At 34.8% G+C, this 72,089-nt stretch overlaps 1 protein-coding gene across 1 annotated transcript; it reads right to left on the reverse strand.

The window, feature by feature from the left end:
• Nucleotides 1-12,048: 12,048 nt before the first annotated feature.
• Nucleotides 12,049-43,726, reverse strand: LOC124358970 (protein spaetzle-like). The gene is made up of 8 exons (XM_046811258.1): nt 43,529-43,726; nt 27,276-27,307; nt 22,627-22,796; nt 19,690-19,849; nt 18,732-18,813; nt 16,904-16,966; nt 14,744-14,847; nt 12,049-14,055 (listed from the first exon to the last, which is right to left on the reverse strand). The coding sequence occupies exons 1-8, from the start codon at nt 43,580-43,582 to the stop codon at nt 13,773-13,775; spliced, it is 948 nt and encodes a 315-aa protein (XP_046667214.1). The 5' UTR covers nt 43,583-43,726; the 3' UTR covers nt 12,049-13,772.
• Nucleotides 43,727-72,089: the final 28,363 nt, after the last annotated feature.

The raw sequence follows: 72,089 nt of genomic DNA on the forward strand, positions 1-72,089 counted from the left end.
CGAGAACTATTAAAGGTTCTAAATGATAATCATTACAATTATCTTTCAATGGGTGAACCTACATACTGGCCATCTGATATGAGAAAAATTCCAGATTTGTTAGATTTTTTTGTTACAAAAGATATTAATCAAAACTACACAGATATCAAATCCTGCCTTGATCTATCTTCTGATCATTCGCAAATTATACTTTTTCCCCCTTGGGGCGGCCTACAGCCATGCACTTAAGCCTCAAGGGCTTTTTGCGCACCCCGGAAACACACCATGAGGCCCACCAGTCTACAATTTCAGCAGTTCCACAAACCGCCGAAAATAACCTATCAAGTCATCCTGGGTAAATTCACCACCCCTGTCCAAACTACCAGAGATGGCATACGGCTCTCTTGCTATTGCGGGGCAATCAAAAAGCAGGTACTCAGCAGTTTCCTCCTGCTCATTACACCTTCTACAGAGTGGATCCTCCTGAAGGATGCCGACTCTGTGAAGATGCTTCCTCAGGTGACCATGCCCCGTAATGAGACCAATAACCTGAGAAGACATTGATCTGTTTAATGAGAGAAGGTCCGAAGCCACCCTGAAGGAAGGTGACTGTAATACCATTCTACTCATTCTCAAACCCGGATGCAACCTCCACCTTCTCTCATGCTCCGCGCGAATCCATTTCGAGACAACCCTAGAGGATTCACACCTTGAAACCGCAGAACGGTTGAGGGCCCGTCATAATTGTCGCTGAGCCATGGTTGGCCAGGGCATCAGCTCTTTCGTTCCCAAGAATCCCCTCATGACCAGGAACCCAACAAACGGTTACATTGTTGATTCTGGCAAGGGAGGAAACGGCCTGATAGCAATCCCAAACCAGTTTGGATTTGATCACGCAAGAGTCCAGCGCCATCAGCGCTGCCTGACTGTCCGTGAAAATATTAATCGTCTTGCTCCTATATCGCAGACGAAGATTCTCACGAGCACATTCCATAATAGCTGCGACCTCCGCTTGAAAGACTGTCGGATACGGACCCATAGGCTCCCTACATGGTCTCACTCCCAGAATTCCAGCGCCTGTGCCGCTTTTTGTTTTATAGCCGTCTGTGAACCATTCGAGCTCCGTTGGTGGAAGAGGGTTCCTTCCCTCTTACCAATCATCCCTAGAGGGTACAATAATCCTAAAGGGTTTGTCAAAGGAAAACTTTTGTGGCATCTGATCAGAGATCATGTGCAGAGCATCCTCCTGTATCAGGGTGCTAATTCTGCAGTGCCCACCGCTGCAGCCAGAGCCGCGCCTGGCGCACTAGGAAAAGCCCCAGTGATAGCAAGGCAGGCTATCCTTTGGTTACCCGCCAGACGAGCTACCACCGTCTTGGCCTCCGTTTTTGGCCACCAGACGACAGCTCCGTAAATTAGTGCAGGTCTGACCACGGAAACATAAAGCCAGTACAAGAGCCTCGGCTTCAGTCCCCAGGGCCCATCTATCACACGTCTGCATTGCATTAGAGACCATTTCCCCCTGGCAATGACCCTTTCTAGATGAGGTCCCCAGTTTAGAACCCTATCCAGGATCACGCCCAGGTACTTGACCTCAGACTTCAGCTCAACGGGAGAGCCTTTGAATAGAAAGGGACCAATGCCCTCCATCTGTCGCCTCCTGGTACACTATCGAGCTGGTCGCCTCCTGAAGGCAACCACAGCAGCCTTGGTGTGGTTGACAGTGAGGCCAACCCCATCGCACCAATTTACCACTATGTTCAGAGCACCATTGGTCAGTTCCGTGATTTTTGTGTTGAACTTGCTACTCACAAGAACCACAATATCATATGCGTACACCTGTGCAAAGACACCGATGCTATTCAAAGAATTTAGCAGGTCATCCACAACCTGGTTCCATAGAAGAGGAGAGAGGACTCCGCCCTGCGGACAGCCCCTCATAGTCACTTGCTCCCATGAAGGTTGTGACAACAATCCTGTCCGTGAGCAAGGCCCTTATCCAGTCACATACCTGACCATCATCACCACGTCTTGAGACCGCATTGATAATCGCCTGAGAGGCTGTATTGTCAAAGGCTTCTTCGATGTCTAGAAAGACACCTATGGCTACCTCTTTTGCCGCCAGCGTCTCAATCCTGCATACCAATTGATGCAGGGCCGAGTCGCATGACCTTCCTGGAGTGTAGGCATGCTGGCTAGGATGTAGAGGTCGCTCCAAAAGAGCTCCCTCCCAAACAAACCTGGCAACCATTTTCTTCATGGTTTTAAGAAGAAAGGAGGACAGGCATATCGGACTGAAAGACTTCGGCCGATCCATGCCAGCCCTCCCCTGCTTCGGTATAAACACTACTCTGGACACTCTCCAGGATAGTGGGATGCACCTGAGAGCCACGGAGGCTCTCAACAGTCTGCACAGCTGGGGAAAGGAGAATATTCAACCCCCGCTGCAAGCAAACCGGTCTCACCCCGTCACCCCCAGGAGCTATGTAAGGACTTAAAGAGTTGATCGCCCATTCAACCCTTCTGAAGGTCACAATACGGTGCGCCAGACTCCACTGCAAATGGGTGGCGCGGCCCGCATGTCTCCCCTCACTGTCGGGTGGTTGATTACTCTCAAGAACAATACAGTCCGGGAAGTGTGTTCCCATCATAACTTTTAGAACTCCTTCCGGTTCAGTAATGTAAACACCTTGATCGTCCTTGAGACTACCAAGCGGCGAGATGGGATTCTTCGCTAGTAGCTTTTGTAGCCTTGCACAACCCTGCACACTATCGGTATCGGTGCAGAGCTTCTTCCAGGCTAGCCTCTTAGCCGTACGAACCTTGCGGTTGTACAGTGCAAGAGCCTCGTGGTAGGTCTCCCAAGTGCCCCAAGTTTTGGCTTTCCTGAATAAAGCCCTGAAATTATACTTAATTTAGGCACAGAAGTATTTAAAAAAAGTCAAGTCAAATGTTACATAACAAATTTACTAACTGGGTTAGATTTCGTGATTCATTAGATGAAAATCTGAATTTGAACACTTAGTTGAAAAGTGTTGAGGATATAGAAAATGCAATAGACTACTTTATTGGTTGTTTGCAATGTTCTGCCAAAGTGGCTACAGGCTGGGAGTGATTAGAAAATAAAAGTTATTGTTCGGCTACCTTTCTAGATGTCAGTCAAGCGTTTGATAAGGCGTGGCATACTGGTCTATTATACAAAGTTAAGAAGTTTTTGCCTCACTCTGTTTTTTCAATATTAAAGTCGCATCTTTTCAAATAAAATACCATGATGTTCTTACTCAGCTGCATTTAATAGAATCCGGAGTTCCTCAAGGAAGTGTACTTGGTCCATTTTTGTACTTACTATATACCGCTGACCTCCCAAAAAATGAACATACTCAAATTGCAACTTTCGCAGGTGATACTGCAATTTTGTCAGTCCATAAAGATTGTGTTCGAGCATCTCATTACTTACAACAGAGCTTAGATGCAATTGCTAATTGGTTTAAGACATGGAGAATCAAAATTAAAGAAAATAAATCAGCTCACATAACGTTTACGTTTATTCAAAATTCTTGTCCTCCAGTTACATTGAATAACGTTCATTTACCCCAAGTAACTGAAGTAAATTATCTGGGAATGGGCTTAGACAGAAGGCTTACATGGAAATCCCACATTTGGAGAAAGAGACAACAGCTATATTTAAAAACAAATAAAATAAATTGGCTACTCGGATCTAAATCAAAACTTAGTTTGAAGAACAAGATACTATTATATAAAACTATCCTAAAACCTGTATGGACATAAGGTGTGCAGTTATGGGGCACAGCAAGCAACTCAAATCTGGAGATACTTCAATGGCATCAATCAAAATTGTTAAGAAATATTGCAAAAGCGCCATGGTATGTATCCAATAAAACGATACATAAAGATTTGAACATCCCAACAGTCAAAGAAGAAATAACCAAACTCAGTCGCATTTATCTTTCAAGACTAGAAGATCATCAGAACTACCTTGCGGTAAATCTACTTGATAATTATAAAAATGTGTACAGACTCCACCGAACTGCCATCCTGGATCTACCTTTTAGGTTCTTGAATTAATTATGTTAGTGTTAACAGTGGTTAACATCTAACTTAATTTTAATTGTCAATGTTGTTTCTGTATATATTTACTTATTGTTCTTCTCAAGTTGAACAGATTGTAAATAAATAAAATGTTGTTAAAAAAAGTTGTATTTTTTAAAGAGGTTTGCATGGATCCTATTTATGAGAATCTGTGATTACCCTAACAATTTCTTTTTGAAGTAGCAATATCCTATTAATTTGATTGCTGTTGCCCCAGAGTAAAATACTAGAAGTAATTATGCTTTGAAAGAACCTAAAACAACCCGCCATTTCTGATTGGATAAACCTTTTGATATGCGGTTTGCAGCATTCAACTCTACTAAGTGAGCTCTTTGAAATGAGGTATCACTCGACACATGCTTTAATTTAAGATTTCCATGTTTTCCTCTGTGGGCCGTCCCCCCATGGTTGGCATGTCATGGTAATACCAAGGAAAAATAGTTTACATAGCCATATGACACTGTGCAAAGTTTATAGATGTTATCTGCTATAGTTTGTAAAATATTAAGCCGTACCCAGACTTTTCAAACACCTTGTATATCTTAAAAAAGTATGTTTATTAATTATTAAATGGTTATTTTTTATATTTTAAAATAATATGCAACACTAAATTCTTTAACATAAAAGTTTTATATTTTCCATTGAATTTATGTCTATTTTTTATATTTAATGTATTAAAATGATCACTGACTTCTAAATAAATATTGAAGTATGTTAAGACTATTGATTTGACGCAATTGCATTTTTGAAGCAGTGTTTGGTGTACCACATTGCAAAATGTAATATTCTTGTAAATTCTTATTGACATTTTCTTGTTTAACCCTTTGAATGCCACCATCCAATTTTACCAGATGTCAAAAGTTGGCCAAAAAGTGCCAAAAATCGGATTTTACCGGACGTTCAGAGAAATAATCATTAAAAATCGAAAACTTTATATTTTTAAACCAACATTATTTTAATTGTTCGTGAAAACTGTTTTTTCCCCAATGAATTGTTAAAATACACTTCCGATCAATTGACTTGAATGAAAATCAATCTAGAACTCCACATATAAACATTTTTGGTTTACATGGCTATCGGAAACAATGTGACATTAGTTTCTTAAAAGTTGTATAACTCACTCATTATTGAAGATAATAATATACATTTTTCATGATTTATAGACAATTGAATACCGTTTCCAGTGATACGGACAAAGAAAAGGATATGAATTTTTTGGTAATGATGTTTGGTTGAAAAGTAAAATTTAAATAAATTTTCTGGATTTTTTGATATTCCTAAATTTAATTTTATGGTAACTTTGTTATTTAATGTTAATTAGGCAGAGTTTCCAAAAGAAAATTATAAAAAGTTATGTTGATAGCTTATTAAATAAAACTGAATTTTTTACTGAAACCTTGTGAAATGCCTCTAAAAATACCTGGCACTTTTCAGTACATCCACTCAATAAATACTCAGCACTCAAAGGGTTAATTATTTCTAAATTATCTATGTTTTGTGTACCGTATTTGAATGTGAATCTGAAGTTGAATCAAAATGTTCAACAAGATTCAAGATTCAAGATTTATTTCTGTCATTAAACTTTAACAAGCAATAGACAATGTCATATAGTAATTCAGTACAGTATCAATGTACCTAGAACACAAAATTAATATAGTTGCATAACAATGCTACATGTCATAACTATTTACATAAATGGTTGATTTGTCGGAAAGTTAAAACAACATTTACAATAAAAACATCTAACTGGTTTAAAACACTAAAATATAGATCAGGCATACATGAAACATTTACAGTACAATAAAATAGACATTTTAAACAACACATCAATAAAACAAGGTAGCCTACAGAAAAAAATGGGCTAGCCCGAACTAAAAGCAGTAATGAATTCCCTAGATGGTAACTCAAAAAATTCCTTAATATCATAAAATGGCCTAACCACTAGGAAATTGTACACACGGAAGACCGAAATTTGCAAAGGCTTACTTGGTGAACACAAGGTGGTAACTTATTGAACATTTTAAGACTGACACTATCAAGCCAATTTTTTGTTAGACTTAGCCTACAGAAGGGTTCTTGCAACTGATAGTCATTTCTGGTGTTATGTTGGTGGTTATCACAGATCAGCTTAAAACTATCAAAATTTTCCTTAACTTTACTAAGACATACATATATATATATATATATATATATATATATATATAATATATACATTTACTACAGTTAAAATTCCCTCAGCAATAAAAAAAGGTACAATGAGCATTTAATGACGCCCTTCTCATAATTCTGATTGCTTTTTTTTGTAGTAACAATACACTTTTTTAGATGGTGACTTTCCCCCCAAAACACTTATCCCATACAACAGAATGCTATGGAAAAAAGCAAAATAAGCATTTTTTAATAGTGGCTCTGTAACTTATTTCTTAAGTTTCTTAATAAGTAGATTACTCTATTTGTCTAGCACAAACCTTTTGGATGTGTGCACTCCAGTTTAGACAAGGGCTCGAGTACAAAGCCAAGGAGATTTACATTACTGTAATTTTCGTGACTGACATGGGCTCTGCTTAGAGTTAAAAACTAAGTGATGTGTTTTAGTTTGGTTCAAAGATAGGCCATTCGCTTTAAACCAATGTATGCTTTCTTCAAGAGCGCTTTGAGAGCGTTTGACATAAATAGCCTAAGATTGTTTAGATCCTTATTTGGCATACTATAGTACAGTGTAGTATCGTCAGCAAAAACTACAGAATTACAGCTTAAACTAGATGGTAAATCGTTTATCAGGATTAAAAACAGAAAAGGGCCTAGGACCGATCCCTGTGGCACGCCACTTACAACCTTCGCAATATCAGAGAGTGAATTTTTGAGTATTTACTCTTTGTGTGTTCGGTTTGCCAAATATGATTCAAACAGTTTGAGCTCCACTCCTCTTACTCCATAAAAGTGTAATTTTGAAAGAAGGATGTCATGCGGCACACAGTCGAAAGCCTTAGAAAGATCGCAAAAGGATGGTGTGTGTGTACTTAGCATGATTTTCAAAACTTGTAAGTACAGATCTTATAAGGCCCTCGGACCGCGTCAACCGTCGACCTACCTTGTCTAAAACCAAATTGGAATTTAGAAAAAAGTGAATTTCTTTCAAAAAAACTCACTTACACTGGTGTTTCATTGCTTTTTCAAGGATTTTTGAAAATATGGGTACCATCGAGATGGGCCCTATAGCTGCTAGCAGATGACTTGTCACCCTTCTTATATACGGGTACAACTCTAGATTGCTTGAGGGAAGTCTGGAAATGTGCCAGCTTTTTAAACACTGGTTTATACAAACCGTTTAAGGGGTAAACTATAACAGTAGGACACTTTTTTACTAACACTGCACTAATGTGATATATATCTCTACTGTGACTGCTCTTCATGCTATTTACAAATTCCACCACCTGCTCACAAGACACTGTCTTCCACTGGAATTGATCCGTGGCAATCTTGGGTACTGGAGAGGAAATCCATAGCTGTAGTAAGTGATTGTCCGACTTCCTTCGCAATATCAGCCACTGCAGAGATGAAGTACGCATTGAAGTCATCAGCAGAGAGAGAGTGAGTGTCTTTGTGGACAGTCTCTTTTCTTGAAGAATTTATTATTCCCACGCCTTTTTTACTTTGTTAGGCGCTGCTTTTATTGCTTCTGCATTTGCCTGTATCTCCGCTAGATGTAACGATTTTTTTGTATTTTTTCCTAACTGCAGTATACTTATTTTTGGTTTCCTCCACAAGCAGGCGGTAACGGAGGGCCCATTGTAGCTTATGAAAAACAGCTTTTCCACTTCTCTTCATTTTTTGATGTTCGCTAGTATACCAATTTTTGAGATGTAAGGCTGATTTCTTCCTATTTATTTCTTTAATGGGGAAGCATTCATCCATTCCAAAAATAAAGATTTTTATGAATGAATCAAAGGACAAAGGTGGGTTTTCGACTATTCTATTCCAATCTATCACACTGAGGAAATCCATAAATTTGCTGATATTTCCTTGAATAAAGCTGCGGAATTTAATTTTGTCAGGACCCATTTTTATCCTCTTCTAAACAGTTTGGCTTACACAAGATCCTAGCTGCCAACGCTAAGTGATCTGAGATAGGTTCCTTAACCTCAACAGACACATATTCCCCTAGGAAGGTTTGTAATAACATTATCCAAGCATGCAGACCCTCTGGTAGGCGTATTGTTTCCAAAATAACAATTTACGCTTCGTAACATGTTTTGAAGCTTTAATGTTGCCGTGTCGTTTACATTTAGGACATTAATATTTTATGTCACCACAAATTAAGATAGGCCACTTCTTGTTTGACATACTTAATATCAACTGTTTCAATCGAGTCTAAAAACACTTCAAGGTCACCATTTGGTATGCGGTATACTGATACAAGTCTTACCCTGCAACTGTTGAAACACAAAGTCACAGCCACCACTTCACAATGACTTTCCACACAGAATTTTTTCTACGTTTATCATCTGGAAATCAACGCCATGTTTAATGTAGATTGCAACCCCTCCTCTCAACTTGTTGCTTCTACAATATGCTGCCGCTTGAAAAATAACCTCTCAGCTGTGCATAGGCTATGTTCTCAGAGGAACACCAGTGCCTCACATACACAGATAGCGATATAGTTTTCATTTTCAAGGATATGTTCTAGTTCAGCCAATTTATCAGCCAGTGACTGTGTATTAATTAACATATATGTACATATTTTAATGTCTGGCCACTAATACTAGGCTTATCTACAGATAACGTCACTTTTGGACCTAAGTTCCGCTTTGCAGGCAGATGTCCTGTGAGTTTAAAAGCTCTGGTGTACTATTTAAATTATTCTTTATAATTTTGTGTTTATAAACAGCAATGTAAAAATTTTTAGGCCAGAACTTAGGATTGTAAATGTCTTCAAATAGGTCTACAGGTACGCCTATTTTAAAAGAGAGTATTCGTCAGGATACTTAGACTGTAATTTTTCAACTACATAGTTTGCCTCTATCTTACCTTGCATAAAAGATTTTACACTTTCACAAACTTATTTTTGGGAGCCATGCGGGAGACAAACAAAAACTTTTTTCTGTCAGATGAGGTTAGGTTGTCATCAACATCTGACTGACCAATAATAAAATTTTCCCTCTTCTTCCTGGGAAATTGTGTTAAAGAAGGCCTATGTCTAGTTTCTACATTTAAGCTATTTTTTTTTGCTCTTGTTACCGATTTCGTCTCGTTTGAGCTCGTGACTTCACCAACTGGAAAGGAGGTTTACACCAGAGATTCTTCATTGTCTTCGTCCACAAGAGTAGCCATAAATTAATTTAGCATCGAATCTTGCCCTAGGCTTACCAGTGTTTAAGTTTGCATCTGGTAAATGGCTTGCATTACAAATCAATGCACTTACTAACCTGCTCGACTTTTTGAGGATCCACTGATTTCACTTTCAGAGCATCTGCATATGATTTAAAGTCTTTATCATACCGATTTTGTATCATGTCACTGATAACCTCTGCTTGGGCATTAAGAGCTGATTTTTAAGTTAACATTTTCGCCTTGAAGACTGACAAACTGTAAACTCAAGTTTTTTATAGTTTTCTGAAAGGTTAAAAATTTGATCAGTAAGTAATTTTAAGTGTTCTGGATTTGTAAGTCCATTGTCATCATTTGCTATTTTCTCATTCACACTACACTACAGCACAAACTTACTTCAGCAGTCGCCGGTAGACGACATCTGTCACATATGTACAAAAGTTTACCCTTGAGGGTTTTAATTAGTTCATACTCTTCATTCGATATATTTATGCAAGTAATATGATGCCAAGAATCACAGTTTTCCCAGCATATAAAAGCGCTTTGCTATTCTTGGCAACATTTTTATTACACGAACCACACTTTGACTGTTTACTATGTGCCGCCATCTTGATGTGATATGTCAGGCACAACCAGTTGTTATTGTAAATAGAAGCAGCTCTTCTGGGTGACAAAGTCAAGTTATCAGTAGTAGTTTTATAGCCAGGTTCAAAGGTGAGCACTGTCTTATCTACAGAGAGAGCCCTTCTTATCTATGACCCATCTAATCTTGATTCCAATAATTATGCCAATATTTTCAGACACTTTTTGTGAAAAATATAAAAACTGTCAGGTATTACCTTGCAGCCATTTAAACTATTTACTTGTAACTGGTTCCTAGTGTCAAACTGAACACTAAGGTGTAAATTTAGTTTACAATTTCTTTAAAAAACTACAGTCGGGCCACCAAATTAGGCGGGTGGGTGGAATTGCGCCGTTGCCAGATTGTGCAAAACATCGTGAAATAGAAGAATCCCTAAATTGTATCCCATTTTAGAGCATGATGTTGTTTGCCTTCTCCTGAGATTCTGATGACATCTTACAAGTTACAAAGATGAAAATCGTATTATTGGCTTCAGGAGGAGAGACTGCTGATGATAACGGTGTATACTTTTTGTATGTAAATACAAAAATGTAATTTTTTAAATCCTAAATACCTACAAACCAATTTTAATTCAATTAACATGGTGTATTAAACATTTCAGTAAGCGAGGAAGTTTTTTATTTTTTAGTTAGGAACATTTTTCTTGTGGCAAAGTTTTAGACAAAGGTATAAACTTTATTTTTTGTCCCAAACAAATTTTTCTCAGTTTACTAACTTCGCTGGGAAATGCGTGCAAACCTAAATTATTGAAACCAAACACGCAGAGCGATGCGTGCGCGCGTGCGTATACACACAATTTTACTCAACTTGTTTTAATAGCAATACTTTACCTTTCTATTATTTTTTATCATTACTCAACTATAGTACTATGTATAGTAACCATAGCGAAAATTACATAAATATTTTATGTTTAGTAAAAATAACCATGTTTAAAACAATCTGTTTTGCCTTCCTTAGCAAAATTATTTTAAATATAAACATTTTAAACACGTGTAATAATAGAAATAATAAAGAAACATTTTTAAGTAATTATTATTAAACAAAATTCAGAACGTTAACTACAACACCATTTAGTTTGACTATTTAAATCACTTTTTTTTTAATACCCTCTAATCGTCTCCTTTTCACAGGTGTTTTTTTTTCATTTTCTCGTGAACTACCAGCTTCCTCCATTTTTAGTATGTAACTACACTCTCACTAACTAGTCAGATAGTACAATACGACTGGCACTGGCACTGGCAGGGTGGCGAGTCAAAGCTGCAGCGTCGGCGCGCCCCGACGCTTGGACTAGGCAACAATGTGCACACAGCGTTGCCAATTTGTGCCTGAGAGCGACCGATTCTCGACCTTCCTCCGCTTCACCGGTCCCATACGTGGCAACAGCGCAAATCCACCCACCCGCCGTATTTGGTGGCCGTGACTTGTAGTGAAATTTCTTCATAAATCACAGAGCACAACATGATCACAAACATCACATGGGAATACCCCCCACTCTTATTCAACAGAAATACGGTATATGATTTTGTATTATGTGCGCCAGTGTTTTTAATTTGCACAAATGGAGCATTTAACCAGGATGGGCCTGCAATTAGTAAATTATGAATTATGTTATATTTTCAACTTTTGAATGGACATTAAAAGATGATTTTTCATTTATAGGAATACCAACATTATTCAAATTATCTTTTCCATACCCCTGACTCTCTGGTATTTCAGCCATCCACTATAGAAGATTTCTGGGTGCGCCAGTGGCCATGACGTACATAATTTTAAAGGATTTGCCTAGCAAAAATAATTACCGCATACAAAACTTAAAGAGGTTGATACCTCAGGACATAGTAGCAGATAATTTGTTGATCTCCTTGAGGAAAATCCTGAAGAAATTAATCAAAATAATTTTGTGGTTTCATCTCGGAGAAATTAACCTGTAGGTTCAAAATAAATACAGAACACATCCTTATTGACTGAAGTTAAATGAGACACTTGTAAAACATTGCTTAAGATTTTATTCACAGTACAATATTCACAATACATTATTTACATAGTTTAACTGGAATTATTTATATACAAAAAATATTCTAATTCTATAGACATGATGATGTTTACAATATGTACAAAAACTTATTCTAAGCCTATGCTTTGTATAAATATTTTAAGGATAAGAATAGCGACGTTTTATTCATATGTACTTTCCATAAAAGCTATTGCTTTGTGTTTATTTTTATGTAATACTAAATACAACTGTCATTATTATTAAAATGGATCACAAAATAAAAAAGGCAAAACAATGAATGGGTTCATTTAAGTCAGGTAATCTTACTGAAAGTTCTTTCTGGTTATTCTTTATGTACAATCTTTATTTTTTTATTTTATCAATTTACATACCAGTAAGTTATATACAATACAGTAAGTTATATACAAAAATGTTGGAATTTGATATCCAAATTAAATTTTTATTTGTTTGTAAATAAATAGTTGTAAATAAACAAATAACTTTTTGGTAAGTTTGAGTGTGAAGTATTTATTCTAAAAATTCTATTAAAAATCCATAACATGAAAAATGGAGAGAATATTTTAAACGTAGCAGTAGAAATAATCTGATATTAAGTTACTACATCTAAAATTTTGGAATTACTAGATCAGATCAGATAAAGGCTGTATTAATGTTCTGAAATTTAGTTAAAAAAGCAATAGTGCAATTTAAATTTTATAGCGCGTGGTAAATTCCACTTAGACAGAAGTTTCTATTGGAAATACTTTCTTATGAAATTCAAATAACAACTGCTAATGTGCCAGGGTCACACATAATTAAGGAGGAACACACATTATATCAAGTTGACAGAGACTTGTTAAAAACATTAATGTACCGTACTAATGACAATCCACAGCATTTGTTATCGACAATCCACAGCATTTATTATCGACAATTCATAGCATTTATTATTGTATTTATCGCAGACAACAACCACAATAGAGGTTGTGCTATACAAATTTAACAGTTAAGTTTTACATGTCTAATTAATAATCATCGTAAATGAGGTTGAAAAAAGACGATAATGTATGTATCACCAAAATTGGATTTCTCACAATTAACTCTTAGTGTTTTAGTTTTCAGAATTTTAAAATAGTAAAAAACAAGGTGTGGAAAATTAAGCCGTGTGTCAGAAAAATTGTGCTTATTAAAAAGTATTTGTGAAATAAAAAAAATACATTTTGTAAATTTATCGCTAAAAACTTATAGATACATATGTAATCTGCTAAGTTTCTTCAAGTACAATATGGGCATTAAAATAAAATTATAATTTGCACGCAATTAAAAAAAAATTTAGATATAAACTTGTTTAAAACATATACGGATTAATATTGCTATTACACTTTCAGCCTCAACAGCATAAATTATTTACATTTTGAATTTCCTAATTATAACAAACAAATATGAACATTTTTTCGATTATTATGATTACTAAATCTTGAAAAAAAAAACAATAATTTATTTTTACATTGCACTTTTAACTGCCTTCGCTATTCTACTACTACGCGTAAATGAAAAATTTATAAATGACTACTTTCACTACAAATTACGATTACAAAATACACTTCAAAGTGAATTTGATCGGCAAATACATTGATGGCTTGTGCTGTAGTAGAAGTGATTTTTCAAACCAAGGAAGTACAGCCTGGGAGTTAGCGAGGGTGACTAGAAATGTTGCGCTCAGGGCTTCTTGTTCTTGAGTGGTGTGGGGGTGCTCTTGGGCAGTGTGAGGGGAAGGGGGAGGGGGGCACCTCCACTACCCCCACTGCTACCACCGAACCGGTTGTGCGTATGGTCCAGCTTGATCACACACGAACAGCAGGACGGGAACTGGAATGAGTCTGAGATGACGCCTTGGCCGGTGCCGTTCAGTGCTACCAACTTGCGGTAGATGTACTTCTGCTTGCACTGCGATCGGTAGCCGTTTGGTAGACTTGCGGGGAATGAGCATTCCCGATCGTTCCTGTGACACAGAAGGGTGTTATTAAATAAGTTAAACTTACTTAAAAGTTCTACAAAATAAAAGTGTTACAGAAATGTATTCGAAATCAACCCTGTCGTGAACTCCGACATATTTTATATTTATCAGTCTTCTGCTTTATGAACACTAAGTATTAAAATATCACCAAATTTGTAAAAGTAGCTCATTGTTTACAAATTTCTCAATCATTCTAAGAGCTGGACAACTCTAATTTCTACCTGTCCGCATGAAAGCTTGAGAATGAACTAAACTACAGATTTTAAATTTTGTAAAAAGCTTCATTTCTATATAAGCAACGTCAAGTACGATGATGGTGCGTATGGGATTTGGTTGAGTGTTAGCAGAAATGTTCAGATTGGTCATTGGTAACCATGATGGAAACGAGAAAATCGCAGAATTAATCAATTTTTAAATGAAATGAGTGCAATCATATGACTTTATATATGAGACATTGTCTTGGAATTTTACATGCAACCTCTTCGAAGCCTCTACGGGACACATGGTGTGAATCTATTAACTATTATCGATTAAGAATTATTTCTCTTATTGGGAATTTCCTTCAACTTCTTGTGTATATATGTAGTTTTTTGTTAACATATGACATACAGTGATACGAGGTTGATTATCACAAAAATAATATATACTTAATTCATCAGGGAAGATGACTTACAGACACTTCTCCACGCGAACGCCCTGGATGTACTCGTCTTGGTTGATTACAAACAGCCAGTTACCTTCAATGTTCTTGGCCATCTTTGGGTAAACAGTGTGCTCCTGTAACAAAACATACATTTTTTGTGATTTTATTTTACCAGTTATAATGAAAATGTATTTAATGATGCAGGACGATAAAATATGTGATAGATATATTATCAACCTTACCAATTATCCTTGCATTTGATTTATACGACAGCTATCCGGAAAGTAGGTTACGTTTTGATATAAACAAAAAACAAAGTACAAGTAAAAAAATTGTATTACATACATTTTAAAATGACACTAAATACTATTTTTCAACATAGTTAAAATACAAATTTAGGCACTTATCATGGTGATCTAGTTTTGAAATATGTTATAAAATTCTGCTGCCTGAAACTTCAACCAGGTAGTCAATTAACGCAGGTGGCCATGGCTCCTTCCAAGATTTAAAAAAATTATGTTTTTATGAAAAAACTAATTACTCTTGAACTATGACCATAAAAAATTTAATAAACTTAATTAATCAATTGAACTTTGAGTATGAGTAAATTTCTTTCTAAGCATTATTATTTTACAGAAATGCAAAATTTCCTGTTACAGTAGCAGTGATGGTAAAACATTTGTATTTAATATCAACAAATATTTTAGTTTTTGGATCATTATTGTGTTCAAAAATTAATTTAGGATTGAGCTATTGTTTTATATATTTGAAACAGAGAGCAGTTCTAACCTTATTCTACCCATTGCTGATGGGCCATGGCCTATATGGAGATCTTACGAAACAGTACAAGGAGGGGAATCAGTACAGCACAAAGTCAATAGTATTGATAAAAAGTGCTACAGTCACTTTCAGGATTTGAGCCTGAGCTATGTCTAATTCATGTCCAAAGTCTATTTGGCCATCGGATTCCCCATTACTGCAATGTTATTTAAACGCTATACAGTTCTAACGTAAACTAAATAAAACTAGCCTAAAACTAACTTAACACGTTCACAACAACGGCTTTTTTCCGGACCTTATTATTTGCCCTTTAATTTTTCTATAACAATTGCAAAAAACCGTGATCGTTTTTTTTTTACATTTAACGTCAAATGGGTAAAAGTATGTAGGCTTCGTAATTTTGCACAAAAAAAATTATTTCAATATGTTTTTTTCAATTTCTCTTCGTGTATCCCAGGGGTACTTAAAAAAATTAATTTACCTTAAAAATGAAGCAATTGAGCATCCGATGGTGGTCACGATAGTCTGACATATTTATTTAAATGCGAGATCAAATTTAACAAACCAAAAACAATAAAAGTGCAATAAGGAAAACATGTACCCGATCGAGTGCATGACACGCTTTACGAAACCCTGGTGTGTACACGATCTGGTACACAACGGCAGTTGTGAAAGATCTCATGTACCTGATGGGGTACATGTTGTCGTGAACGTATTAAATAAAATTAGGAAATTGTTAACGTATTCAAATAAAATTTTTCTGAAGCTTTAGTGAATTCAATATATGTATGTGTATATGTGTATATATATATATATATATATATATATATATATATATATATATATATATATACTAGCAGTTGCACGCAGTTTCCTGTTGGAGAACAGTACACTATATTCACATATTCTTTTTCTATCACATTCTAAACATTCCTGAGATAATTGATAGTCGTTATTTTGTGAGCCTCTTGGGCGCGTTATGACGGTATGTACCATATTTCCTGCCTCTATCTTTTGTGGTTTTTGGTAGGTGTTGAAAAGTTATTCAGTACAATTTATTTATATGGATTAACAGCTGTTAAGTATCAGTTCACTTTGTATTATGTGTCTTAGCGCAGTCTGCCGGATTGAAGGTAAAACATTCCAAAATCAACAACAGTTTATAAATAAAATATTGATTAAATAAACAATTTAAATTGGACCGAGTTGTAAATCTAAACTATTCTCAAATTCCATTGAAAACATACACAAAATTTCATCAAAATCAGTCCAGTCGTTTAGGAGGAGTTCAGTCACATACACACGAATAAAAGAAATATATATATATATATATATATATTCAAGTCAATAATGCTGTTCTCAATAATTAAACTTATGTTAAGGAGGTCTTTACTGATTAAAAAATCATACCCGAGCAGCGCACAGTGGACTTTCGTCGGAAATATCAATTCTGTCCTGAACATCATCATCTGCCTGTGAAAAAGAAAGAAATTAATGAGACATTGGTCACATAACACAGGAGAATCAAATGAAGTACAATCTATTGTTGAATATCTCATATACAGGGTGTCCATAACTCTCTGGACAAAGGTATACTACATTATTGCTCAGGTCAAGACAAACATATTTCACCATATGAACATGGGTCTCCGATGCTTATGTCTGTCCGCCTGTCTGTGTTTTTTTACAAAAAAATTAATATCTCAAAAACTAATAAATTGAATTATATCAAATTTGTCTCAAATGTTTATGATAACAAGGCCAGTTACTGAAAAAATATCATGAAATTATCTTTAGCATTTTCAAAATGGCGGCCTTAATAACTTTTTAACTTTTAATATCTTAAAAACTAGCATTTTTCTCAAGAACTCAAATAATAACAGTTTTTAGAGGATATTATAACAAATCTAATGGCACCAACATTATTTGAATCGAATAATAAATCATTGATTTAGAGCATATTTACTGTGACAAGACATGGCCCACATTGAGAGCTACCGTTTATTCAGTTTTTGTATTGTTAGCTATTCGCTGAGAACCTCAACAATGCTTTTTTTATGGGTTCATTTGTTACATTAATTTCTTCAAAACTACCCTTTAAATTCAGTTTAATTATTTTAAATCTCTTCTAGTGTCATTTAACCAAAATTGATCTTCAAGTGCTTGAAATTACGAGTGCAGCACGAAGTTTTCTGCAAAGCAGTTCAGAACCTGGAAACTTCTTGAGAATCTTTACTATTCAATTTAATTTCACATTTTCTTCCAATTTACTTGCTTAATGTGATCTCTAGGTTTTATTACACGATACGGAATTAAAAACTGCTCATCACTATTCCATTTTATTTCTTGGCGCATTTCAAGACATTCAATATAAAAATCATGTTAAATAATAAAAAAAACTTACAGGAAAAGTTTAGCTGTTATCACAAAACAAACAGCTGTTTTAAAATTCGACTGAAGTAAAACTGATTTATTTACTTGTTGCTTATCTGTATTTTACTGAATAAACAATTAATTGTTTTTAAATAACATTTTTTATCTCCGTCTTATCCTCATGGGGAAAAACAAACTTTGAAGGTGGAGTGTTTACTTTAGATCATAATAAAGAACAGTTAAAACCACTTTAGACAATTACAGAAAGGCCATTTTTGACACCTCAATGAAATAAAATTGATTCATAAATAACAGAGGATTTCTGTTTACAATAATTTCCTTATCTCTTATACACATGGATACATTTTGAACCAAATAAAACAATATTACTGCTTCAATAAGATATGCAACAATTAACAACCTAAAACTATAATTTTACCCTGCAAAATCTTTTATGAGCTTTGTTTTAATATAACTATGTAATCCAGACACAAAACGCATTATGAAAAGTTGTATAACGTGGGCCCCTTAAGTTTATATACTCCCATACCCAACCACCCATCCTCCAAATGGGTTACAAAACATAATTGGCAAGCCGTAAACCAACAAGTAAACCGAAACCATCTGTTCTGTTCCATAGTCATTGTAGAACATGTAGCAACAGCCTAGATACGAAAATCTACTTTATTTGGACCACTCCCTGTTTTCCTAATAAGTATTAAATCCCTAGTAAAAAGCAATCAATATGCATTTAAAATTACAATCCCAACTCCAATTATCTATTTACAAACATGATTTCTATTTTATTTGATGAAACATTTTTATTCACTCTGGTATACCGTACAAAGTTACTTCTTTTACTTACTATGCTGTATTTTCTCCGCTCGTCCTGGAAGAATCCTCTAACAAAAACCGGTTCCTTTCTTAGCAGCTTTATTACATGTTCACTGGAAAAATTAAATCCAACATGAGCATTACACCACACACCTCATAAATAAAATAAACACAAGAGAACTAAAACTTGAATAGATGTATTAGTGAGTAACTAATATAATTTATGGACAAAAATGGCAAAATTATGCTACATCATATTTTTTTTTCATTTAAGTCAGAAACATATTTTTTATAAATGAATACAAATAATATTTTTATATGAGCCTGTTGTTTTCATCATTTTATACCAATAAAAATGTAGTGTATAGATAGATAATTTTTGGATTTATCATATTTAATGTTGAGTACGTAAAACAGTAACAGTAATAGAAACCTATGTACTTGACACCGGTGGCATAGATAGGAGTCAAGAGGGTTCGTTGGTTTGGACACAACACCCACATCATTATAGTGGCCCTCATTTAGTTTTTTTTACAGTATATAGAAGACGATAAACAATCTTATGCTGGTAGAGACAAAATTTAATATGTGTCTAGTTTCAATGGATCACGGAATTGATGTTGCTTATAACTCATACAAGGACGCAGTCAGCGAGGGGGTCTTAGGGATCTGGACCCCCAAATTTTATTTTATATATATTATTTGAATAATTTAGTATTACTGACATGTACTACTGAAAGATCGTTCTCAAAATAGAAACGGGTCAAGAACTTTTTAAGGAACAAAATGGGGAATGAGCGGTTGACTGTACTTGCCTTACTTTCTGTCCACTACAAGAAAGTATCAATCGTTTTGACCCCCCAAAATGTTTTCCTGGCTTTTTCTTCAACTGATACAACATTCACATTAGTTGCATCACCTGGCTTAGTTTCAAATAGCACTGAGCTTATTCCCAGTAAGCAGTGTTAAATAAAGAATAGACTACTCACGCAGGATACTCGTCGACGGACTCGCAGAAGGTGGACCCGCGAGCACAGGGCGGGGGACCTGCAGTATTGGGGACCACAAATATCCTGTCCTCCAGACTGTCGCTCTTCTCCTGCGAGGCACTGGGAACTTGGTCTGGGAACACTATGGAGTCTCTCATGCCTGTGTGAAAAATTACGCACATCTTAAGATTTCAAGATTGCAAAATGTTCGGTCATAATTTATTGTTTTTGACTTTTTGACACTAAAAAACAGTTATTTTAAATTGTGTTATACTTGTATATTTTATGAGTTATAAACAACAACATTGAGGTTATATAATGGCCATGCATCTACATAACATGGAGCCAAAGTTTAAAACAGTGCTTTAAGTAAAACCCCATCTCAAATCCAAAAACGATTCACTTTAGAAAGTTGGATTTTAATTTTTCAATGCTAATGAATTGTTAAATATATAATTTATCTGTACAAAAATAGTTGAACCAAAATTTATATTTAATACTCATATATGTTTTCTTACGGAAAGATGTATTACTGAAAGAAAGGATTACACTTATGTTCAAAATTGTCTATAATATATTTGGAAATGCCCAGTGCAAGACATCCTTATAGTTAAAAAATACATAAAAAATTAACTATAGCTAGCAGCAATTAGCCTGTGAACTTTGAGTCATCTACTCAACAGGCTTAATTCCAGGTGCGAACTGCGACGTGTGGTGTGCCAGCAGACGCACTCATAACTGCTCTGAATTACTATGTGTGACACTTTCTGATAATTCCATACCGAACAATACTTTCTTCGAGTTAACTATAAATTTATACCCAAATTTAATTATTATCTAAATCCAATACAAATATTTTTGAATTGTTGTAGTTTGTTTTGAATAGCATGAAGAGACTGAAAAGAAGATTTTTGATCAAAACAATATCTTTCATGACCAATTTTCAGATATACTTTTGATTATAATAATAATTCACATCTAATGGAAACTAATAATAAAAAATTGTAAGAATGAACAATGCATTTGGTAAAGAAAAATATTGGATGACATTTAATTTGTATCGCTGTACAGCAACAAGAACTGTGACAATTTTATGTCACTATGAGGAGAGATCCAATCTCTTACATACTAGGTAAGTAGACTTATAAATGGATCTGTATAAGCTTTTCAGGATCCTAGAATTAAAAAAAATCTGTTAATAATTAGAGATAATCTAGTAAAAATATATAAATCTCTTCCACGTTTGGTTTAAATAACGCTTTTTTAAAAGGAAATAAATGTTATTTTTAATCAGAAAAAATATGAGAACAGAACTAAAGAGCTGTCTATACCATCACTTCTAAAAATATTCTTTAACACTGTTTTAAAACTGCCTTGAATCCTTAAAAACTACGGTTAACATATTAACTGTGGTTGATACCTTATGGCACAAAGGCTGGATCTAGTCCTAAATGTGGAGGGGGCCACCTGAGTTTAAATTTATCGTTACCAAAATGAAATTTTGCATTTCAATACAACAAAACCTCAAATTGCCACAAAAAATTTAGTTCACTTACCTTTAAAAATAATATAAAATAAATCTCAGTACTTAATTACACAATATATACAAAAGTGTATAATCATTGCTGTATGAGCAGTATTTGTTCAACACTTTAATCAATGCATATCAAAATTTACTTATACTCAAAGTTTAGTTCATATAATTAAATTAGTTTGAATTCTTATGATTAGAAAACAAGAATGATTGTTTTTCCATAAAAACTTATTTTTTCAAAATCTCGGATGGGGGACCCTATGACCCCCCCCCCTCCAGGATCCACCACTGTAAGGTGCAGAATTAGAATGAGAGTACTCAAAATCACTCAGTATAGAGCCGCTGTAAAAATATTAAAGAACCTCAAAAAGATGATATGTAAATTTTTGCTCTTTATAATTTATTCTCTATTTTAAATAGAGAAAACAGAAAATGCATCTCTGAATATTCACAACAGATCCAAATTGTAGATAAGAGGTCATCAATAGAGAGGTCAATATTTGGTGGGCAGTTCTCTGATGGTGCGATACACAAGCATATTCACAAACATTCACGTTATATAAAAAGACAGATAAACGTAGCTATGGTGGGAAAGGTTGATACAATATGAATGTTGAGTTCAGCTCCAACTCAGCTTCCTCTTAGAGCAGTGTCTAGAATCTAGCGCTGTGTTCGTCTGAAGAGATAGGAAAAAAGTCGACGACGCAAAGCTCAAAACGAACAATTTACATCATTTCGACATCAGAGACACCTTGACGCTTCACTAAGAGTAAAGTGAAGTGGAGGTTAATTCTACAATCATATAAAAAGAGTTAATACTGTGTTAGTCATAAACTTCAAGTTATTTGTCATTTCCCTCATACACTATTAAGATTTCAACATTTACTTAAACAAAATTATGGATTTTCTTAAGATAATTTGAAAGGATAATAGGATACGGACGTTTGACATTGTGATTTGTTACAAAAATAGAACACAATAACGCATGCTTAACCTTAAGTTGTTGTCACGTGATGAAAGGATGGTTTCCAATCCTCAAACCTCAGTGTTCTATTTTTGTAAATATAACGATGGTAGTTGTCAAAATCCTATGATGGACAAGTGCCTTAATGCAGTAGTACGTCTGTTATTGAAAATTGGGAAATAGTCTTATTGGTTTACATTTTGAATCAGAGCTTGAGCAGATGTAATGCTCCATACAAGTAAGCTGGGCACAATCTTTTTATAATTCACTTCCTTCTGCTATTTTATTTTCAAAAGTTGAAGTTAAATTAATTAGCAGGCACAATATACTCCTGAATATTTTCACAGCCGCCAACGTTAGACCTGATGCCCAATAACGAAGCATCAGACCCGTATTTTGCTAAGCTATGCAGACATTATAATGCCAAAACTTTTCATACTTTCAGAAGATCGCTTCCGGCGCTTCTTGGACCGCCGGGGAGGAGGCGGTGGCTGTACAAGTGGTGGCAGTGGAAGAGATGCTGCCTCCTGGTACATCTCCATCTCTCCATCTCCGTCTGTGTCACTCTCTCCCTGGCTTTGCCTTTCCACTGGCTGCTCTCCGGTTTTTCTGTGTCACAGATAAAGATACATATAAGGATCATATGTTATTAAAGGCTGAAAAAACAAAATATGTAAATTTTAATCTAAAAAAGACATACATTATTTTTAAACCCATAAAATATAAGTGCACAGAGTGCATTGGTAGAAAAAATGTATGTGCAATAAATAAGTGTTCTATTTTTGAAAAGGTTAGGAATTTATGTTGATTCTGATGTTAATTGGAAAATTAATTTACAAAAATTAAAACAGCACACTTAGATAATTCTATTTCTTGCAAAACACAAGTAGTACAAAGATACTGAGAATGCTGTACTTTGCTATGGTTCAAAGCAGGATTGAATATGAAATAATTTTAATGTGTTTGAAATCTCCTTAAATCCTATATATTTTCAACAAAAACATTTTATAAGATTGATTTTATTTAAAAGTAAGTTAGAGTCCTCATTCCCATTATTCTTAGAACAAAATATTTTCCCTTTAACAAACAGGTTGACTGCCATGAGTACCATATTGGTACTCACTCCAACTTTTTGTGGAGCCATGAGTACCAATATGGTACTCAGTAAATTGAAAATTACAGCTGATTAAAGATTGAGTTATTTTATTAATATTGTAAACTATAACCTTGAAATAATGTTTATGTTTTTAATAAAGGGTTAATTTTAACTAATACATATCTTAGCAAAGGGAAATTTGGTTTTGAAAACATGATCAAGTTGGCAATTGTTACAAATCATGTTTGTAAGAAAAAATCAGCCTTAGTTTTAGTGGAACCTCAGCTGCGGCAACATAATTTGACTAAACAAAACACATGAAGTAAATGCACCAAATGCCATCAAATGAACTGCAAAGAAGGAGGTAGGGAGTTGTTAGAGCAAAAGAAAACAAAAAAGGTGTATACTAAATGCCACCAATGTGAAATCTTCCTGTGCAAAGACTGCTTTTACATTCAGCACCCACCAAAAGGAAAATAAAGGACTATAACTTCATAAACCAATTTATTATAACATTTTGTGAACTTTACTCTTTATTTGTTTGTTTGCTAAATAGTAATAAAAAGATTTGTATTTTATCAATAGGTGACCTAAAAATTGTATTAGAATTTTTTTAGAATTTTAATATTGTGTCATTTTTATCTCCTACCTCAAGTAACACACTTTTATTTTATACAGGGTGTTCTGAAAAAAGGTGCCCATAAGTCAGGGCGTGATTCCTCACATCAAAATAAGAAAAAAAGGTCTAATTAACATAGGTCCGAAAATGCTTAGTTACCAAGTTATACAGGGTGAAAGATTTCGTCTGAATTTTAGTTCCCTGCTGCAACGAAGCCCTACGGGTATTTGTTGGCTGTTAATTAAGATGTTACAATTTAGCGTACTTTTATGTAAAATGAACTGAAAAATTGGAATAAAAAAACCGTTTCCAGACCTGTAGCTACAGTAATTTTTAAGATATGTGACGAAATAACGCGAAAACTTGGTCCCGAAAAAAACAAGTTACATTTAGGTTTGAAGCAGATTTACTATGTTAAATGTACAATAAACACAAAATATTTTTTCACGGTACTTGTAGAAAATTTAATTTCGAAGAGAAAGATGTAAAATAAGTCTATAATAGACAAACGCAAAACTTTAAAAAATAATCCTTAATTACATACAAAACGCATGAAAAAAATAGACAAAATCTTGTTAAGCTCTCTACAAATGTAATATTGAAATTAAAACAAGCTGTTTTTATTAAAACAAATTAATGAGTTACTATTATTTTTTATCAAGTAAATATTTTTAACAACGGCACTCGCACTAACTTGTAGATTAAAGTACAGATCAACACACGCACTTAATGAGCAATGGAAAAATAGCTGCTTGTAATGTTTATTTAAATTATTATAAACATGTTACATTGTTAAAACATATGTTTTAAATAGAAATATTTTGTTTCTCAAATCAAATATTTTAATATAAAACAGCTGTTTTAATTTCAATATTACATTTGTAGAGAGCTTAACAGATTTTGTCTATTTTTTCATGCGTTTTGTATGTAATTAAGGATTATTTTTTAAAGTTTGCGTTTGTCTATTATAGACTTATTTTACATCTTTCTCTTCGAAATTAAATTTTCTACAAGTACCGTGAAAAAAATATTTTGTGTTTATTGTACATTTAACATAGTAAATCTGCTTCTAACCTAAATGTAACTTGTTTTTCGGGACCAAGTTTCACGTATTTCGTCACATATCTTAAAAATTACTATAGCTACAGGTCTGGAAAACGGTTTTTTATTCAATTTTCCAGTTCATTTTACATAAAGTACGCTAAAATTGTACATCTTAATTAACAGCCAACAAATACCCGTAGGGCTTCGTTGCAGCAGGGGAACTAAAATTCAGACGAAATCTTTCACCCTGTATAACTTGGTAACTAAGCATTTTCGGACCTATGTTTAATTAGACCTTTTTTTCTTATTTTGATGTGAGGAATCACGCCCTGGACTTATGGGCACCTTTTTTCAGAACACCCTGTATATAATTCAAAATAATAGTTAAACAAATTCAGTACAATTCAAGACTGCAACAGAGGCCATGACTACTACTTTGGTACTCACATATTTTTTATTTAAAATTTGTAAAATGATTAATGAAACTTCATTATTATGTGTTTTAAAGCCAAATATACAAAAATATTAAAAGATTTAACAATAAAAAATTTCGGCAGATACCTTAAATCAGTATGGCAGTCAACCTGTTTTAAAGTATCTCTTCTTGTTCTGAAATTGTTTTATGATAAACCCTGAACGAAAATACTTATAAGCTACGACATTGGAATATCAACCTCTATACAGTTCCTAAACCAAAAAATACATTTTTACAAGAACTTTAAACCTTATAGCACCTAGAAATTTAAAACATAGCCAGAAAACATAAAAACTTCACCTAGTAGGAAAATATTCCTTGTGTTGTTAAAAAAAATGGTTCCTTGAAACTGATGTTGAACAAATACTGCTCATACAGCAATGATTATACACTTTTGTATATATTGTGTAATTAAGTACTGAGATTCATTTTATATTATTTTTAAAGGTAAGTGAACTAAAACAGAAGTACGGGGAAAGAATTGGTTTTATTAGTATTTTACGTTTTACATCATAAAAGATTTATTTTTAGTTTTAGATCGCTTTATAAATAAGTATAATTTGTATCTCATCGCACACTAAATATTTTATTACTAATGATGGAACCTCTAAACAGGCTTAACCTAAGAGGCCCTAAATTTTCTCAAATCATGTATCGTATATATATATATATTGATATTTAGTTGTAGAATTACTGATAAATTGAATTTTTTATTTACTTTATTGTCTAGAACTGTTAGATGATTTGATTTATATTTTATATGTATTTATATAAATATATAAGTTTATTCTTGAGTTCAGATCTGGTTTCTAAGAAATTAATGTTTGTAAAACAACTGTACATGTATTAGAGAAAATAAAACATTATTATTATCCAGGATACAGGACATAATAGTCTGCACTAAATAAGACTCAAACCATTTCAGCTCTTATACAAATTCACAAAATGTACTTTTAAATATCCTAGAACTGGGCTGCAATCTTGTATAATCATACTGTCACAAACATTTCTACATGGTCTTACATGTTATTATCGAAATTCATTGCAGTAATAATCAGTATTCCATTCAATCAATTTTGAATTTAGCAATATGCAAATCCGCTCAAACTCTCATGTGATATAAATCAATTATGTAAACCCAGATATAGTAACATTACATTTAGAAGCATCATTGTGGAGTTGTTTTAAAGAATACTTTTAACATTTTGCACCAACAGATTGAAAAATTAATACAGAAACCAAAGTAGAAGAATGATACCATACTGTTGTCATTCAAAAAAGTTAAACTAATAATTCTTCAATCAAAAGTATATTGTAATAATTAATATATATATACATATAATTAATAAAGTTAATACTTATAGGGGGTTTTTAGTTTTAAGGGGTTGTAGCCTGTGGTTGGGAGTAGCATGAATTGAGTATAAAAGTAGAAGATCGTGTTTTGTGTTCAGAAGAAAATACTAACTAATGTGTAAATGTTAAGGGCTGTAAACGGTTTATTAAGCTAATCATAATGTAGTGATAAAGTGGATACTGGGTCCCCCTGGTGGGCAGAAAAATATGACAGCAGATAGGAAAAAGCACTGAAATATTACTCTCCAAAGATATCAGAATAAGTAAACCTAGATCACACCTAAGATCACCTAGAATACTTCAAAAAAAGTACCTGGGGCCATATCCCATCTTTTCACAGACTGCAACCATGAATAAAATGTCTATAACTATCTGTTCCATATATTCCATTGTTAAATACTCTATGCCATGTAAATCAATACAATACAGCTCTTCTTTAAAGTAATAATAAGTGATACTCTATTATAACCTTGTAACAGAAATAGATAATAAAAGACTTACCCAACAAACAGTTCTAATGTAGGACGCACTGCCTGTAAAAAATAAGAAAAAGGAATTTGAAAAAGTGTTTAATAATTAATTAAAGTAAATATTAAAAATAAGATAAAAGTTAACAAATAAATACTAGATTTTTATCTAGTAAAAAATATAGAAAATTAAAGTTATTCCAGTTGTTAATTTCTGTAACATTTGTAGTAACAGGAAGTTAAATTTTTGTTTTTTTGCAAGTCTACTTATAGGTAATTATATAACTGAAGGTAAAATTAAGCCTTATGCCCTGTATGTAATTTTTTTAATACTAGATAAATAAAGCTAAATTCAGTTTTAGAAATAAATAAAAAAAAAACTTGTACTACAATTATATTTAATGTACAGATAATTCATTGTTTTACACAAATAAATGTAGGTTCTCAATAAAAGTAATTGGCTTTAATAACATGAGGAGTTTTCCCCATAAGAAAATACTTTTACGCCCTTATACCCTTATTTTTGGTCGGGGATGTCTTATTTCAAAGATATAAAGATATTAGTCCCTTTTTGTAAAGTCTATGATTTTTTAATATTTTAAGGATGAAATACAACAAAGTTTTATGTTTATTTGAACAATCTATAAACATATCGAAAAATCACATACGTACTATGTTTATGTGACTAAAAAATAAGGGTCCTTAGGCTTTGAGTACTGTATACTAAGTACTCGTAGATATCAATTTAAAAGTTACGATTGACACAATTAACACATTTTTAATTTGTTGGTAAACAAGGAATAAACAGACCTACACATAAGGATGGAAAATTGATGCAACCACTAAGAGATGGATGAAAATTAGTTAATAATAAAATAAGTTATTAGTAAAGAATAGAGTTTTAGTAAGTTTACAAGATGAAAATATATAATGTTGATTTTAATTACTGTATAATTAATTTAAAACTGTCCGTAAACACTGAACAATTTAAGTGAGGTTATGTTGACTAAAACCGATGGTGAAGGACTGAATCGTGTTTAGATAACACAGTACAGACATCAGACAGTATTATCAACAGATCGCAAAAAAAAAACACAGCTGATATGATAATGTTCTCAGTTGCCTAGCGGGTATCGGGACGTGAGCGGAAAGCAAAACAAAACCGGATACAGCTTCCGTTCACTGCTGTCATTATAGTATTGTTTTTACCGAGCGGCACTGCATGGAATGCACAGGTGAAGCCAGTTTCAATTCTTTACTCGACCTTCTTCACGAACGTTTCTTTCTAATTTTGTACAATTCTGATCAATCTAATCGCGTTCGTCAGTCAACAACCTTATCTCACGCTACAGGCCGAGCAGTATTTTTACTCAGAGAAAGTTAGCCTAAGTGGTTGCCACTTACTCTCAATGTCAGCACTATCACCTGTCAATCATCCGTCCGTCTTCTGTGACCGATTGGGAAATCTTGTTTACAAGAATACGCCCCGGGCGCAAGCAGGTCGGGGTTGTAGCCTGTTTGTCCCTGTTAATTGTTTGTTTTGCTCTCCGCGAACAATATTATCGTGAACCGTTATAGCCTTCTCGTGTTTGTCGCCCTCCTCTAGTGGTTTGTTTGATAAATATTGTCACCCTGTTCAAAATAGGTTTTCACACTTCCAAGAACCCGGGAGGAAAACACTGTGGAGTTTGGAGGACCGAGCAAAAAGTGTTGAGCGCCTAAGGTTTTCCCACAGGGCAAATAGTTTTCACAGCTTACGTGTAACTGGAAAAAAGCATTCCTCCTACTTGTACTTTTTGGAGCCGAAGTTCGTAACAAACATAATAGAATTTAAAAAGCGTTTATAGAGTACAAATCGACCAAGAACGTAGCCAGGAAAAACTTTTTGTGGGGTGGGTCTAGACAACTGATATTTTCCCAAAGTGGACAGAGAGTAAGGCCCCATTTTATTCCTTATAAAGTTCTTGAGCCGTATCTATGTTGAGAACGATCTTTCAGCAGTACATGTAGGCTAATTAATACTGAATTATTTATATAATAATAATCACCAAGAATAATTTACTAAGAAAGTAATTTAAAGAATTGTAAAATTGGGAGGGGGTCCGGACCCCTTGGACCTCCTCGCTGGCTACGTCTGTGGTGATGTAAACCAGCTACTCGAAGGTAAAGTATTTTGGAGGCTTTATTCTGTTAATATTTTGAATAAAAAAGCTTAGTTTCATTGTTTAATGAATAACCCTTAAACTACTAACTGTTAGATACAGGGATATATTGATTGTTTGAATGTCGAGTTTAGCTGTTCTCCTTCCTTTTATTGCACCGTCTGGTAGGCATCTGACGCTGTCTCAGACTTGACTCCTGGAATCTAGGGTCATGTTCGTGTGAATAGATCCAAATAAAGTCATATACCAGAAGCTTTAATGAAATGGGGTGAACTGGAGTTTCAAAAATTGAATCAACCCTTCCTACCATAGCGATGTATTTACTGTTGTGAATCTAAACGAAGTAGGGTTGAAAGGGTCAAAGCATAATGAATTTGTTAAAGTATCAGTTATCTTGGAGAGTAACAAGGCTACACGGTACATTCAAACTCGATATACACATTGTCTGTTTCGTACATATAAATTGAGTTATTTATTTAACATCGTATGTAATACCTATGTGTTTATCAGAACGTGAAGATTTTTTTGTATCATCCTTCGTTGCAGGTAGTATGCTCAACAAGAATTAAAAACCTCAACTAATTTCTTGTGTGACATTTTTGGCGACTCTCCACAAGAATGCAGCAGGGAGAAAATAATGCACTCAATCTGAAGATGGTGAAAATGAAGATTCTGCGTCTTGGATTATGTAACGTCCCGTAGACCTACTTGAGAGTTTCCTCTGATGCCATATTATTGATTCTATAGCTTATGAACTGCCATCCGCTAATGGCTCTTCCACCAAGAAGTGCCAGAGTTAGCACGGTTCTATGAATGACGGTTCTGAGGAGAAAAGCCTTGAACGCAGTCAGTGGTCGGTTCTAGGAAATCGGTTACGAGATGCTCGATAATGAAGGGCCACTTATATCAAGTTCTTGACCTCTTGTGGTTCAGCGGCTGATTTGTACTCTGGTCCAAAACTGGTATTCTTGTAATCTGAGATTGCGGTTGTGTAAAATTTAATATCTTGTTGAGAAATGCCGTTTCTTAAGATATATTTTAAAGAGATATTCTTGGAAGTGAATGCAACGTTTTGATAATAGATTGCAACCGGTGGTAATCAGACGAACAAGCGTGTTCCGGGAATTGCCTTGAAAATTATCATCTTGTGCCGACAGTCGTGTAAGAGATAAGAGAGAATCCATTGGTGTTCTACGAAAGATTTTCTGTGGATGTTCGAGGAACTCATATCTATCTATAATAGGCAACAATTCACGAGACAAATTGGCTTGGTTTTTTTTTGTTCTTTTTGAGAATTAAAACAACCTATTAATACTAGAAGAGACAATAAAAAGGGTAATATACGAATGTATCGGAAAGTAGTGGTCTAAAAATTTTTAATAATAGACAAATACCATGTTTAGTTGCAAAAACATTAAACATTTCTAAACTATAGGCCTAGTTGGTAATTGAGGATAAATTGATAACAAATTATACGATATTGTAAAAATTAAAACTAACTACGTAGTAGTTCAATAAAAATCAATGCTTCATAAGCAGTATTCTTCTGCATATAGGCCACAGAAGTAAATTTGCTAGGTTACTAATGGATTCTAGAAGATAAAACATGTTTGGAACTGTTCTTTCAACATAATAGCTATTTTATCACCCGTAATATTTAATCTTCCATAGTTAAGTACATTTAACAATTGTAACTTTATAAATACGATGTAAAATAGTTGCGCCGAACTTGATAAAAGGGCCATTACGACCTCCTTTGTGATCTAATTGATAATAAGTTCATGGCTCTCATTGGAAGGTTACGATATATTATTACACAACATATAAGCTGCACACTTCGAAGAACAAGTCATACACTAGAGTTAGCGTTATAATAGAATAAGAACGCGTTACAGGTACCATGGACCCAACCGGCACTGCGTCTACTAGAGAGCTACAACTGGAAAAAAAGCGGAGTATCCTCAAGGACTTATAGGAAAATACTTATAGTCCGTCTACTATAAGTATATGGAACTCGTACTGTCATTTTTATCGGGGTGGGTCACATTTTCTTCCTTATGCTTTGTTGATTTTCATTATTATCTCTGCATATGCAAAGACAATGCTCCAAGCTAAGCGATTTGACAATAATGACGGATGGGAATATTAGCCGATGGTGTTCCATGGAAGGTTTGGAGCTCTCCTCTTCCAAGATGAGCAATTTCTGAAACTTGTAATATCACATCTTCTTTTTCATCTTTCTTTTCAAAACTTCTGAGGATGAAAACGAGTGGTTGGCGAGGTCGTGTCCATGAGGAAATTGTAAATTTCAGAAATTCCCCCTCGGCAAGGCGAATCTGCCTACCTCTCTTTCCGCTTCACTCCTTGTGGATCTCCAACCAATCTAGCTCTCTGATGATGATACAAATTGTCTCCAAGATTCATTATTTACTATGCCTCGTCCACATACGGATTGAATAGTTGAACATGTTGATGCTTCAATGTTGTAACTAGTAACTACGAGTAAAGTACCGCTTCTATAAAGGGTATGTATGCCCTTGTGGAATTATAGGGGTTAATGCCTCCGCCTGCCCACCTCGCCTAATTAGTGAACAAGACGCAAGCGAAGGACTATTCTCGTACCGGGACCGCTCTACATGTTCACTTTCTCCCCAGGCGAGGAATGTGCACTCCGACTAATTATGAATTAATGGCCGTTATGAGTCCCCCGGCCACAGTCCAGGAGGAAGTGGACTCGGCGTCTCTTCGTCGAGACAATACAGCTGTTACTACCCTTTACCAGACCAGACAGCGCATAATAGAAAACTAATTTTCAATAAGTAACGGGACACGTAACTACAATTAGATCGACTAAACTTAGATCGGAACACGATTAGAAAGGTTTGTTTTGTCATCTATTCATCAATCAAAAAAAGGAAATTTCATGATTTTAGAAGAAGTAACAATGAATTTTGCTAGTGGTAAACAATTTCTTAATTATCATTACTAATATTACTTTGATTTTCACATACGACTGTATAGGTAATCTCAATATTGTCCCTAAAAATAGCCTCGTACAAATTGAAATGGATTATATTTGGACCTAAACTGTCCCAATCCCCACTTCGACCTTCGAAAAATTGAAAATTAGTTTCTTTCTAAATATGAAATTACACATCCTGAAGACGCTTTTGCTGGATTTTAAAATTATTACCGACTTTACCAAAATGATAGAGGTACCCGAACTTTATTAAATAGACAAGTCTTTTCAACAGTATCTCTTTCGTGTGATATATTATTTTGAAGATCTTGATGATATAAGACGAATGGTGAAAATAGAAGTATCGAAGTTGACATTACACAACATAGCATGCAATTTAATTTCACCTTCATTCACACAATACCCATTTTGGACAGAATTATCAGATATTTATTTTCTTGGTATATTTGATTCTGTCTCATCATAATACCTTTAATTCAAAGTATAGCTCAATGGGTCATCTCAAATGTTTCAAGGGTCCCACCATCTCCCCATTGGGAAAGTGTGAGGTAACTTTAAAATTTATTAAAATTTTCGGAGTATGTACAGAGTATCTATTACACAACATTCTCAAATGGGGTTTGAAAATTCTCAACAGTCCAAAAGTTAAAGTAGGAGGTTTGAACTTTTGTGACACCATTATCCAGCGATAAATTATTTGGGTAACTTCTGAAACTAAAATTGTGAATTAATTTTCAAACAAATAAAACAGAAGTACAAAAGGACGGTTTGAACTTATGTTTCTACTTTGAACCTGCAAAACAAAAAAGGGGGTCTCAGTGAGGCGAATTGTCCTTTAGTTAGCCCTTCACTGACACCTGTACGATAATTGTTGGTGGAACACATGGACTTTAAGTCATCTGACGTAGAGGTTAGAACGACAGAGGCGGGAATCTCCCGTCACTAACGTACGATAATTGTTGGAGTTGGTAGAACAGGTGGACTTTACGTCATCAACGTGCGAGTGTCAGTGATGAAACCACCTTGTGGACGCAGAGGTCAGAACGACAGAAGCGGGAATCCCTCATTACTAACGTACGATAATAGTTTGAGTTGGTAGAACAGGTGGACTTTACGTAATATACGTGCGAGTGTTAGTGATGTAGCCACCTTGTAGACACAGAGATAAGAACGACAGAGGCGGGAGTCCTACATCACTAACGTACGATATAATTGTTGGAATTGGTAGAACAGGTGGAATTTACGTCATCTACATGAGAGTGTGAGTAATAAAGCCAACTTGTAGACGCAGAGATAAGAACGACAGAGGCGGGAATCTCCCGTCACTAACGTACGATAATTGTTGGAGTTGGTGGAACAGGTGGACTTTACGTCATCAACGTGCGAGTGTCGGTGATGAAACCACCTTGTAGACGCAGAGGTCAGAACTACAGAAGCGGGAATCTCCCGTCACTAACGTACGTACGATAATTGTTGGAGTTGGTGGAACAGGTGGACTTTACGTCATCGACGTGCGAGTGTGAGTGATGAAGCCACCTTGTAGACGCAGAGGTCAGAACTACAGAAGCGGGAATCTCCCGTCACTAACGTACGATAATTGTTGGAGTTGGTGGAACAAGTGGACTTTACGTCATCGACGTGCGAGTGTGAGTGATGAAGCCACCTTGTAGACGCAGAGGTCAGAACAACAGAAGCGGGAATCTCCCGTCACTAACGTACGATAATTGTTGGAGTTGGTGGAACAGGTGGACTTTACGTCATCGACGTGCGAGTGTCGGTGATGAAACCACCTTGTAGACGCAGAGGTCAGAACGACAGAAGCGGGAATCTCCCGTCACTAACGTACGATAATTGTTGGAGTTGGTGGAACAGGTGGACTTTACGTCATCGACGTGCGAGTGTGAGTGATGAAGCCACCTTGTAGACGCAGAGGTCAGAACAACAGAGGCGAGGGAATCACAGTTTATTGTACCTAGACTACGCTTCAGTATCCAAGGACACGCTGTTGTCAGTTCTGTGCTGATGGAAATAGCTGATTACACCTATCTTCCACTGAGGCACAGCGGACTGCGATAACGTTACACCTTATCTTCGTTTTCCTTTCAATTACCATATTATAGGACCACAGAACCAGCTTTGGACAATTACATTATCCACTGCCTTTGTTTATCATGAAAGTGTTGTTATTTTTCACTTCTAGTATATTCAGTAAAGGTGTTAATTACACGTATTACAGCTAGGAAGATATTTTGTTTAATTTTTAATTTTGTACTAACCGAATTCTATATTTCCACATTTTTCCTAACGACCATTATTTAAATTTCCGGTTCATATTATGTCAAAAAATTATCAATACAATTCAAATCTGGAAGTGTTTATGTCTCACTATAGAGAACCATCTTCAATCAACAAATATGTTAATACAAAACCGGCAGGACTACTATTAATATATTTCCGCTGAAGCTTAACCAATCGCCAATCAGCGAGCAATGTGGCTTATCTATCACAGCCTTCCAGGTTTTCGATAATCTGATGTTACCTTATTTGTTGAACTTGTTTTGCTTCTGCGACAAGGTAATAGAAACTTCACCCATTGTTATAATTGTCTCGGTATAAATAGGGATGGTTTACCTTTGACTCATAATTGGCGCAAGTACCTTCCGCAACTAAATGTAGGCTAATCACCGGAAGGACATTCTGCTGGGTCTTGTGACCAAGACGAGAAGCGATAACATCGGTGAGTCTGCCGGAAGAATCAGGAATGAGTGGGCAAATCCGGTTGAGATAGATAAACCGACTTATGGACTTGGAGATTATGTCCTTCCATACGCAAACTTTAAGTACGTCATCACTTTAGCTGTCGGGAAATTGCCCCACACCCACACGTCCTAAGAAATGTATTTAGTTTAATGTCAAAATGATTACATCAAAGGGAAATATTTTTTGTTTATTTTAGTTACTGAAATACAACGTTTTGGTCAAGGGCATTACTTCACTAGACTAAAGATTAACAACATATGTAGCTTAGAAGTTTCAACAAAAAAAAGAAAAAAAACAACATCTCTTACTTTTCCATTATGACGTACATTTTTAATGCCAAGAGATGTTGAAGAGCCACCAGCAGCAGTGTTTGAACTGCCTCAGCAGCCCAGACATAAACTTGCTAATTAGTAAATGCATGGCCCCAATACATAACGCCGCTGCGGCTGGCGACGACGCACAAGCTACTCTGCACACTCCTCGTTTGCAAACGAGCATTATCGGAAATTGCACATTGCACAATGACCGATGCACAACGATGGCAAATGTCCGAAAACCTTCCATCGTCGTCAAAAAAATGCGCAACGGCTAGAAAACTTGCTGAAAGAACGTTTGTTTGGCTAAAAACAGCTGATTTTCAATTAGGTGACGCTTAAATAATAAATATTTAGGTACATCACGGTTGGTATTAAGTTTGTCAAATAAAAATAATATCTTTTGGAAAAAAAAATATCGTTTCATATGTTTAACCCTTTTGATACCTTTCCTTTTCGACCCCCACTACACACCTAATGCAGCTGACTATCGGTTTCTTTGTTACAGGATAGCATACGTTGTGGTTGCGCGTTATTTAGAAACCCTAAAATATTTAACGTCTGAAGGATGAAAGCCAAGAACTGTTTTTTTTTTCTAAAATTTATATAAAGCGGTATCCTTATTATAAATTTAAGGTAAGGGTAATGGTGCAATGTGGAAAGGAAGTTTCATTTGTAGATTTTTAAAATGTTTGTGACTCCAAAAATGCAGGATTTTGGGGGCAACTCAAAAATTTCAAATGTAAACCCCTCTCAAGTGACCTCTCATTTTGAAGAGCATAATCAAACTTAAAGAATGGTGAAAACCAAAGATCGATATCTCTTTCCCATCCAAAGTAATAGCCAGTGTTCTAAAAAAACGTTACCAAGTCGATTTTTAAACTGAATCAATCCCTCTCACTATTTGGCAGTGAGCCAAGCGTAGCTCCTCTCTCACGTTTTTTAAAGTCTGAAGTGATATTTGGTTTCAGGCCTCAACAATTTTTTTTAATCTCATTTAAGCCTCAGCGTCAGCTATGCCGGCTTTCGACGGCACTGGTTTTTATTTTAAAAGTACAAAGTACATGATTGGACCTCCCCGGGATTTGAACCCGTGATCTCTCGGTTAGAGAGCCGATACTATAACCATTAGTCTACGGAGGAGGACCTCAACAACCTTTTTTCTTAAATCTTCAACGTTTTGTACTGGTGTTTTGTAAATGTTAGAGTAAAATTTCGTTAACATTTTGACGAACTTTGATTTTTGGACGGGAATGAGATAGCTATATCTAATTTTCACCATTGTGTAAGTTTGTTTATGTTCTTCAAAATGAGAGGTCACTTGAGGAGAGTTAAAATTTGTCCCCAAAATCCCACATTTTTGGGGGACACAAAAAAATGTTCAAAATCGTCAAATGCAACTTCCTTTCCACATATAAGCACTACCCAAAGGATATCTTCTTATATAAACTTTAAAAGAAGAAAATAGAAGGGGGTTCTGACTTTTTATTTGCCCTGTACAATTAGCTTTACTGTGTTTTATTAAGCTCACAATGTAATTATTTATGAATAAATCTTTGTTTCATCTAAAGCTCTGTATTACTGCTTTGCTAAATATAGGACAGTTACCAAATTACTTAGGTAGATTGTTTCGCCCCCAATCGTCCCACGTTAACATTTCAAGCCGAAATTAAACAATGTAGCGCTCCTTTTTCGCTTATACATACTTTACACTATAATTTACTTGTTTTATCTTGTACTCATGTAAACAGGCAGTACAAATCGTCATCTGTTTCGAACGACACAGCACACAGAACCTAATATTAAACGTCCGGTATGTTGCCCAAGTAATAGCTGTAGTTACATTTCAGGCCACAACTGATTTCTGGTAACTGAAGCCCCCGGGGAAGGAAAGTGAATTACGACTTCAAGTGGCAGGTGACAGATTGACGTGTTATTTACCTGCAATCAAGTCACACCTTGTAACCACGGCCATGTCAGATTCACGTGTGTGTCCGCAAATCCTTGTTCTGTCAGACAAAACGTCGCGGTCGGGAAGGAATATGAAAGACGAAGTCCGCGTAAGTCCCAATAGAGTCCGCCTCACACCGCAAGTCCATCCATCCACTGGACAGAAATTCATCCAGGGGATGAATGTTTAGGAATTACTGGCTGAGCGATTTATCTAAACGTCACCGTGGATGTTTTCAGCTGCGCATGCGCACGGCATCACTTCAACAGACACCACCCGGCTAGCTCCCCGCCGCGAGGTGTTTTATTTGTCGTTGAACTTTGTTATTTAAACATAAAAAATCAGTTTTTCCTCATTCATTCCTTATGTTAAAGCTCCTCTTTTATCTATAGTAGCCTTTTTGGCATTGGCAACAATTTTTGAAATACTTTTTCAATGTTTAATTTTTTTAGTATATGGTGAAAAAATAAAAGAAATAATAAAAAATGATAACGCGTTTCTTTTATTTTATTTTAGAAAGCAAAACATAAATTTTGAGTTTTGATAAGAGTATTAAATTATGGTTTCGCTGATATTAACTAAAAGTATCTTTGAGGGTTTTCTGGTTCTTAATAGTTAAAAAAGCCCACTGAAGCATACAGCTAACCGTTCTCTGCTTGTGGTTTATTTCCTGTAATTCGTGTTTTCCCTCTTCATATCATTCTCTATAAATGTAAAAACCTCTTCATTTTTTATTTACTTTTTCTAAAATACCGTATGAATTTGTCTTTACCCTCTAAATCTGCTATCAAATGGTGAAATTCACCAAACACATTTTTATTAATGGCACGCACCTAATGTTTTCATTCACTAACTGAATACAGTATGACTGTATTCTCTTCATCACTGCTGGAACTGTCAGCAGCAATCCACGGTACACTTAAAAAAAAAAATCAAAATTCTTTATTGTGTAGTATGCCAATTTTTACAATACAATACAATATTACACTCGTCAGAAAAATATGGTTTAAGTTGCATATCTAAATAAAAAAATATTTTTCAAACTTTCCACAATTTCTGTAGCCACTTTTAAATTACTAATCGGAAAAAAAACTCACCAACCGAGTAAAAGGCTTTCTGTATGAGATAGTTATATAATAATTTTTTGAATTTTGTAGGATTATTTTCCATTGTAATATTTTGCTGTAGCCTGTTATATAATTTTGGCCCCATATTCTGGGGAAGTGAGGCACTAAGCTGAAGTCGGTGGGGAACTTGCCTATGTTGAGCGCTGGATCTTGTATTGTAATTGTGGACGTCCGAACCAATTTGGATGGAACCGTATTTGAATTTGTAGTGCACAAGCATTTCGTAAATGTATAGAGACGGGAGGGTCAAAATTGTATACGACTGAAAAAATGTTTTACATGGCGATTTCCTACGTACGCCGGCTATTATTCGGACGGCTCTTTTTTGTAAATAAAATACTCGTAGAAACTCCCTACGTGACGCTGAGCCCCACAGTACTATACCATACCGCAGCCTTGACTCGATCAGGGAGGTGTAGATTAGTCGTAAAAGAAAATAATTTTGATATTGAGAATATCTGCTTAGTAAAAACAATTGAGATGATAATTTTGAGCATAGCATGTCTATGCACTTGTCACATCACTGTTACTCCAAGGTAAACTAAATGCCATAACTTAAAGTTTCCTTGACGGAGATCGCAACTCAACTGAAGGAATAGGTGCAAACAAATTCGTCCGTACGCCCGCTCGATGGACGTTTGCGGTGTTAAGGTAGTACCCCGTGGACGTCCAAGGCATAAAATCCGTCCAGTGGATGGTAGACGTTCAATGTGAGGCGGCTTTAACAACAATGTTAATAAACAAATGCTGTGTTTAGCTCCTTTTCGCTTCACCTTCCTATCAGCGCAGCGTCTGAAATTAGTTGTGCAGCTGAGACTATGAGCTCACTTCTTCACAGATTACGCTGAATGGCTGCCAGGAAACCAGACGAACTTTGTGGTCTAGGTGTCTCTGAAGTCGAAAGGGTTCGTGTACGACTTCAGATTCCAACAGTCGAGTCTCTAAGACAGTGTTCAGACACTGCACAAGGCGGAAGGTGAAAAGGAGCTGGATACGACATTTGCATCGTACCAACCCTTCCCACCGTACCTACCTTATGTGTAATGTTAATCCTAATGCAATTTAACATCCTACCCTAATTTTGTATCGTACCGTCATTGGAGCATGCGTCTGTCTGAAATGAAATGAAATGAAATGAAATGAAATGAAATGAAAAATGACTTTATTGAATACAACGTAAAACATATTCAATTGGCGAGGTTAGGACTATTAAGTCCTCTCTTACACCTAACCATAAGAGTTGTATGTCTGCTCTTATCTCAGAGAAGACGTACAGCGCCCTAACACAATCATATATCGCATGTATCCAGGATTGTAATCAATATAAAGCGTGTTACAAAAACACTGAGGTGGTTGTAAAGTTTAGGATTGAACACGTAATTCTGATCACAACATTTCGGGGAGATATTTTTGAAATTCCGCTTAGTTTAGCTCCTAGCAGCCATATTGTATTTTTACTGATGTTTTATTCGTAAACATTTATTTTAATAGATCATAACAACCCTTTACAGTGAAATAACTTACAAACTAATAAAGTGACGAAAATTTACCAAATATGTGCGATGTTTGAGATACAAAAAGACTGTTGAGTTTGGATTGTCACTAAGGAGGATGTGAACAACTTACAATTGATAGACTGAATGCAGACACAAGTTACAGTATTCATTTTAATGAGTCCATCTCTAATACGCCAATCTTTTATGTTTAATTAATAATTATACATATGAAATTATTAAAATATTTTTCTTTAATTAATCGATTTTAAAATGTTGCATCTTTAATCAATCGATTATAAATTGTTGCATATTCAATCAATAAATTTTAAAATGTTCCATCTTTAATTAATCGATTTTAAAGTGTTGCATCTTTAATCAATCGATTATAAATTGTTGCATATTCAATCAATAAATTTTAAAATGTTCCATCTTTAATAAATCAATTTTAAAATGTTGTATCTGTAATCAGTCGATTTTAAAATGTTCCATCTTTAATCAGTCAATTTCAAAAGTTCTTTATTCTTACTAATTTACAAGAAATCTAGATTTAATAGGCGAATGAATAATTTCATTTATAAAAGAACAAAATTATAAATAATTCTGTTTGCAGCATCATATTAATTATATATAATTTTACTTATTATTAATCTGTGTAGTTTTTTAACTTTTCTGAAATGGACGGAGGTAATACAACCTACATACGACTCAAATCGAATACATTTCAATATACCGTTTGATGTAATAATTGATTGATTGGTGCCTAATATAATATAACTGATTATGTGATATTTTAACACTTGTAGAACACACCATAAAATGGCGGCTAGACTAATCCTAGCTAGAGTTTCAAAGACACAATTTTGTGCACAAATTAGTGCACGAAAATCCATACTCATTCCAGCATTTTCATAACACTCTTAGCAGTGCTGCTTTTCCCCTTTCGACAGCCTTGATCGCGAAGGTGCCAGAACGACAGCTTTCATTATGAAAAGGGTAGGTCAGCCCGACCCCCCCCACCCATTTAAAGATAGACACGGGTTATATAAATTGACTGGCGGCAAAATGAAAAGTGAAGGAGACGACACAAAAGGCAGGTTTCACGGCATGGCGCGGTTGGATGAGCAGAAAGAAAGGCACGGACGGACTTGCTGACGCCACGGTGTCGCTGGTCCTTCTTGTCACTTCTGTCAATAGTCCACCGGCTTGACGGGACATTGACTGACGGCGTACATTGGGCTATTCGACCAATTTAAGCGGCCAAAATTACCTAAAGCCGTACACCTTAATGTCATTTGGAAATGTGCTACGGAATTGTTGAGACGAAAATCATTATTAGTCTATATTAGTCTGAGGCTCAGTAGTTGGAGAGGCACACTAATTGGCAAAGTGCTGCTATTTACATTGCTCTGGATGAAGATTACGGATCGATGAAAATGTAAGCCTACAAAATGTTTCGGAAATTACGTCACGAAGGTGGTTGTGATGGACTGTATTGGGCAGTTCTAATGAAAACTACCTGATACTGTATTGATGAATAATCGGACAATTAATACTTTTTTTTAATTATGTATATTTACAATTCATATATATATATATATATATATATATATATATATATATATATACATTTTTTTAAAGGAGCCCAAGGAAGCAACAAATGTATTAACGTACTGATAGAGAAAGAATTGTTCATAAAAATTCCGTGTAAAACGCAGGGAAGTACAATTTTCACTATTTTGATTCTTAGCTAGCACTTTTGAAGAGTAGTTTTTCAAACAGCAGCTCTAATTTTAAGGGCATTCATTGATTAAGGGAATTATATTAATTGAGGAGATGAAACACGTTATTAGCTGTATATTTTACATAATTTTGAAATTTACTTACTGGGTATTTGAAATAATATATATATATATATATATGATTATTTATATTATGTGTGTATATATATAATTTATATATATATATATATATATAATTTATATATATATATATATATATATATATATATAATTTACACACACACACACACACACACATATATATATATATATATATATATATATATATATATATATATAATTATGAAAAATCCCAATAAGTAAATTTCAAAATGATTTAAAATCATGTAAAATATACAGCTGATAACATGTTTCATCTCCTCAATTAATATAATTCCCTGAGAAGTCTCTTAATATCAATAAATGCACTTAAAATTATAGCTGCTGTTTCAAAAAGTACTCTTCAAGTATATGGTACTAAGGATAGGAATTCCCGGGTTACCTCATCTTAATCCATTAAATTCAATTCTAAACAATCCAAACAAATCATGATTGATACCAAAACCATTCAAATCAATTCTGAAAGAAAATAAAAATAGGGTCCTGAGCCTTCCACATGTACCATATTAGTTATAATATTTTTTAATAATGGAATAATCTCAGATACTATTCGACATATGTCTGTGTACATTTTGAATAATTACCGAAACTGAAGAGAGTAAGGCGTAATCATGGAATAACGAGGTAATAACATTACTCTAAGGTATGTTGCAGGGAGTTTTCAGTGCCGTATACAATACGAGATGCAGATCTGTGATATTGTGATGCACATCAAAATGATTTCCTGGAAGCAAACATTGAATTACGGAACTCAATTGGAACTCATGTGTACTCGAGCCTGTATATATGAGCGTTTGAGACTTTACCTAAGTATGTAGTTTGAAAAATAATTCACATGATTTCGCAAAGGGCCAAAAATTAGGATTGACAATTTTTGGATAATTGATTTATTGACGGAATAACGTTATAACGCACCAAAAACGCAAGGAATTGCATTCATTACAAGCTCATACATTTTGAATTCCAATATCTGTAACGGAAGACGTTGATTATACAATTGCAATGCTTTAATCTAATATTTTAAATTCTTTTTAATAACAATGTCTAGGTTAGGGTGTTGCATATTTCTGTAATGAGTCACGATGTTACTTTAAATAATTTAGTCCAAGGGAGGCAATTGTATCCCTGTATACTTCTTAACACCTGAATGTATAAAGGAGGAATTTAAATTCGGGTTGAAAAGATTCACATACAGGTAGGGAGGGATACATAACAGGTAAGAGAATAGTCTTATCAACAAGCAGTACAACAGCCTTACTTAAATAAAATTGTAATTTAAATGAAACTTAGAATTACCATATATTCACAGTCGACGTGACAAATTGATTAACAAAATTAACATTCTTTATTGCAAACCCCGAAGGAACATTAGAGCTACTGTAAGACAATTTTGATGTATAGACTCAGAAATGTAGGTTATGATTTAATTAATTTTCGAATCTTACTCATAAGGCTTTTATCAATAATGTTTTTATTAATTTTTGTAAAGACACCGAAAATTTAAATTGTACAAACATAATTAGTGATTGGTGGGAAAATTACGAACCTAATCGAGAATGACAAGTAAATGTACGAACGAAAAAATTGGTATGTGCTTACCAAAAAAACTGTGGCGATCACTAATAGGCAACACTGACATGAAATTTGCACCATGGTTCAAGAACACTTCAAGATCAGCCTACGATGACCGAACCAACCGGCAGAACTTGACAAACTGAAGACTGAAACTGGGTTTTGGTTTGGCTATTGTTGCGAGATTGATGGAGACACCTAGCGGCCAGTCGGCCAACTACAGGACTGGCCAAGTATCAGCTGATCCTGGAAACGTCTTGTAAACCACAGGCAGGAGTTGGCGGTCAGCTGATTTGTCGGGGAGAACAAGTTCGCGTTTGTATGCAGGCGCTTACGTCACTTGCAATTAAGTGGATTTATACTGAACCTTGAGCACTGTTGTTTTGAAACAACACAATATATCGGACTTATAAATTACGATTGCATCTAATACAAAATATTAAATTTCCAAACTGTCTAGTCCCAAAATATTTTATACTTCGATGTGTATTTAGAAGAAAAAGCGAACAGTAAAAATAAATATATTTATAGTATTATATTATTATAAACCATATCCACATATCGGTAATATAGAATCCTTTTTACATGTATTCAAATATTATTGAAAAGATCAAAAAAATGTTTTCAAAGTACTTATTTTCTTTCTATACTTTTTCGGTTCCATACACACGATTAAAACTAATATTTAATATCAATGATTTAAAAATTAGGTGACACGTTTTATCTATTATGTATCTAAGAAAACTGGTAATGGGCTACACTGATTGTTCTCAAACGCTAAAAAAAGAGTTTTCATGTCCCATAGTTTTACAGGAAACCTAATTAACTTTTTATATTAATAAAGTCCATAACTAATTTTTTGTTGAATTCACCGATAAATGCTGTAATGATAAGCTATAATACTCCACTTTCACTAATGGATATTGATATTTTATCTCAATCACATAGTATAACCTTGTCCAGCCGACACCTTCGGATATTGTACATTTTGTGTGGCTGAATGAAAATTGTACTATCAATCCTGTATCGTTGTAAATCTTGTTTTGTTATTGCTTTTTTGTTTGTTACCAGGTTGTACATTTTTTATCTTAATATAAATTTATAATTATTGTTTTACGCTATGTATTTTGTTTCGTAATTCTTTTTTAGTGTGCAGATTAAGGATATTTTGTTTTAAATAAACATCATTAAAATGAAAAACATCACAAAAATCGATATTTGAAAATAGAGAAAATATCAAACACAGCTTAACCTTATCTCAGATTGTTGACATTGTATTAGATAAACAACTATGCAAATTTAGCTTATCATTACAGCAATAGCACAGCACGTACGAGAATTTTGTCTACGTCACGTTTATTTTACATCCACGTAAGACATCTTAACTGGCTGAGCGTTAGTAAGGCCTATCACTCATGGGGCTGGAAAAAATTCATTTCTGTGTGTCTGTTCGTCTGTCCGCACGATATCTAAAAAATAAACTGACTTGTAAACTTGAAATTAAGTTTAATTTCTATATAAGTGGCACTGAGTTCAATTATGGCGCAAGGCACTGCATAGGATTTGGCTGAGCGTTAGCAAACATTTTTACATTGTTCTTATGGGTAACAATGATGGCAACGAGAAAATTTTAAAGTAAATAAAACTGTAAAAAAAACTCAGTATACTCATAGACATTTTAAAGTTTGATTATAGAGAAAAATGACACACGTAGTACAACACAGCCATCATTTTATGGTGACTTAGTGTGAAGACATTTATTATTTAAAAACTAATATGAAACGTAGTTCAATGAACAAAAGTGTGAATTTATCATGTAGTAATATATTTTGAAAAATATTTCACAAAATTAGACTTGAAATTTTACTTGAAACTTCATTTTTACACAGGCAAGAATGAGTTGTACGATGTTGCATGTCCAACCATTGAATTTGGCTGAGCATACGTCGTTGAGCATACTCATTATTCTGACTCTATTTCTCTCTTGTTTCCTGAGAGACGTAAACATGTCTTAACCGTATGATTGTCTGTCGTTTTATGTGTCAATATTAAAATACATTATAGACTTTAAATTTGGCATTGAATCTAATCTTGATCATATATATGACGCAGTGTTGGTGATCCAGTCCTCCCAGCATAACTGTTAGTACTATATCTGCTATTCTGCGTTAGTGTTATAACATACTGTATACTTTCCCAATAATAATAGATCTAACAATAATCTCCTCTTTATTACGTAAGTACAACGTAACACTTGATATTTCAATCGTCAGATAATAGCCATACATTTAATTTGACTAATTTAATAACTATTCAGTCACACTTTCAAAAAATATAACAAACACACAACAGTCACAGGTTATAGTAGATTCAGATAATTTCCTCTAGATCCTTCACAAAATATATTGTAACAGAGTACAATGTTTAAACCGTTTCGAAATTTAACTTTCTATTATATGTATGCCTTCGTAGTCTATATTTTAAGTTAGAAAATTTAATTTGCCGAACATGTTTCTACCCTCTCACTTAAACCAGACACGCTACAATCTGAGTGTACACTAAAAGAACTTACCCAGCAGGTATACAGGCTTCCACCCGGACACCCTGTTTGTGCTCGTCATCGTTGACGACAAATTCGAAAAGTCCATCGTTGGATTTTGCCTTTTTAGGAAATATTACAGTGTTCTGGAACAAACATTTTGTCGTGTAGAAAACTATCTACAAGCAGAAAGTATTAACAAGGTATTGTGAATTATAGGTTATCACACTGTTGAAAAAGATTTAAGGCAAACAATGTGATGGGAATATTTGGGTGGGGGAGTGGCAGTCCTGAAGTAGGGTTTGTAGAAAATGACTTAAAATAAATAGTTATTTTTTATAAAACTGCAAGAAACTTCAAAATGTTTATATGTCTTTCAGAAAATCCAAGATGTCCGCTGTTGATGTTGGTTTTCCTGGTAGTTAAAAGTCCCGCTCCAACAAATTCTACTAGTACAGACCTACGATTTGTTTCTTTAACCTTTATCCAATAATCGACCTCATCTATTGGCAAGACTAATAGATATTCGTACAACATCTGTGAAGTACTCTGGTACAACACCTGATTATTCATTAAACCTATCTGTTTTTCACGTATTAAAAAAATCTGACTGTACGAAATTATGAATAATTTAATATTATAAGAAAACATGTAACATTTCACTACATTGGAAATCAAAAGCCAGAATTACTAAGGACTACAAACTCTTACCTATTAGATCTAAACAAATTCAGTCCGAGGTTCACTGTAGATAAAATGTTTTAACGAAAGTAGTAAACTGATACGAGAATAACAGAATATCGATGGACCCTACAACGAACGTAGTAGCGTACAGACGAACAGAAGGACGGACTGCACGTGTACTCTTTGACTCTAAAAACAATAGAGCTCTTCATTGGCCCGAAAGGAATCATGTCACAAGAACAAGTATCTAGGATCGTGTATGACGTGTACTCGCACAGACGGACAGAAGGACGGAATGCACGTGTACTCTTTCTAAAAGCAATAGAGCTCTTCATTGGACCGGAAGGAATCATGTTACAAGAACAATTATCTAGGATCGTGTATGACGTGTACTCGCACAGACGGACAGAAGGACGGACTGCACGTGTACTCTTTGACTCTAAAAACAATAGAGCTCTTCATTGGCCCGAAAGGAATCATGTCACAAGAACAAGTATCTAGGATCGTGTATGACGTGTACTCGCACAGACGGACAGAAGGACGGACTGCACGTGTACTCTTTGACTCTAAAAACAATAGAGCTCTTCATTGGCCCGAAAGGAATCATGTCACAAGAACAAGTATCTAGGATCGTGTATGACGTGTACTCGCATAGACGGACAGAAGGACGGAATGCACGTGTACTCTTTCTAAAAGCAATAGAGCTCTTCATTGGACCGAAAGGAATCATGTTACAAGAACAAGTATCTAGGATCGTGTATGACGTGTACTCGCACAGACGGACAGAAGGACGGAATGCACGTGTACCCTTTGACTCTAAAAGGAGTAGAGCTCTTCATTGGACCGAAAGGAATCATGTTACAAGAACAAGTATCTAGGATCGTGTATGACGTGTGCTCGCACAGACGGACAGAAGGACGGAATGCACGTGTACTCTTTGACTCTAAAAGCAATAGAGCTCTTCATTGGACCGAAAGGAATCATGTTACAAGAACAAGTATCTAGGATCGTGTATGACGTGTACTCTCACAGACAGAACACGAACTGAGAAACACGACACGAATTCTAATTTCCCTTGTGATATGGAAACATATTAATCAGAGTAAAATTAATATAAAATCATAATGGGTATAAAATACATTATAAATATCGCCCGATATCACTGTGTACAGTTTAATAAAGAAATTTTAATAAAGAAATGTGTATTTTTTGTTTCCACTATAAAAATCAATCTTATTCGAGAAATCGATTATGCCAGAATGATAAATGAATAAATTTGGTTAATTATATTGCATACGCTCTACAATCATAGCCATAAACAGACAACAGAACTTGTGTTATTTAGATATCTCATAGATAATTTCAGTAAATCGTTGGGAATGCAAGAGATCTGCATGGGGTATTAATCATAACGTAAATTATGAATAAAATTAACAGTAAAACGTCACTATATAGGCTTTTTCTTGTAAGCAATGTATTATCTATTCTAAACATCAGCCACCCTTACCACATACTTCACTACATCCATTGTTCTCATATTGGCCAATGAATTCACGTCCGAAGTCTTGAGGAATAAAAATAAAAATTTAATAACGAGGTGAATATTCACGTCATCGTGAACAATTTATTCAAATGATTTAGGCTTATTAAAAAAACGTTAAACAGGCTATAATTTATATATTTTCTCGACCATTCTACTTTATGTATTACTCTGTATTTTTCGGTTCACACCGCGACGGAACATAGCCAACAACAACAACATTAACATCTAGAGATGTTTTGGCCTTCAGATTTAGGTTTTAAACCAAAACTGGCAGAGCCATTATTGCACGTACGCCCTTAAAGATGAGTGCGAGGTGCGGTATCTCATTGGCTGAACCTCATCCGATAAAGGATCAATATTACCAATAAACAATCACTTTAGGTTCTTTATCACACACTATCAGGTTCTCGATAATTTTACGCCGTCTAATTCATTGAAGTCATTTACTTTTTTGATTATTTCTTAGATTCCTCTTATTATCCAGAATGACACTTTTACTGGTGACTTAGTTTATCGAATTGTATTGCATGTTTGATTTTGTAACTGTGCTCGGCCATGGCTTATTTTCACCGTGATCTTTTGTTTATGTAAATATAGAAAATCCAAATCTGACCCATGTTGCTTAAATCCAAAGCCAAATACAGGATATGATTCCAATGTGTACGATTGGAATTTATGCACATCAGTGTATTATACTGAACAGTCTAAGAGTACGTTAACACATTAGACAAAAAATCAGGATAAAGGAGATCACATCTAGTGAATGAAGACGGCCTTCCACAGAGAGATTTGAATAACTCAACATTTTTACAGTTTCAGGACTGTTTCGACATAAGATAACAAGAAAACACCATTCTTTAGGCGAGACTCGGAAGAATTTTAGATGAAGGACGACTACGGTCACTTAAAAAAACGTATATCCTATTTATATCAAAATACAATTCATTAGCTTATTGCGCTATTGTATTCGACTAAGAATAAAGGCGTATCAATCCTATAATCAAAAGTTATTTCCCGAAAAGAAGATGCCGTCATATCATTTTACGCATTAAATAATGTCACCGCACACATTTTGAAGTCTTGTGGATTATCACATCTGATATGACCACACTGAGCTAATAATAATATCTTCAGCCTTCATCGCTGTTACAACAGAATAACCGTTTCACAGTCAAGGTCTGAACACATCTCAGTGGCCGCTCCCGATGTTACAGCACACACTTTGAAGTCGCGTACTATTACCTACAATGGATTACTTGGCTTGTGGATTATCACATATGATATGACCACACTGAGCTAATAATAATACCTTCAGCCTTCATCGCTGTTACAACAGAATAACCGTTTCACAGTCAAGGTCTGAACACATCTCAGTGGCCGCTCCCGATGTTACAGCACACACTTTGAAGTCGCGTACTATTACCTACAAGGGATTACTTGGCTTGTGGATTATCACATCTGATATGACCACACTGAGCTAATAATAATACCTTCAGCCTTCATCGCTGTTACAACAGAATAACCGTTTCACAGTCAAGGTCTGAACACATCTCAGTGGCCGCTCCCGATGTTACAGCACACACTTTGAAGTCGCGTACTATTACCTACAATGGATTACTTGGCTTGTGGATTATCACATATGATATGACCACACTGAGCTAATAATAATACCTTCAGCCTTCATCGCTGTTACAACAGAATAATCGTTTCACAGTCAAGGTCTGAACTCATTTTAATGACCGCTACAATAAAAAACCTATGTATATGCGATTTTATGATTAGTTTGTTGATTCAATGTTTAGTTTCCTGAAGGCATTTACTAGGCTACATATAACAAATTATTTTGTTTTTTTTTATAACAAAAATGGGTTATATGATCTATAATGCAATCAAAAAGTATATATTAAAATCTATAATGTCACATACACATTACACACCGCCAAGATATGTATGTATGTATGTGGTTTAGTTTGTCACACGTATAAACTGACATGTTAGAGGCAGAGTCCTTTTAATAATTTATTGAATAAAATTCCATACCGGACTGAAATATATTACATTGTGTACCAAATACAATCTTTATTTCACAGCAAATTTAAACTTCCAAAGAATTATGACTATTTATTTACAGTATAATATTAGGAATTTTTATATTATTTCAAATGTCAGGCTGTGCGAAGACGATTCATCACTCCAAGAAGAATTATTGTATGCCTTTAAAACTTGTTTTAGTATTTCTTATTGACTCTGGGTGCTTAACTGAACAAAAACACGATTTAAAATTTTTCAAAACATGCTATACCTACACAAAAAAGTCTTTATTTATTAATTATGTATTTTTTTGAAATTGGTATTCTAAAAAAAACTTTGGTGAGGCATAAAACAAGAACTGAAAATCATAACGACATGTTAAGTCAAATAAAGTATGTTCTTCCTAAAAATACATACTTGTTTTTTAGTTCCCAAGTAAGAAAACCCCTTTCAACAATAGTGGAATACCAATGTCCAACAAAAACACAAATGTAAAAGTAGATTCAGCAACTCGTAGATGTCTAGCATGAAAGTAGACGTTCCAGAGATCACTAACTAAAAGGTAAGAAATGAATACCATACTACATGAAACAATAGACATAAGCTGATTTACTTAAGCAGTAGTCTGAAGCAATAGCGCTCTGCAAATTGTGAAGTCAAATTATGCAGGACTTTGGGTAATTGAATTTTGTAGGCCCAAACACATATACACTAAAGAGTTGTGTTTTTCTTGATCAGAATTAAACAAATAACAATATCCAGCGAAAAAACCTTTTTTTTAATATTTTTTAAGTTGTTTTATTAGAGTTCCAAATCCCCTTAACAGTTCAGGAAATGAGAAGGATATCCGAACTTACCATATAAAAACAAAGCGGCCAGTCAACGACTCGCATTGGTGTGGTGGGTATGGCATCCACATCCTCATCCTCATCACCTGATCCTGATCCTGAACCTGGACCAGGTGCAGGAGAATAGGGTCCGAAACCCCTGTGTTGGTTGTCTCTCTAGAAGTGCAAAAGATCATTCCTTTATCGAGAGAAATTCATGTTACTGGAGTAGCAGATAACTTTAGTTTGTATAGTTAAAGGAAAAACTAGTTTTAGCGCTAAAAACATTAGAGTGAAAATGTTATATTTCTTAATCTAGAACGTTTAGAATTTGTTACATTACTATTATATCAGTTTTCCTGTTTACATAGCGTCCATACATGGTTACATTTTTACTGATACTTTTGTTTTCTTAATAACCGTGATCCTTATAACCAAGGAAGAACTGATAAAGTACGGAAGGAGACCCAATATCAAAACTGTATTCAAGCAGCTTTCAAATTAAAGAAATTTTAGGGCCATTAAAGGATTTTTCTATACAATTCCAGGAATAAAATGAATGTGAAAACAGGCCCTAATAGTATCCGAGGATAATAAGACATGTCTTAGAAATATTCAACTTTAACAATGAAGATAATTTTAAAGTGTATAAAAGCCGACAATCTGCAATAATAAGAGGCCCGTGAAGTTATCTCCGACAACAGTGATTCCCAATAGCGCCAAGTCGGTCGGGAAGAGCACTAACAAAGGTAGGTAGTTGCATCAAGTATTTTCCTTCGTTAAGAAAATAAGAATTACCAATTTCATAGCTGTGTCTTAACAGAAAATAGGTGGGTCTGGCAAACGTGTGATAAAGGTGACATACGTGGAGTTAGCTTTTTTCCCAGTAGCGCTAAGATAGATTGGGCTATAACGATACGTTATGAAGCACTCTAAAACCCAGAGCTTTATTTTAACAGTGTCAGGACCGGATAAGCACTAACGAAGGAGGTTATAGAGGAGCAATGCGCACTAACAAAACACTAACTTGGGTACTGTGGGATTATACCGACCACACCCAGACATGAATCGTTATTTGACATTTTGCTTCTACTGATTACTAGATTAGCGTAGAACAATATTTCGTCAATATAAAACAAGAATTTTCTTATCGCAAACCCCTCCCCATCCTCAAACAGAGGTCAAAGTCGAGCGGTCTAGTAGATAACGTGATTGCAGAGTCTCGCCGCCCGTTCAGCTGGTGCGTCGCTTTGTTGTACTTCCGTGTTTTACCTCTACATTTCTCCAAACATAAAAATTCAACAAAAACAAACATTACCAAACAAAAACTAAACTCTTTCTTGAAAAAAAAACTCAAAACTTGTTTTTATTCTTGATCACACTCTGCCACCCAAAATGCGAGTGCCTCCGGTCATCAGCGCATGCCTCGGCAGCACCTTCGGTGCAGCGCCGCGCTAATGTCAGCGAAAGAAAAACATCCCTCGAGATAGTACCTATCAGTAAAATATCAAATTCTAGAGGGGCTGAGTAGAAAAATAAATTGAATTGTAATGGAAAGGCAATTATGTACCGTGCAAAAACGTAAATAATCATGTGATGCCGCGCGGACTGCCGTAATCGGGATTCTCGAGAAAGATAAGATAACAGCGACAACAATACCGATCACAATACCTGGAAATGCTTGTAATTTTGTAGTTAAAGAGTTGTTTTTTCGTTCTATCATGTTTGTTCCTATAAATTTATATTTTTGTGTTCTTCATACTGGTGTGGTCGGTATAATCCCAAAGTACTTGTTTTACAATTGAAGACTCTTGGAGCAATTGGAAAAAATATTAAAATAGTTGTAAATGTTGTTAAAACAATACTTCCAATATAGTTTAGATTTCGGACGAGACAAAAGGTTTCATCATCAGGCGACTCCACAAATAAATATTTACATTATTTTTATTACAATTAATATTAAAATACCATATGTATAAATATGCAAATACAAACATTTGGAAATATTTCAGCCAGGGTGAAAAATTATACATGCCTACATTTTAATTTTGGAATAAATTGAGAAGAAAGGAGACTGAAATTTTCAATCTTCATTGTTTATGTGTTTTTCTTTATTCCAGCCCAAGCATTTAGGTTCATTGGTTTTGTTACTTTTTTAAAAACTAATTTTAGATTTTTAACCCTCCAACTGTTGTTCATCAAAATTTTGATGGATACATCCCATTGTGGATTGTTGTTCGTCAAATATTTGTTGAACAAACATTCCCTTGTATAATCACTCATTACAGTATATTCCGGCAACGTATCGATTCGATTTATGCACCATTGGATTCGGGAAAAAAGCCTAAGGAATAATATAGTTTTATTCCTCTTTGTATTGTAGTTGCAACGTACGTACCAAGTTCGTAGTTTGGAACGTAAAAGAAGATGATGCAATTCATTGTGACCGCCATGTTGTCGATGCCGTCTGAGTTGTTGATGTGACGAGTCGTGTTTATTAGTAAGTTTTAGTAGGTTTATTTGTGTTTTAGTGTTGTGTTTAGTGTGTGGTGAATTGTTAAATATTGCAGTAGTGCAAATAAATATATTTTAGAATAAATAAATTTCTCAAAAATTTGTCGCAAAAGTTTTGAGTAATGACAAAATGAAACTTTTTTCGACTCTTCAAAAAAAAGTTATGGAATTTATTTTACTACTGCTGTATAGTTTACTTCATTCTGAGTAATAAAATATGCAATATAACATGTATTGAAGTAAAACATTTATTAGCAAACTCTTAGATATACACCCTATTTTCACAATTTATGCGCATCGCTGCTTTTTGTTATATAGTGTTATTATAGTTTCATAAATTTGTATAATGCTTATGTGTTTCTGAAACTGGAATAAATTTGACACAAAATGGCTATCTCACTTTTATAGTTTTCTTACTATAACTTGGTTTGCTAGGTATGGTCCCCCCCAAATTAAAAAAAAAAATGTAAATTTTGAATTTCATGTAAAACAATTTTTAGGAAACATTTTTTTAAGGCCAAATTTAAATACTAATATTATTATATGTTTAATTCTGAACACAAAAATATATACTTCTATATATATTACTTTTAATTTATATTTTTAATACATTTTTTAAAAAACCCTTGCACGAGGCTCGAAAACATGCCGCCACTACAGGAAAAAATGACCGCCAGTTGGGGGGTTAACTGATGTCCTGATTCAATGTAGGTCTTGGATACAGCAGATTTTTCAACACTTCCATATTTTGTGTGCGAGAAGTGCTCTTTAAATTGTATTTTTATTGTTTTTTGTACCTGTATTCCGTATTTTAGTTTTAATGATTATTATTGTGTATAGTTTTTTATTAAGTGCATGTTTATAGAGTTAGTGAAGTTGACAAAAAACATGGTGGTTGTGATTCCTGACCTAGGCGTACCACAACGCTTTGGTAAAATTTGTTTATTTTAACCTAGTTTGTAATTATGTATTAGGTTAGTTCTTTACCTGAAGAAGAGATCAGATTGCAGATCTCGAAACGTAGTGTTACTGATTTCTTGTTTCACTGAACGATGGCAAATGTCCGGAAAAATCCTGTTTCCTTCTTGTCTTAAGAGAACAAAAATAATATTATCTACCAAAAAGGTAGCAGCTCATAAATTAGCTTTGGATACGATATTTTCGTGTTGGTAAGAAATTGTTAGTTTGGGCGGGATTCAACTTGAAGCTCATTAATTCCTTTGGTGACCCTCTTCTAATTAGTAACTTAAGCATTTTTAACGCCTTCGCTGCTAATCTGTACTGAGTGAGAAGAACTAATTAATTGCACTATGAGTGTGTGCTGTAATACGTCTGCCCCAGTCATAATTGTTCAGTGGTCAGGATTATGATGCTAGTGTTACTAACATCTAAGTTTTAGTATTCGGTTCACGATGTGTCGAAGCAATACAACTAAATCCTTGTAATACTTCAACCTTGTTGTGGAGAGCTAACTATAGTGAACATAGTTTAACCAAACTGCAAATTTGACCAATACTAATCCTTAAAGGTCTGTTCATTTATCCCCACCCAGAAAACATAAATATTGTTAAACGAATGACAAAATACACCACTTTCTCGAACCAAACATGAAAAAAATTAAAAAACGTACAAATTAAACTGTTACTCACAGAACAAGCTATCCCAAATTTTAGAAACCCCTAAAGACAAAATTTCAAATGATATAAATCAGGAGTTTATGAAATTGGACGCGATGACTGTGACACAGTTTGGTGGATGCTTGGTGGTTTATACGTCTTCATTCGTCTACTAACCACCTAACCTATTGCTAAAATACGGTACTAATTTATAGCTTTTTTGAATACTGTATAAATAAATGTGTTTTGCAAAGTTTATAAGAATATTTAATGCTGTTCTCCTTGTTTCTTTAATGTCCTCCTTTTCCACCCCAAAAGTCCTCCTTTCAGGAATGTCCTCCTGTCACCCTGGCCCACCTACCCCAACAGTCATCTCTCGCATTATACTAGACCTATCGAACTGCCTTTGCACCCCAGAATCTCGACAATTGCGGTTAGTGATGTGCCGCTCCTGGACATCCATGGGGTTTCCCAGATTTAAGTGACACATCGGTTTTTGCAGTGTGGATTCAACTGGAACCTGAAGTGAACCCTGCTGCGGAGTCGGTAATATTGATATCTGGACAGTTTTTTTAAAGAGCTTAGTAACATACAGGCGTATGAAGACTTCTTCCTACATTGAGCTATTTAAAGTTATTTGAATTGTTTCAACTCCTCGTCTTATGGGTGGTCGATCGCCATTAAAAGGCAGAATTTGTTATCTGCAGTTATATAAAATTAAATACCACATAAATCCTTTAGGTTATTTTCTTTCAAATCCTTCAACATTACTAAATAATATAACCTTCATAGTAAAATTAAGAAAGTGCTCATTTTATACTAATTCATTCCTAGACCTTATAAGTCTAACGGTGATTCCAAGAAATCTCGCAACCGATGACGATAACAAAGTGGTTTTACGTGTTCCAGTTGCGGGAACTGAATGGTTTCACATTCTTTGGCCATTCTTGAATTGTTTGGTTTTTTACACAACAAGATCATTCATGTAAGAAGTATAGAGGTGTCAGATGTTGCGCAATAGTGATATGAGTTTAAAGTCTTTTTAGAACCTGCTACTCCTTTCTTTTCCATTGCCATGATTCCATTGATTAGTAGAATTTATTATGCCCGTCTTACATGGGTTAACCGGATACTTTTATTTTGAATGGGCTATTCGGTTCAATGTTTACTGCAAAGTGACACTTAGCCAAATAAAAATAATATAGCAAATACCCTCAATTCCCCAGAGGCCAAATATCGTTTTACGTCTTTTCGAGGATGCTGGTAATAAAGAGAACGTTTTTTCAACCCTTAAGTACTAGAGTGTTATTAGAGGCACCATTATTGGCACATGGATCCACCACCTTTTTTGAATGTACCCAGTTTCAATACATTTTTAATAAACGTACCAAAATACTTTGTTGAATATTAATGTTATTTTATCATATTTTAAGTGGTATGTAGTTATTGAGTCACTGTTTGAAGTATGTATTTTGACCACATTTTTTAAACATTTTATCTACGTTCTTTCAAATCCTTAAACAATTTTTTTGTAAAAAAATTAACAGCATTTAATTCATACATGTTTAGAAAATGAAATTGCTTGATACAATACAAGCAATTTAACGTTATAAAAATGTAAAGTATCATTGAAAATGTATTTTAAAAATATTTTGTTTTGCTTTATAACGGTACATTTTTATTTTGCTTACATTGATTTACCTAACTTCTGGAAACTTAAAATATGCCTTCGTTGTTTAAAAAAACTTATCATAGATTACATTTTTTATACATTTGTTTAATTCACTGCTTACAATTAGTCGTTATTCTGATTCAACTTCGGGTTTCAAATACTCTTCAAAAACAGTTTGCATGTCCTTTATCCACATTGGTTTACTGTATTTTCACAGGAAGCACTTGTTTTATACTTCTGTTTCTTGGACACACTACGCAATGAACTGTTCTCTTTTCACATTTGCTCTATTGGTGTTTCCTTCCAACAATGGAACTTGTTAAATCCTTTAAAGACTGCCGTATATACAGGGTGTCCAAAAACTTAGTGTCAAGCAAAACTCCAGAGATAGAGCGCCCTTAAGGTACTCAAATAACTACTAAAACATTTAATCCGACTTTTTTAGTTTTCCAGTTATTAATTTTTTGTGCTTTATTACTAAACTCTTGACTGTTATAACGTTGTTGACTGTAGCCACGCAAATAGTTTTGATAACATCTTGAATTTTTCAAAAACTACCTGACTGGTAATGTATCTGACGGATATAAATTTGTCACCATACATCCGTGGTGTAAAAAAAATCATTGAATGTTAGGAAACTTAAAATCCTCAACGATTTTGAAAACTTTTAAAGCAAATTAAAAATAAAATCTTATTACAAAAATACGTTTTTAGAATGTATTTGGTTAAAGCAGAGATTCGGATAATGGAGTTTCGGTTAGTCGAGACTATTTATTACGCTGTTGTGTTAATTATTACAAGAGCACATTTAATTTGTAACAATATACAGGGTGTTCACACACTTCTATGGCTGATAGTACTTATTATTAAAAAAAGTCCTATAAGTATAGGTAGAGAAGTGTTTAGATGCTATTAAACAAATTATGTTCTCTAGTACTAATAAAGCTCGTCTCGAATTTGAAAGTACGCAATAATATAAGGAAAAAACTTGTGCTGTTTGTTTTAAATTTAATAATTTAACTTTAAACAAAATGGCACCTGTTGAAATCTTAAAACTTAAATTTCAGAAAAAACCAGTATTGTTTGTTATTGAAACATTACAATATACCAACTATTTTACATTGTTATTACAGATCTAATGGTACTTTTTTCAACTCAGTTCCTCATTATCAGTCAAGGGCATCAGCTGTTTTGACAATCAGCTGATGTTACAGCAATGGAAATCTAGTTGAAATATGCAATATCAAAATTCATATGATACTCCTGACCTATGCAAGCATATCCTTAGTGTCTTGTTCGTTTATGCGTTGATGGATTACGTTGGAAAATATAATTGGAACTGCAATAAACATGTAAAACCGTCGTTATCTTGTAATGTTTCCTAATACTGTAATACTAGTTTAGTTTTTGTTATTTGACATGTTTTGAACCCGCCAGAATTCGAACCCGTGACCTCTATGGACCACTAAAGAGGTCTTTGTTAAATTAGCTTACAATACATTACACTTATCGGATGAGTTGAAATCGAACTAAATTCAACGTTGCACAAATGTACGTTATCCAAGTCGTTGGTCACATACTAACGTAGCGCCTTCAGACTTGGCGATGCTTTATCAGAGAAGAAATGCATGTGGAGGTAAGTGCACGGGAAAATGTAGGGAAATTATTTCTAAGAATAATTCGATTTGCGTTTGGATGTAACGGTAAAAATACCAATTTCGTTGGTTTAATGGACATAATTGTATTGAGTAAGTTAGCTTGTACTATGATCAAAATAAGGAGCTAATGGTATCTAGGAATAGTAGGAAGGCATAAAAACATCGCGTTTGTATTTATGTATTGCGGTTGTTATGGTGATGGTTAAAAGAAAGGGCGTCGATGAAAGGAACATTACAAGTTATTAATGTAAACCTCACAAATGTTTCAGAACATTGGTTTGTGCTACAACTTTTTTAACTGTGTAAGAATGTTTCCTTCACATAAATAAAACTCCAACCGATTTTAGTAAATCTTAGCGGCAAGCGTACAACGTTTTTTATGTTAACATTTATTTTAAACTAGATGTTTCCCACGGCTTCGCACGCTTTTCGTAAGCTTTGCCCGTGTATGAACATTTCTGGATCAAGTGAATTATACTTCCAACGCCGATGTGGATTTTGCCTTGTTGCCACGATCAAGAAAATCTGTCAACAGTGTATATTTTCAGCCACTGTACAAGTACATGTACTTCAATAGAAGTAGTTTAAAACTCAAGCTTTTAAAGACAAATATACAAAACTTAGCGCCTTCAAATAGTATATGGGTATTTAATATACGTAACTCTCTCGTAATTGTACTTTATAGTGTGCAGGCGCATATAAACCTTCTCCGTGGAAAAATACACACACACACACACACACACACACACACACACACACACACACACACACACACACACACACACACACACACACACACACACACACACACACACACACACACACATATATATATATATATATTTATTTATTTATTGATCGGTCCAATAGGTTACGATTCTGTAAAGGACACACAGACAAACGTGCATTTATATAAATGTATATGTATATATATATATATATATATATATATATATATATATATATATATATATATAATGTATATGTAGAAACATTAGTATAGCTAAGAACTGCCTAATAAGTTAAATAATGTGTATTTCAATTGATTTATACAGTTGTATTGTACTTTACGTCATGTATATTGACTATTGTATACAAATTTTACTAAATTGTGAAAGTAATAGAGATTTTATGATTAATATTGTACCATGTTATGAACACGATAACTGCCGTAATTAATTCAAATGACTGTACTGAGATTGTACTTGGACACATCTTGGCTTAGATCATTAGCCAGTATCGACTTCTTCAATTTTTAAAGTGGTGGTCGTTTGAATTTGTGGAAAATCTTTAAACTGTTTCGTGATGTAGAAAGCAATGACATATTTTTAACATCGTAATTAACATAAAGCAACATTTAAACATATTTTTTTATTATTTCATCAGGTTTCAAGATAAGGCAGTCGTTTAAAGTTTACAGAATATGCAATAACGTTGCGGAAATAGAGTTTAAACAGGATGATTGCCATAATTTCTGATTCAAATTAAACTTTCCCTCATAACGATGTAATGATGCCTTATACCGTAATAGAGAGAAGGCTAACCTGATTGTACCTTCCACATGTAGTTGATGAAAACCGTGTACCATTAGTGCTGGGATACAGAAAGTCCTAAGTCCCATGGTTTTAAGAGCCTAGCCTTAATCCCCATCAGCTTCCATTTATTTTATCGGGCCACATTCACGAAACATCCTTCTGAGTAATAGGTACGAATCCTATAGAGGTGCACATCATTATCAAACTCGATTTTGCCTATTTTAGAAATGGTGTCATCCGAATTTCCAACCTGTACAATCACACATCCAGATATTCCCAAATCAGTTTCGATCAATCACAAATGAATGTGCACCATCATTGAAATCGATCTTGCTTACGTGGAAGTAAATGTTCTTGCAAATATTTTATCGAAAGCCTATAGCCCAAACCGTCCTCATAATTTCCTGAGGAGAGTAAAGCTTCGCTAACGCTCAGATACCCCAAAGAGGAAATGCCTGTTCTCAATTTCAGTGCACAGTGCAGCTTGGTAAGTTGGTAAGTGTTCTATCCTTTACCTACTATCTTTTTCTTTTTTTTTCTTTTTGCGTTGGGGTGTTGGGGTGGATTCACAGATCAATCTGAGCTTATTGTGTGCCCCTTTGATGTTAGAGGGGTAAGCCTTTCTTTGTGCCCTTAATTAGGCTAAGAAGCTTTTCCCCGATACTAGCATCTGGTTCGTCGCCTGGTTGTTTATCACCGAAAAGAGCCCTTCTCCTTGCTCCCAGTCTTTCACAGTCCACTATTATGTGTTTTGCAGTCTCTTCAGACTTATTGCAGAGTCTACACTCCGAGTCCTCATTTCGTACCCTACTATCTTACTAATACAATATTGTCACAACTTACATCTTCACACTATTGCAGACCCAACACTTTTATCTAAGACAAGTGATTGATCTTAACTTTTTTCCTAAATACTGGGACAGAACGATACAAGTGCACTCGCTTATACGACCTCATAGGTTGTACCATTCTGAACTGTTGCTTTATCACAGTAGACTTAACGTATAGTTAGAAGTTAAATTGATAAAAATTATTACGTTAAAAGTAAATATAAATAAAATTCTTTGCTATTAAAAGGAAAGCACGTTTAACGCCTTATACGCATGAGAAACTTGTTTGTTGATCCTGGTCTGGAGAACCAGTTCTGTGGAGACCACTTTCTACAAACAATGGAGAACAATAACACTATCGATTTGTGGTTTGAAATTTAAAAAGAAAATACTGTGTCTTTGTCTTTTACTTGGAAAATAAGGGCTGGATTGGTAACAACTTTCCAAATGTATGTAAGGTATATTATTTCATTATTTTATTTCATATTATTCAAGTGAAAACTTTGTGGCGTTTGCCACTTTATTTTGTTGGCCGTTGGACGGGCCGGCAGCTGTTTCCCTACAGCTGGTCGAGTCGTCTGTTTTTTCCAGATGTTTAACCTCTACTTCTAGATGTTTCTGTGGAATTCTGCCTGTTTTGATTGGTTCTAGTTTTCAGGTTTCTAGATATCTGGAATTAGGTTTCTTGCTCTCTTCTCTTCAGGCTTCCGTAGGGCGAGGACGTCTTAGAGTTTTAGTGGTCGGAGTTCTATAATCAAAGCTGGCTGCTCGCTCCCTCGACGAACCGGCACGGTGTTTTGGTGTTAATATCGTGGGGCCTACCTTCCAATCAACGTTTCACGACCTCGTTTAATTAATTAGGGCCCAGTCGTTCCAAATTCAGTGTACAAATTTGTCGCAACTTGACATATTCTAACCGAGTCGTTTGATTAAAAACCATGGAAATCCGTTCGGTTCTTTTTTTAATCGTCTCACCAATTTGGGTTCTTCCTATATGAGTGGGTTGTCTTTTTCAAATAATAACATGCTAGAAAACCCACCTGGCAGCATTGAAGCAGTCTATTGAAGGATCTGCTATGCCAAGTAGTAAAACAGCAGGTATGAACGGTAACTTCCCAAAATTTATGAAGCATGACCCTAAAACTTGATAACTGCTTATTTATTTCAAGAGCATCCTCGCTCTAACCGGGTTGTTACCAGTAGTTATGAAATAATTATACTTTATATCTTGACAGACCAGCAGATAAGTATTACTTGAGTATACATTATAAGGCGTGAGAGTCTCACCCTTCCTTAATGTTTGAATCCCAAGCTCCTTTTAGCCCTTATCATAATAATAAATAACTGATGTGACCTGAAAAATATCAGGATTTAGGACATTTACCATCGTTACAGGTTATAAAAGGTATAACACAACGTTTCTAGGATTGGAATCCATCCTCTTCGTCAGATGGGGGAGGTATTAATACATACAAAAATAACGAACAGAAAGAAGTAAAGAAGGGAAAGGAAAGGGTTCAAACATACCCAAAAGCTGCTTGGAGTCCAGTTCAGGCGTTGTCACTACACAGGATGAAAGTCCTGATCACAAGTCTGTACCGTAAATTAGTTAATTAAATTTCATACAATGTAAATTTCGCAACCTAATCAGCCAGTATAATATAATATTATTTTACATCCAATGTTCCGGAACTAAATTATTGGGCGTAGTAACTACCTAATTGGCACGCGTATGAATTTTTTCTTCTAACCCTTTGTAGCAGCCCAACTACGTAACCGATCAGACCTCGCGCGCTTTGTCCGTAAGTAAAATTTATCTTTTCGTATTATTAAATTAGCCCTTTGATGCCAAACGTATAAAATGAATGTAACGTAAAGTAAAGATGTGAATAGTAAAGTAACTTACCCTTGAAGATCTTTTATTTGCTTGATGGAGATAGATAAAGGTTGTGGCGTCGTCCTTATGGCGACGAGCACGTTGTTATAAATAGTAATTTTTATCATTAAATGGCTAATACCGTCGCGAATTTGTTTTAGGCGAGTTTACGTAGCTGATGTATCTCACGTGTTGTTTGAATAGATGGCTACTACTTCCCAACTCTACTCCTCTTCTAGAAATAACCGTTCTTCGACTACAGCTTCAATGTCTCGTGCCAAGACGCCGATACCCGGGTTGTGAGTCTACCTATTGTGAAGGGAAGTGAAATATTATTGTTTTGTAAAGTAAAACGTCGTACGCATAATTCAATAGAACATTGGATATTTTAGGCCCACCTAGAAGATATACTTTTAGTTATTACATTCTAATTGGCAGCAACGTGGCAATACATATTTTTCATTTACCATCTAAAAAAGTGGTGCTTGTAAGTTTAGTAAATTAAATTGAACTTATAAGTAAACTTTGCATTTCTAGTATTTATTACTACGACCTCAGAAGTCACCACCCCCATGTGTTATCGTCATACGGTACAAGTCACAAATACGAGTTTAACAATATCACAATACAGTAGCACAGGCTACAGTGGGATACTAACGATGTTATCTGTTCCTAGCCCCTAGTGTGTCATTAAGGCTGGTTATAAAAATACATGATTATAACAATACCATATAGTTCCCTGTATGTATTTAAAGGCAACTTGCAATACGGTATGGGAAAAACATTCTAGTTAAGCTTTGGGCGTCCCCAAAAGTCCAACCTTTACCTTTTTTAATTTTATGTTTGTATTTATTTATTTTTTTTATAATTACACTACTTAAATTTCTTTCTTAGTTGTTATTTTTCAACCGGTAGCTAAAACCTAACTTTTCAAAATTGAAAAAGCTTTAGATAGAGCTTATATTGGTTACTTTTTAACTTACATTAAAAATATAAAACCAATATTTAAGACTTTTATTGTTTTGTGAGGCCTTTCGATAGCGAGGCTATCTTCTTCAGACACATCACAAAGTAGTAGGACGGCGACATATAACTTAGCATAAGCTTAAAGGCGATGGGCAGCCACCGTGATTGGGGAACGATCTCTCACATTCAAAAGTGATACGTAAGGGGCATCAGCTAAGATAAAAACTTACAACTATAAATTATTATAAAATATCTACTATTTTTGGGATTTTGTAAAATTGAATTAGGAAGAATCTCAATCACTATTCTCAACCAGAGCATAGAGTCTCATACAGTATTTTCAAAATTTCAGAGTGATAACAATAACCGATTTCGTAAGCTTTTACAAACAAAGATAATTGAGCCATTAATTATTAAATTAGAACTCTCAATTTTGTGTGTGTAGTTCTTTAAGAAACGTATAAAAAAATACTGGGGTCTTTTTCATTTAAGGGCCAGCACAAAAGACCCTAGCTTGCCTATTTAAAACTCAGATCATGCAATGCTTGCCCGCTGCGCAGCGCTTTGCGCTGCTTGCTCTTTTAGAAAAAAATTAACTCGAGCTTGCAAAGTCCAAGCCCAGATCAACTCACCACGCTTTATTGACACACACAAAACTCAGACAGAACTAATGCAGGTTTCATTACAGGCAAAAGATAAGCGGCGCGCGTTTACCACTGATAAGATAAGACGAGTTTATACTAGAAGTAGTACCTGGACTACTGCCCTACGAACTAATAACACACAAAAAAAAACGATTAAATGCACTGTCAGTCAGGTATAGTATGTTTGTAAGGTGCTGGCCCTTAAACGAAAAATACCCAAATACTGTATAAGAACTTTTTTTAGTGTCAATGTATTTTGAATAATGAGGAGTTACAGTGGAGAAAGCTGAAGTTTTAAACAGAAATACGCGTTTTTCACCATATTGTTTGTTGAAACATTTCACATAAACACAAATATATTTTCCTTTAGCTCTTATACACGCGTGGACACTATCTAAATAGTAAAAAATTGTTTCCAATGTTATATATGTGTATATTTCTATGTGGTTGACGTTTCAAGTGAGTTGTTCAAGTCACTTGGAAATATCAGCTCTGTTACACGTTTTCTCTTACTCTAGTCCTCTTTTCTGCTGCTGAAATACATTGCCTCCGTCTGGATGTACCATGTTCATGTTGGAGAAAATGTTCAACTAAACCAGGCATACAAAGGGTTTATTTTAACTTTTCTAACTTAAACCCCCCTTTTCTAACTTAAACCGCCACGCCGGATATAAAAGCTAGCTCCCCTCACCTCTCAGCCATATCTGTTCGTGCATTAAACATTCTGCTGCTCTTGGATGATGATACCTTTATCCAACTGATATTGCTTTTTACTTATTGATCTTAATATATTTCTTATTTAGATTATTTAAAGAGGTTTTCATTATTAACAGAAGGATCACCCACTAAAATATTTCACATTAAAATTTTCTTGTTGATTTAATTCTTTTGGTACTGCCTTTTTTTGAAAAATTTCTAAATTTCTAAATTGAAATTAATTTTGTTTCTTGTAAAATTCGTTCCAATTATCGGCACCATAATAGCTTACACACACACACACACACACACACACACACACACACACACACACACACACACACACACACACACACACCACACACACACACACACACACACACACACACACACACACACACACACACACACACACACAACACACACACACACACACACACACACACCACACACACACACACACACACACACACACACACACACACACACACACACACGCACGCACGCACACGCACGCACGCACGCACGCACGCACACACACCACACACACACACACACACACACACACACACACACACACACACACACTGTCTTTATATTTTTGTTTTTCGAGATATAATTAATACTTTCATTATTTTTTTTAAATAAAATGTAATATAAGATATATATGATACATATGTACAGTATTATAATTTTTATTATTGGGAAATAAATATTAATTAATTCATTCATAAGGTGCAAGTAGCTCCGATAAAGGATTTTACAAGATCTTGCAGTTCCTGATATTTCCATTTTACAAAATCTTTTTTCGATCCAGCCTTTTGAATTCGATTAAGACCTTTAAACCATTCCTTGTATAGGTTATCAATGACATTCTGGTCACTGTTTTAATTCCTGCCGGGTGACTTCTAAGATCAGTTTGAAAGGGAAAACTGCACTTCGACCGTTGACCCAATTAAAGAACCTACGGACCGACCTCCCAGAATTGATAACCAATTCTACCCTGGAGTATGCCGATGTATTGAATGATACAGTCTTGCTATTGCGAGAAGGCCAGTCACACAGTAATTTACATGATGAGTCATTGTCCTCTGTAATTCTCCTCCGGAGGGATTAACAGAGCTAAATATAGTGAAGGGACTTTTTATTGGTATAAGGCGTCCACTTGGTTCTTTAACGATCTATTTTTATAACTGTTAGTGATGCTATGCTATTAAATCTCATTTGTATTTCTTTAAGTGCTAATATTTATATGAAGACGATATTGTACTACAGGATCTTTGTACCAATATTCCATCTCTGATAATATTTTTCTGAACTGTCTTCAGGTTTTTTTTAATTGCACCTATTTGTAAGACTACTGCCTAACCTAGTAGGGATCACTTCTGGCTGATAAAACTGATCCAAAAAAGACTTAATACAGGACTGAAACATACTAAAATATGCGTTTCAAATGTAACAAACGGGCAATATAAAGTTCATTAAACATAATTTTAAAGAGATTTCTAGCCTTTGTAATCTATTTAATTAACCCCAGTAGGGTTCACTTCTGCCCGGTTTATACCTTCCAGTTGAACCTACCACTGGGCACAGCAAAAACAAATGTGTCACTTAAATTTGGGCAACCTTATGGATGTCCAGGAGGGGCACATCCCTAACCGTAAATGTCGAGATTCTTGGGTGCAAGGTTAATTTGATAGGTCTAGTCTACTACGGGAGATAACTATTGGAGTTGGATGGGGTTTGTTCCCTAACCTCAGAGTTCTTGCTAGCCTCAACAAGGATGTGCTACCCCCTGCCTGCTTTGACTGGAGAGGCTGGTTCAGAGCTGACCTTCCCTTCTTCCAGGAGGACATGACTTTGAGATTAGTGCTCTAATTCTTCCTCATGGATCTCGATAGGAGGCGGTCCCTACCCCCTAACCTTACCCATCCTGAATATCCTGTCACTCCGAAAGCAGCGCTAAGGTTCTTACAGGACTGTGCAATTTATAAGCTTCTTGTCCTAAGAGAACAAAGAAAACAGACTACTACCTACAAAAGTGGTCACAAGTCATTTAAGCGTATCTAATGATAAAATAACGTGCTCCTTACACGTTGGTTTTTTTTGCATATAGATTACTGCGTTCTAAATACCTGGCATAAAGCTGATCGCGAAGACCTGGACCGAAGTATGTTCTCATTTTTGTGGTGGGTCACAAACAGAGTGTATCAAACTTTTCCGTCTACCTGTCTGTCAAATGTTAATGTGTCATAAAACAAGTATATTTATTAAAATGGGTGGTTCACGAAGATTTGCACAAAACTGTGGGAGCCCATTCTACATGTAAAAATAATGAAAACAGTTTATATAAACATAGTCCGGAAATGCTTCGTTAGCGAATTACGGCTATCAAAAGGTTTCGCCCGGATTTCAACTCATGTAAAACGAGGTCTTCCTGAAATCCTAGTAAGGTAAATTAAGGGTGAATCTAACCGTTTCCCAGAACTGTAAGCTAAGTTGTTTTTGAGAAAACCCGTGTCAAATTCAAACAATCGAGAGAAAAACCATTTTCTATCTTTAGACAACAATAAATTTGTTATTTCACCAAGAAAAGATCAAAATTTTTAATGTTATTCTGGACAAAAATGTATAAATGAAGTACACAGAAAGCTAATAGATGTTTTATACGGTATTAATTCGTCAACCAGCACTAATACAGTATTAACTAAACTTAATAATTGACTTAATCGAAATTAAACTTTCGTTACTTATATTTTCATTCGATAATTATATTAGATACCTGAAATTAGTAGCATACATTGTTAATTTTATTTGCTACATCAACAAATTTTAAATAAAAAAATAGTAGGGATTGGCAGCGCTCGAGGCAGTCGGTCGCTACTCGTTGTTATTCCGCAACATAACCTAAAGTCGTTATCTAAGCTTAACATACTGATCTATTTTGTTATTCAACAACTAGGTGAAGGTTATTAAACATTCTTGAAAAATGGTGCGGTGCGGTTATTGTGATGAGATTTTGCAACCGGGAATGTGATCATGTTGAATGTCATGGCTGTGGTAACCATTATTGTTTTGGATGTAGTGTTAAGGAAACAACCTTCAGAAGAACAATGAGTGAAGAAAAGAAATTTAGCCTGGAGATGTATGCACAAGTGTAAGGGAAGGTCTACATCCGTGAGTAGTAAATCAAATATTCACACTCCTGTAAAAATAGGCCTAACCTCAAACTGTGACAATGAGCTTAAGACTATGATAGCTAGCCTTACCAGTAAGGTCGAGGGTTTTGAAAGCATACTCAAAGAAGTAAAAGACAGCCAAAATTTTATATCAGGTATGTATGATGAGATGCTTAATGAAATAAAAGAGCTGAAAAAGCAAAAAAACCAAAGTTTTAAGCATGAGGTAGTGGGTCTGAAGAGGAAGGTAGAGGACAGGGATGGTGAAATAGAAGAATTGAGAATGAAGGTAAATGACATGGATCAATACAACAGACGCTTTAACTTGGAAATAAAATGGAGTTCAAGACGCCGGTAAGGAAGACACAATAAAGATATTGGAGAGGGTTTGTGGGGAAATCAATGTTACTTTTGATAGTCAACATATACAGGCTGCCCACCCACTAAAAACAGCACAACGCTGAGCACCCACCCACACTGATTGTTCAGTTTACAAGGAAGGATGTTCGGGACCAGTGGATAACCCAGGGAAGAAAAGCCTACAAAAATGCTGCAGCGGGCAAGCCTAAAGTCTATTTTAATGAAAAATCTGACAGTGGACAACAGAAAACTGCATAGAGAAACCAGACTTAAGGCCAAAGACAGAGACTATAAATATGTGTGGGTGAAAAACGGAAAAAATCTTTGCAAAAAAAAGTGAAAATGCTTCAATTATACATATTAAAAACAAAAAAGCGACCTAGACAAACTTGTATAAGTTAGAACGATTTATACGTTTGAATCATTATGTTATTATATCTTTATTTCTTTTACCTTTAATGTTTGAAATTAGCTCAGGTGGTACTTATGTGGATGGCTTGATTGTTAGTTGTTACTCAGTGTGTTATGTCTAGGTTGGTGTATATGTCCTAGTATTATTGTAACTAATATAGGAAGTTTTTGCCTTTTCTAAATTAGGTGGCTTACAACGGTACGATGCTGTAAATTATAGTCTGATGGTTATTTACAGATTGATCTCCTTTATTACTGAAATTCAAGTTACGAATCAAATTAGGACGAATATTAGTAATGTATTCATGCTATTGATGTAGGAATTTGTCCAAATAATAGCCTAACAAGAAAATGTATATTGTGTTTTTAGTGTAATGTATGATAAAGGTTTATCGTTTAAAATATTGTATACCTAATGTGCTGTAATTATGTGTGTAATAGGAAAGATTGCCAGGGTTCAAGTGAGTACGTATATATGTGTTTCACTTACAGGCACCAGAGACAGGTCGGAGACACGATCACGTCGAAGGTCGGTAGATAACTAAATTACATGACAGACAGACTCCACATACTTACCGACGAAGAACTCTCCGATGTAAACATAGATAAATGCCGTTATTACCCTGATATTGATTCTTTCTTATCAACTAACGAAGCGCTCATTGACTCCCCACTAATATTACACATAAATCTGCGGTCTATTCGGAAGCATTTTGACGACCTAAGGGTTTTCTTAGGTGGGTGTAACTTTGATGTGTTATTAATATCAGAAATAGATATAGATTCATCGCTAACTGATATCTTCCAAATACCAGATTATAACTGTTGGTTTAGATGCAGAGAGTCAAGAAGGGGAGGGGCCTGGCGGTGTATATTCATAAAAAATTGTCTGTTTCTCCGATTTTGTCTGATGTCAGAATAACTGAATGTGAGTTCATGGCGTTTAATGTAAACATTTTTAAAAAACCAATGCATACAGGATTTTTAACACATTTACAGACCACCAATCACCAATGAGAGGTCGTTTTTGGATGAGCTAGATATGTTGCTGAGTCAATGTAATAGGAAGGAGAGACTTGTATTAGTCGGCGAACATTAATCTTAATTTAAATCATGCTGCATCATCTCGTATAGTTCAATATGAATCGATTTTAACCTCTTATGGGCTCGTGAATTGCATCGATATTAATACAAGAGAAGAAATTCGAAATAACGTTTTAGTTTCATCGTGCATCGACCATATATGCATTAGATCCGATCCTTGGAGGATATTTCCAGCAGTTATTACCTATAAACCAGCTGACCACTATCTTATAGCATGCGCTATGATTAACGACCAAGGTTCTGGAGGTCATGATGTTTCGAAGCAAACTATTCTAAGTAATATTTCTGTTCATAGGCTTTTGACTCAGGTGACCTGGCCAACTGTACATACAGATGATAATCCAAATTCATATTACGAAAAGGTGTTAAATATTTTTAAAAATGTCTATGAAAGGAGTAAAAAAATAGTAATAACAACAAAGTCTACAGAAACATCTCGCTTCAGAGTTAAAAAACCTTGGATGACTGACTTCCTTTTTAAGAAAATAAAGGAAACGAGAATAGGATGTTTAAAAAATGGAAGCATTCTCCAAGCAATTTAAAATATCGTTGTGACTACGTAAAATTTCGAAATAAAATAAACAGATTGATTTTTACAACAAAAAGAGATTACGTTTATAGCGAATTTTATAACGTCCGAAATGATATGAAAAAGCAATGGAATTGTATAATGCTATGCTTGGAAATAAAACCCGTGAAAACCTAGACGATAACATATCACGAGCTTTTTCGAACGTTGTCACCCCGGATACCATACAAAACGAATTTGCGGATTTTTTTGAAAAAGTGTTAAGGATCTCAATCATGTTTGTCCAGCAAAGCTAACACATTCAACTGGCTCTTTTAGACCTACTCCAAAACTTTTACATACCTAAGCCAAATAATTTATTTATTCGTAAATCATCCAGTCACTAAGCAATAAAAAAATCCCCAGGAATTGACGGAATAAGAGTAAAGGACATTCAAATGGCGCAGGAAAAGATTTGTGATGTAATATGCAGCCTTATAAGATTGTCACTTAAATCAGGAATCTTCCCAGACAATCTTAAAGTTGCTATTATAAGACCAATTTTTAAGTCAGGATCCAGAAACTTAACCTCAAATTACGGCCTGTAGCTATTTTTATCGGTCATGGATAAAATATTCGAGAAATATGTTGCACACTATCTAAATAAATATTTGGAAGAAAATAAAATAATTTGTGAAAACCAGCATGGTTTCAGAAAAAATAAAGGGACAGAGACTTTGACTTTGTTGCTTGATTTTACAAATTTTATAAATTATCATTTAAATTCCAGAAAGCAGTTTTAAGCCATTTTTGTCGATTACTCAAAAGCATTCGATACACTTGACCATGCCATACTTCTGGATGAATTAAAACATATCGGAATTGAATCCTACATCTTAAAGTGGTTCGCAAGTTACCTGGAAAATAGACCATTTTCTGTTAAAATTTCCAATGAATATAGTTCATACAGAGTAGCTAACCAAGGAGTCCCACAAGGTAGTGTTCTGGCCCCAATTCTGTTTAATATATATGTTAATAGTCTTTCAAAACAAAATTTTCATGGACATTTGTTTATGTACGCTGATGACACAGCACTCGTGGTGGCTCACAAGGACTTCTATCGGGCAGAATCCCTCATTTCTTCTGATTATAATGTAATGCTTAGATGGGCTCACGACAGAAAACTAATTATTAAATTCTAAAAAAACCCTCGTAAATAAATTTTCATTCCTCTCATAATATTCCTGATCGACCTCCAATAGTTAAAAGCCATGACTGTGTTTGCTTATATAACCATAATGAAAACAGTTGTTTGTGTCAAAGTTTAAAAAGTGGCTACGGAAACAAATTATTTGGGCATCACTATAGACCACAAATTGAAATGGGAATTGCATA

Source organism: Homalodisca vitripennis, chromosome 4 (assembly GCF_021130785.1).
Source record: "Homalodisca vitripennis isolate AUS2020 chromosome 4, UT_GWSS_2.1, whole genome shotgun sequence".
Taxonomy (NCBI): domain Eukaryota; kingdom Metazoa; phylum Arthropoda; class Insecta; order Hemiptera; family Cicadellidae; genus Homalodisca; species Homalodisca vitripennis.

Coding starts and splice junctions, on each gene's coding strand:
- LOC124358970 (XM_046811258.1), bottom strand. CDS start 43,582: ATGGTGCAAATTTCATGTCAGTGTTGCCTATTAGTGATCGCCACAGTT. Junction 27,308..43,528: donor TGATCGCCACAGTTTTTTTG/GTAAGCACATAC, acceptor TATTTTTTACAG/GCAGTGCGTCCTACATTAGA. Junction 22,797..27,275: donor ACATTAGAACTGTTTGTTGG/GTAAGTCTTTTA, acceptor TCTGTGACACAG/AAAAACCGGAGAGCAGCCAG.